This window comes from Heterocephalus glaber, unplaced genomic scaffold (genome assembly GCF_053883595.1).
Source record: "Heterocephalus glaber isolate CG9 unplaced genomic scaffold, H.glaber_assembly_v1.0 deba00001072, whole genome shotgun sequence".
Lineage (NCBI taxonomy): Eukaryota > Metazoa > Chordata > Mammalia > Rodentia > Bathyergidae > Heterocephalus > Heterocephalus glaber.
Genome location: NW_028258189.1, coordinates 4633108 through 4705196, shown reverse-complemented (window position 1 = coordinate 4705196; position 72089 = coordinate 4633108). Strand labels below are relative to the sequence as shown.

At 38.1% G+C, this 72089-nt stretch overlaps 2 protein-coding genes across 2 annotated transcripts; both read right to left on the bottom strand.

The window, feature by feature from the left end:
* Positions 1 to 23369: 23369 nt before the first annotated feature.
* Positions 23370 to 29839, bottom strand: LOC101714724 (lipocalin Cav p 3.0101-like). The gene is made up of 7 exons (XM_004867339.3): positions 29668 to 29839; positions 29028 to 29167; positions 28146 to 28219; positions 26449 to 26559; positions 24423 to 24524; positions 24205 to 24234; positions 23370 to 23582 (listed from the first exon to the last, which is right to left on the bottom strand). The coding sequence occupies exons 1-6, from the start codon at positions 29734 to 29736 to the stop codon at positions 24218 to 24220; spliced, it is 513 nt and encodes a 170-aa protein (XP_004867396.1). The 5' UTR covers positions 29737 to 29839; the 3' UTR covers positions 23370 to 23582; positions 24205 to 24217.
* An 8864-nt stretch (positions 29840 to 38703) lies between these two features.
* Positions 38704 to 41815, bottom strand: LOC147828453 (lipocalin Cav p 3.0101-like). The gene is made up of 3 exons (XM_087209893.1): positions 41676 to 41815; positions 39444 to 39553; positions 38704 to 38828 (listed from the first exon to the last, which is right to left on the bottom strand). The coding sequence occupies exons 1-3, from the start codon at positions 41813 to 41815 to the stop codon at positions 38704 to 38706; spliced, it is 375 nt and encodes a 124-aa protein (XP_087066019.1).
* Between the last annotated feature and the right edge of the window lie 30274 nt (positions 41816 to 72089).

The window sequence follows — 72089 nt, the reverse complement described above, 5'->3', positions numbered from 1 at the left end:
GTACATTTTAAATATACAATATAATGACATACATCATTGGGAATTTGCACCTTTGCATGATGTATCTTGGTTATTTTTCCCCCTTCCCCTGCCCTCCCTTCCCCCTTTCCCCCCCTTCCTATTTACAAAGACTTTGTTTCCTTTTTTTCCTTTTTCTCACATTTATTCCTTTCCCTTCTTTCCATTCCCCTTCCCCTCCCACTTCCCCTTCCCTTTTGGACCATTTCCTCCTGTTTCACATTATCAATTATGCCTTTTGATCCTTATTTACACTTTCAGTTTTTCACACCAGAGAAACTTTTTTATTTACACATGTGTGTCCTATTTACCATACTTTTAATGGTTGACTTTCATGAGCTGGTTAGGAAGTGTAGGAGTCCTTTATCTATCATCTATCTGCAGATCTTGCACCAAGAACTTTGGCATCATGAAGCACAATGCAGTCTGCTAATACCCATGAATTGTGAGGCCTGGACATGTTCAGCATGATGTGAAAGTCATATGTGAAATATGACCTTATCTCAGTAGCTCTTACCCCTGCTTCTAACCTGTTGGATGTAAGTTAGTTAAATATGGTATTGTTGGAGGAAGAATGGATATGGGTATGTTGCAAATAAGTCATAGCAAGTAAAATAGAAAAAAAATGAGGTGTATTCAGTTTTGAAATATCTCTTTTACCATTGTAGTTTTGGGTGAAAACTATATCCAAACGCTTTGTACAAAAGACGATGTCATAACATTTTACAAGCTCAATGTGGGTGAAGAGGGGAAGAAAACACTTGTGATTGTAACTTCTGGTAGGTACTGTGGCATTTGCTCTGTGCAGTAGAACATACACATGTTAATGTCACCCATGTTCTCAATGTGGAAAGAAATGTGTTTGTGAATCATTTAGGTAAGTGTCCTAGCATAGAAATGTGTTCACACACGAGATTTCAATTTTCACCTTGATGAAGTCAAGGATGCTGAGAAGTTCTCTATGAAAATGAAGATATAGACCCTTTCTGAGGCCCTATTAAAATGATTTCCTAAAAATTATGAGCATTATATTATAATATATAATATATAAGATATATATTATAAGATACAATGTATATATTATAAGATATATAGATATAGATGATATAGATATAGATACTCTGGACACTCTAAGTGGACTCTGTAATAATCCACAAAACAATGACCAAGCATCACACCACATTGGTGTAATTGCATTATGTCAACTAACGAAGCAAAATTTAAGATTGTATTTCAGCAGACTGACTAGTTCCCCGAGGTCATAACTGTGTGCATTTCCACTTTAAAATCCCTGCTTTGTCAGGGTTATTCTACCAGTGACAAAACATGAAACTGTTGTTCTATAAAGAAACAGCTCCTCCGATTCAGCTTCTCAAACAACGTCCTGTGCATTTGAATGTTTCGGATTCCTGATAATGTCACACAGACAGCAATAGAAGCATTGCTTCTGCCCTGGGTCAGGTCCCTATTTCAGGGAGATGAAGGCGCATCTTGGATGCAGAACGATGAAGGAGATTATCTATCTGTGTTTTTCTGTTTCTCAGTGCTAAAATGTCAGGGATTAAAGGACTCGGGGGAAGTTGAGGTCGTTCTCCCATCTCATTTGATGAAGGTTCTGAAATACCACGGAAGGGATGCAAAACGTAGAGGAAAATGAGAGGCTACACAGTGCAGACATTCCCACCTCGCAGGTAAGACCCTCAGCAAGCCCTGGTCTTGGAGATTGGGTTGGATTTGGGGACGCTGAGGTGCTTGTCTGCAGAAGTCCTAAGAACTGGAACATGATGTGATGTTCAATGCCGGGTCTTCATCTGGTGTCACTTACGGTGGGCATGGTAGTTCAGGTAGTTGCTAAGCATAGAAAGTTTTCTTTCTAGTAAATTTTTTAGAAATTCAGTAATATTCCAGTAGCCAATTATTGCATTTCATAAACTGTATATACTCTTACAGTGATGGTCTTTGCTAAATTACTGTTGGAAAGATACTCTGATTTACACTTTGATTAATTCAGGGATCTTTATAAGACATTCTCTTACTTAACATAATTGGTAGTACATGAGTCTAATTTTCACAGGCCATAAATTTATATAATACTTATAACCACAGTTCTTTTGTTCTTAGAAGTGTATTAACAAACTTGAAAAGAAAGTTATGGTCTTTGTGCTACTGTTACCGTACATTTAGATGTGATAGTATGTGTGATTTAGAAATATCTGCAAGCTAAAAAAAGTAGTATTACTAGAATTTTTAAAATAAAAATAAAATAAAAATGAAAAGCAATAACCTAGAGGAGACTTAGTACTCTTATTTATTTTATTTTTGGCTTGGTTCTTTTATATAGGGTCTCACTACACAGTTGAGGCTGGCCTTGAACTCACTACGTAGCCCAGGTTGGCCTCAAACTCACAGCAATCCTCCTGCCTCAGCCTCTGGAGTCCTGCATTATAGGCATAGGTTGCCACTTCTGGCCTTACAAATTTATTTTAATATATTACCTGTAACTTTTCTATGTACTAAATAGGCTTACGTAAATTTGAATTTTTCAGCTGCATTGGTATTATTTGTTGATTACAATCACCATTGAAAACTGGATGCGAAATCTATATTTGAGTAAATTTCTTCTTAATTGAAGTATACTGCAGTGTTGAAATCAAAGTTCCCTATTTCCCAAAACTGTGACCATTAGATAACAATATGTTCTAATAGTTGATAATGTAATATAAGTGGTTTTTCTCAATGTTAATCTTTCTCATCTTTATACATCGTACTGTTGAGCCATCTCATCTTTGTATAACATTACTGTTCCTTTGTGTTAATTTGGTTTTTATGTTTCTTTCATTTCCCTTTGTAGTAACATAGCAGTCTGTTCCTAATTCCTAAGAGATGATGGATGATTCATTATGTAAAGAGTTTTGTCATGCATTGCAATAGTGAAATACCTTGTGTTTCCCATTTACTTTGTTGTTTTATTTTTTGGTTATGTTTTGAGATACAGTAGTGTTTGGTTAAAAAAAAAAGAAAAGAAGAAGAAGGACATGGTAGAGCAGGATTTACCTGCTGGAGAGGAAGGAGGTGGAGATGTAGAATTTACCAGGTTACACCAGCACAGCGTGGGCCAGGGGATACTTTGCATCCTAAGACAGATTTATTCCACTTGTCTTCCATGAAATACAGGACAAAGACACAGCGTGACAGGGGAAAAAGAGCAGCAGTTGGCAAAGTTGGCTGAAGAAAAGGGCATTCCACAGGAAAATATAAAACATATCATCAAAACAGGTAGAGTCACCCCACTGTCTCCTAGGATATCAAAATAGAGTTAGAATGAAAACTTAATCAGTACAATGCTTAATTCAGAATAACTCTTCCAAAAATTGTACTTTAATCAAATAATTATTCCAAATCTTTAGATCTATTGAATAATTCCAATGAACTTGTTTGTCCTTTTATTTTTTCTCCTTCACTTTCTCTCCCAATCACTTGCCCAAATTAAAGATGGTGCTTAGGGGAGTAGAAACATGGTATTTATACCACCTGATATTTGAATCTGTTTGAACTTTTTTTCCTTAGGCCTTTTGACGTATTAAATAAGCAAATAGTCCCTTGTTTAACTTAAGACTTTGGTTACTGTATCTGTATAAATATTCAAAAACTAACAGATTTAGGGAAAAGAACAGAACTTTTTATTGTAGGGACAAAGAGAATGAACTTTCTGAAATATGATTATTTCTGGACTGAGAGATGTGTATAACTCTGGTGAATTTCAGTGCAAATTCGGAATCTCAGAGCACCAAAATCATTTGTATGTCTAGGAAAGACGCTAGAAGGCCCGTGGACATTAAATTACATATCATTGTCAATGGGATGTGGACGTCAACATATTCCATGGAAAATTTCAAGATCAGTGCTGGCACAGGCTAATGCAAAACTGATGCTTTGCTATGGAAATATTCAATGTAGCATACACACATGCCCATCCATAGGTGGAGTCCTATAAAGTGACTCGTGTGTGATATTCCCTCTGGTATATTTTCCATTAATAGATTTTCCTTTCCATTTCCACCCTCAGAAACATCTTGTTATTCATATCAGTTCAGCTACACTTTCATTTTTTCCCTTTTGCATTCTCACAGATTATAACAAGGCAGGAGGATTTGCAATACCATCCTCTCTGAGATATTTGAATCATGAAGATCTCATAACCTTCTCTTTTCAGTCATGTTTCCTCTTTCCTGGAAGTCATAAACCAGCCTCACGACCTTCCTTTCCCCTCTCTCTGCATCTACTTGATGGTTCTTCAGCCTAAATTAACAAATAAATTGATATCATGTGCAAACATAAACATATCTGGAGGGAATTCTTAAATTTGTAAAGCACAACCATTTCTTAAACTGTTTCTGGACTAGAACAGGTCATGATTCTTGTGACGCGTAACTGCCGAAATCCTGACTCTTTGGTCGGTAGAGGGGAAAATGTGAGATACACCATCGTAGGTTTGGAGTTGTATGATGTAATGCAAATGGTCTATCACAACTCCTGAGTGGTGAGGCTGGATGGCCAAATACTTTGTGAAAAAATCTTGGAAGGGACTTTTAGGATAAAATGAAAGTGTTCCACCTAATGGAAAGGAGGGAAGAGACTGGGTGGATAGAGTTATTTAAAAAGCCCTTGTTTTCCTAAGTGATGTCAGAAAACACTGGTATATTTGCAAGCCTCCGCCCTGCAAAATACAAGTCTATGGGAAAACAGCCACATAACAAGATTCCAAAGAGAATCCGCATTGCGATATTTTAATCTGTGTAACCCAAATCATCCAATTTGGCTATGATAAGAAAATATTGCAAAATATGGGAAATAAAAGAAATATGAGAAATCAAAACATACTACTAAAGTGATTAAAAAACTATGAAAGAGGCTAAAAAAAAGAAAAAACATTACATTAGAAAATAAATTACATATTAGCTGTAGGGAAACCTTCCTCATCAGTAGTTACTATGAGTGTAACTTGGTGAAATTCCCCAATTAAATACAGTGACTAAATGAACAAAATACAAGACCTTTGTATATACTGCTGACAAGAAACTCTTTTCTTCTCTAAGAAAACACAATGATAGAAAGTAAACAGATGGAATAATATATCCTATACAAAGGAAGCCAGAAAGCCCAGATGTCTGATATTAATATCATGAAAAACAGACTTCAAAGGAAAATAAGAAAAATGAGATAAAGAATGTCATTCTATAAAATTAAGGGGTTAATTCTCCAGAAATATATATATATATATATTCTTTAAAATATTTGTACAGTAATATAATATATGTTTATATATTATAAATATTTTACATAGATATAAAGTTGGAGATATTAGAGGGATTATATGTGCAAAGTCATGTATTAATCATATATATATATATATATACCCAACAATATTCGAGTACTCCAATATGCAGAGCAAGTATTAATGGACCTAAAGGGAGGTATAAACATCTATTCAATAAGACTTCCCACCTTCAGTAATGAGCAGTTCACCCAGAGAGAAAATCAACAAAATAACAGCTGAAGTAAACTGCAAATGAGATCCAATGCACCTAGTGGACATCTTCCTAATATTCCACCTAGAGCTGCCAAAAATACATTTTACTCATAATCACATGGAATATCCTTTTCAATAGAGCACATGGAGGACAGGAAAGAGATCGCAAACAATTCACAAAGCAAAAGCAACCTTACTGAGTGTCCTGTGTGACAAAACACAACAGAGTTGCAAGTGAATAATGAGAAGAACTTTGGAAAGGAGAGAAACCTGTGAAAATTATCCAACTTTCTCTTGAACAGCCAGTGGATTAAGGAAGAAAATGAAACTGAAATGTTAAATAATTCTTGGAACAGTGAATTATGCTGAAAACATATCAAATAGATTTACAGTACTAATAGAAAAGCTCATAGTGGTCAATACCCACAGGAAAACAGTAGAAGGAGCTCAATATACAAACAACTGCATCATAAGGAAATGGAAACCATAAATTAATTATCTTGAAGAGAATGAAACAAAAAAGAAATATAAGAGAAAAAATGAGATGCAGGGTAAACTTCTTTTTAAAAGGACATTGAAAAAAAGACCTAGCTCTTCAGAAATTAAAATAGACAAACCCTCAGTGAGAATATGAGAAAGCATAACCAAACATAAAATCAGAGATGGAAAACATTACAAATGGCACCACACGAATACAAAACACTATAATACATTATTCTGATCAACTCTGTGCCAATGAATTTGAACATCAAGGGCACATGGACAAGCTCCTGGGCACAACCAGCTCACACAACTGAATCATGCAGCAATACAAAACCTGAAGAGATCAGTATCAATTTCCTGTTCTCCCTGTCTGCTCACAGCCAGATCTCCATCATATGATGCCAGGTCTGCAACTCAGAAGGACAGATAAATACGCGTGCAACATGTGTAACATACAGCTGCATGGAACTCTTCAAAATTATTATATTCAGGGCGTGGGGGCGCATGCTTGTCATCCTAGCACTCGGGAGGCTGAGGCAGGAGGATCTCCACAAGTTCGAGGCCAGCCTGAGCTGCATAGAAAAAAAATACAAAAACAAAATAAAGCAAAATGTAAACTAAAAGACACAAAGAGAAACATCCTGAAACAAAATTATTGGATTCAGCTTTTATCAGTTTATAAGGAGTTATACTATTGGCCCCACTTTCCATATTCCTTCCTTTTTTCCTTCATTTCTTCCTTCCTTTCATCCTTCCTTTCATCCTTCCTTGTTTCTTCTTTTTCCTCTTCCTCTTCTTATTCTTTCTCTTCTTCTTCCTCTTCCTGTTCCTCTTTTCTTTCTTTTGCTTCTCCTGTTCCTCCTCCTCCTCTCTCTCTCTCTCTCTCTCTCTCTCTCTCTCTCTCTCTCATTTTCAATGACTATGAATGGCAGTAGACATACATTTCAGCAAAACTACTTCCTATACACTACGGACATGAGATAATTAAAGTTACTGAAAATCTATCCTTCTGTTGCTCGCTCTTGTGTTCAGTCTGGGTTGTGCTCAGCATTAATCTCCATCTGAGCTCAAGTTTTCAGTTGTAACAAGATACCATCATCTGTGAGATCTTGTGAGTGTGTGTGTGTGAGTGTGTGTGTGTGTGTAGACATTTCTTACGCTATCTGAATGTTGGATGTATTAGATTAATGACTATCTAGGTCTGTGTTTCCCTGTCTGTATGATTATTTTCCAACTCTATAATTCCTGCCATATTTGTCTCCAGGTATAGATACCTAATGCACAGTAATGTACCTCAGTTTTTTTATTGTTCTTAATAACATTTCAACACATCTCTCACTTCCACATTTCAGACGCGAATCTGTGTCATCATTAATTTTATATCATTCTACACAGTAGTGAATAGAACCCTGTTTTACAAAACACAGTCTGACTTATTTTCCTTTTTTTTCTTTTTCGTGGAAATACAGACATAATGATAATGTCTCTATTGTCTCTTTGTTTGGGGCAAACAAAGATGTTGTCTATTGTCTTTTCTGATGGTTTATGGAAATCAGCCTGGAGATTCTTCAAAAAATAAAATTATACATTCCATTTAATTCATTTATTCTCCTTCTAGGTATTGTAGGAAAAGTGTTATTGATCACATTTTAGGGTACTAAGTGCATAAAGCCCAACAACAGATGAATGGATAAAGAAAATGTGATATTTACATGCAACGGAGTACTACTTCTCCATGAAGAAAGATAAATTTGAGTCATTTATGGGAACTGCAATGCAGCTAGGACACATTTTTTGAAGTAAAACAAGTCAAACACACAAACTTAAACATCCCATGGTTTCTCTTATATGGAAAACCCAGAGTATAAATAAAGAGCAAAATAGGAGCTAGAAAATAGGGAGGAATGAGATTTTTCACAAAGGGGAAAGGGGTCAAGAAGGAAAGAAGGGAGAGGGAGGAGAGAAAAAGAGGAAGTAAAAAGGAGCACATTGTGTTATATACATGGACCAACTCCACAGAAAGAATGTAAACAGTATTCACTGCATATATGTACTATTAAAAAAGAATTGGAGGCTGGGAATTTAGCTCAGTGGTTCGCCGCCTGCCTCACAAGCAGAAGGGCCCAAGTTCGATCCCCGGTACCAAAAAAAAAAGGAAAAAAAAAACAATGGAAGCAAGAGTTTGATGAGGGAGAGAAGGAATAAAAATGTGACTGAGATATGCATGCACATGTAGCAACTCCACACAAGGAATGTAAACATTATGCATATCAACACAAACTCATGAAAACAAAGGGAATCCCAGGGTGCAGAAGAATGCTGCTAAAATCATGGCAACCAAGAAGGAGAGAGAGAGAGAGAGAGAGAGAACTGAGAAGGGCCATGCATCCTTCCCACTGCACCAGTGACCTACCTCTAACTAGGATCCACCTCGTACAAACACATTTACCTATTGAACACTGCAGTGCCTGAAGCCTTTGATGGGGAAGGCTCCCTGACAATCCCATCATCCACGACAACCCTGCCTCTGAACCCGGGAGACTGTCGGGGGCCATTCGGGATGGAAACCATGACAAGTAAATGAATACTCTCATGCAAAGAGTACGTATGTGTTGAAGATTCAGAGTATTGGAGGCATCGATCTACAGGGCGAGATGGTCTTTTCTTCAGGGTTTGACACTGCATGAAGTGGACAGGCACATGCAGTTCCAAAAAGTTAGTAAATGATTAGTTAGTACCATAACAATGCATAGATAATTGTACAACTATGCTGTACATGGAAGTGAAAAAGGTTTCAGGCACAAACAAGAACAGTTTATACCACTAAAAATGTATGTCATTCCGAAATCACAAATTCCAAGCAAGGGAAATTAGAATACAGAAAGGCTTAGAAATATTTAAGTTTAAATGTAAAAAATTTAAATATAAAGTTTAGTTCAGGCAGTGTAGGCTTTTAAGTGGATTCAATGTTTTTGAAGACGGTTGCCAGAAGTACAGCGAAAAATATAAATCTAAGATTTTTTGTTGGAAGATTTTATATAACGAATTCACTTGCATGAGTATCCTGTGAAAACCTGCATAGACGGAAATGTAGAAAAAAAGAACATGAGGTTAGTAATATTATCCCTAATTATCAGTCCTTGGAATTTAAATGGGTGAAAAGAATATTCAGAGAAATAGTTTGGGGAAGCATTAACAGTGGAATAAGTGGTTGGAATAATGGAATAATGAAAACAAGTGAAAATATTATTTAGTAAATAATAAAAAACAGGAGGCTAATAATCAACTATTGCTGTAGTTTTAATGCTTTCCTCTGTAGGAGATTGACACTAAGTGCAAAAATTAGAAAACAGCATATCACACCAAAAATGTAGCATTAATATCAGCAATAACAAAGTAGAATTTGTTCTATAAGAATAGTGAGGCATGAGTAATGGATAGTCTACCTTCAAGTTTAAATATAAAATGTGAATATAAAATATAGCTTTATATTCAGATCTCTATGTCTATTTCCCTGTTTTAATAGGGCTCTATCTTCTTTCAAATATCATTGCTAATAATGGTCACCAACATTAGTAGATTTTGGAGAGGACTTTGAAGAAGGAAGACCTCAGATCTAGAGGGACAGTAGAAGAAAATCATGAGGTTCCAAGGATGGGGAGATAGGAAACAAGTATGGGATTGAAATCCTGTTACTTTTAGCCTCCCTAATGCATTGTAGCTATTTAAGATGCTCAAGACAAATCCACCTGAGTGAAAGGGTGGATGAGGAAAAAAGACTCTTCTGTTCATGTCTAAGGTGGAATAAAACATGTTCAAAAACATGCAGTCATGGAAACACAAACAGGAAATATTATTTACACTCCAGACTCTGAGCTTATCACCTTGTTGGATGAACGCATGATCTGAACTATGGGATGTGTGCGAATTCGTGGCCTTAGGTCAATGCTGCATACCTGGATGTCAGGATTCTAAAACAAATTCTGCTTTCAGTTACTAATCAACTTCCATTAGTTACTAATGAAACTTCCTAGTTTTTATATCATCATAAAAATTCAGCATAAATTACTCATCATCTTAACTCCGAGTGTGGAATGTTCATGCTAATGATATCAGAGAACAATTCCTAGAAGGTGTATTTCATAGGATGCTTTACCATGAAGTACTGGTGAGTGCTATTTACATTTCTAAAAATCTTCCAAATTTCTTTTTTTAACTTTTATTTAATAGACACAATCACAATTGCTGTTCATTGAAAAATCTTTTTAAATAGTAAAAGATATTTCATAAATGAACCACTTGAGAAGGATGGTGTGATTAAATCACCACCAAAGGTAAAAACAAGAATAGATAATAACATGGATGCATGTATCAGTGTAACAGGGAAAACAGGGAGGTGGGTTTTGGGGAGTGGACCTGGGGTGGCTCTGTTTCCACCACCTGAAACTAGCTAGAGAATGTCTGATTATTTTTACTTCTCAATAGATATATCACCATATCCCACCCAATATTATAATGCAGTTGAATGCATGCACCAAAAAATATATCATATTAAGCTTACCGTTAACAAATACTTGAAACATCATTGTCAATCTTAGCAGAAAATAAAAAGATATTTTAATGAACTCATTTGAAACTACTAGACATATATTGTATAGTTGTGTTTTAGTTATACCTTCCTGATATTTACAAATAATAACTTCTCAAACCAAAGTTAGAATTTGACATTACAGCATTTATATATATAATAAAACATGTTAGCATATGGAGGATTCTGATTATAAATTGGTACTTGAAAACTGTTTTGAGTTATTTTAAATCATCATTGTAGAATCCTGAATAATTTCCTTTGCTGTTTCAAACAGGGGCTCATATCCTGTACAATTGGGTTTGAATATTTTTCCTGTTCTTTCCTTTACTCTTATTCTCATTGTTTAGTTTCATTTGTAATTAGTATAGACATGTGATGCATAATAATTTCATTAATCTAGGGGAATGGGTCCGTGTACTATAGCATCTTACTGAATCATTGTGACTTCCTCCTCCACTTCTCCTCCTCTGTATCTGCTCATAGCCACATCTCCAACATTTGGTATCAAGTGAGCAACTCAGAAAACACAAGTAAATATGTAGACACAGTATGTAACACATACATGCACAGACATATTCAAAAACACATGAAATTCAGCATTTCTCAGTGTCCAAAAATTGAACTATTTGCCTCAGTTTCTTACTTGCTTGCCTTCCTTCCTTCCTTCCTTCCTTCCTTCCTTCCTTCCTTCCTTACCTCTCCCTCTCTTGCTCTTGATTTCCTCTGTTGTAAATAATAGAAGAAACACATTTCAGGAAAAGAACAGTTCATATATTCTGTGGACATAAGAAAGTAATGAATGCTATTTAAAAACCTATCATTGGTTTCATTTTACAGTGACACTCTAAAACTCATCTTTATAGCAGCAAAACTCAGAGTAACCAAGTCTTGAAAGTAGCCCATATGTCCATCAACATATAATGGGTAAGAATACGTGGCATTTATAAATAGTGGAGTACTATTCTGCCATTAAGAAGGATTAACTTGAATCATTTGTAGCAAAGTGGATGCCCTTAATGACCATCCATTTAAGTGAAATACATCAGACACAGGAGCTGAAATACACGTGGTTTCTTTTATATGAAAAACCCAAACTATACCTGAAGAACGAAATAAAACATAGATACTGGGAGATAGGGAGATTGATAGTTTGTTAAAGATGAGGGACCAAGGGATGGAGGAAAGAGGTCAGGGGGGAGGCAAAGGGGCTTGAAAAAGGATTTAGATGTGTTATGGGCATTTACCAACTCCCCGTGAATGATGCAGTCATTCTGTAGTGCGACCGTGTATTAGTGAAAAATTAAAGTGTGAAAAATAATTTAAAAAAACAAAGTTTGTAAAAAGGTAACGTGCAGCAAGTGAGGCTCCACACGGGATTCAGGGTAAGGAGAAATTATCCAGTAATTGATCCACGTACTCTACTCACAGTAAGTTAACAAAGAGCTGGGACATGCTCATTCTTTTTTTTTTTTTTTAATGAAGTTTATTGTTACATTTTGGGTATATAATAAGCTGACATTCATCATCGGGACCTTGTACCTGTACATGATGTATCTTGGTTCTTACTTTTTCCCCATTCCCCTGCCCTCCCTTCCACCCCTCCACCCCTCCCTATTTATGAAGACTTTGTCTCCATTCTTTGAATGACACCAACATGAATGTCGGGTCTTGTTTAAAGTACTCTACATTTTTTAAGAAATCCTTCAACTCAGTGACAGATGGCAATGAACTATCCCAACAGCACCATGAAGGGTATCACAGTAAATTGTTTAACAGAATAACCCAGAAAGTCACACACACAGACGCTAAGATTCAAGCTTTGTAAAATCCTTGAGGATATCATCATTTCAATGGTTTCATTAAATACAAAAATGAATTCTTCTAAAGAAAGGAAGGATAGCCAGGGATTTAGCTCAGTGCTTTCACCACCTGCTGCGCAAGCGCAAGGGCCCGAGTTCGATCCCCGGTACCAAAAAATAAAAAGAAAAAGAAAGGAAGGATAAACTGGGGCAAAATATATTTTGGAAATGAATGTACTTTTTCTGGAAGGTGAATCGTGAAAAGTTCTCATTCATGGCCAAATCTCTGAAAGGTATCAGTTAACATCATAGAATATGGAAAATTTGCAGGATGTCGTTTCTGCCTTCAGGCATTGAAAACTCACCTTTCACTTCAATTACTGAACTGAAGTTTACATTTGAAATGATTCATAGGGTTTCATTTGAGCTTCTGCCCTTACTTTTTCTTATTAGCCATTACTGAACAGTCGTCAAATTTTTCTCTATCACCAGGAGAGTAGTATTACGTGTATGATAGAACATTGCACAATTGTTGATTGAAAACAGTTGCAAATGATTATCATGAATGGGTTACACACAGAGAATATGAGGAGAGAGATTCAAAGACATGGGCATCAGTATCGACAATTACATCCAATCTCCGATTGCTAATTATGATTACACTCAAATCCTGCCATGTTGGATATTACACACTTGGCAAAAAAGAAACAGCATTGGTAGACTTGGGAGTGATGTAACAATGTGTTCTTGTTGAAATTTGCTATCTAATTTTAATATAGACATCTCAGAAAATGTACTATAATGATTTGTTATGAGTTATTATATTGATTCCTGAAGCAATGCTTCGAAAGCATGGAAGAAACTATTTTTATTTTAAAAAATAATTGTAAGGTTACTCCTTTAGGGTTGGTTAAATAACAGTACTTGGTGAAACACACCCTGAACTTCAACTTCATGTCAGTTGTCACAGTGGGAGAGAAAAGAAATATTGCTGCCCTTAAAAGTTTGCAGGTGGATTGTTCTCCACACAGAATAATGCTCATTATACAACTGAACTTCAGCTTCACCTGGTACTAATCTCATTAGGAAAATAAATCTTGGTCAAATACAATCTGTCCCTGCCAAGTGGGATGCATGGAGAAGATGTAAACAGGAACTTCAGATGAAAAACAATCGGTTCATTAAACAGGAGCATTATGGCCAAGCAGCAAGACAGTGAAATGGTCATCAACACAAATTCTCTCCAGTAACTCAGGTATCCTGAGCTCAGGCTAGGGAAAGGGGAGACATCCAACAAGATGCAGATTCTGCTGCTCGCTCTTGTGTTTAGTCTGGGTTGTGCTGACCAGGATTCTCCATCTGAGATCAAACCCTCAGAGGTAGCAAGGGTAGGGTTGTCTGAGGGGAGTTCTCGGGCATGCAGGTGTGTGTGTGTGTGTGAGTGTGTATGTGATTGTGTGTGTATGTGTTTGTATGTACATTTCTCACTCCAGGTCATGATGACACATTAGATACAATAAGCCAACTTCATATATGTATCTCCATGCCCATTAAACTACGCCTTTATCTCTCAGCTCTTCAGAATTTCAACCTTATTAGTGTCCAACCATAAAAATCTAATGAATCCAAGTGTAGCTTGGAATTTCCTCTGTACTTCATGATATTCAAAACCTCTCTCACTTCCACATTTCACATGAGAATCTGTCACCATTGATTGTATATCATTCTACACTCTGGGGGAGAGAATACAGCTTTGTTCTTCAAGTTCTAACATTTTTTCCTTTGCCTTCTGTGGAAAGAGAGACACAATGATTGTACCAGTTTGCTTGGAGGGAAACGGAGAAACAGTTTCACTGTCTTTTATGACTAGATATTGTAGATGACAAAGGCTTGGCAAAATGTTGTCCTATCTGCAGACAATTCAGATAACATGAATGAGGATCAGCCTTTGAGAAATTATAAAGATCGCAATGAGCATCATGCATTTGAGGGAAAGGACTCTTACGAATTTTTTCTTTTTTCCATTTAGTTTACTGGCAGTAACTCCATTGAGGTAGAATTCCCTTCACATTTTTCACAAAGGGTGTTCCATACATGTACCAGCTTCCCAGGACTGTAAGCATATATGTACTTCAGACATATACTAGTAAAAACATATTAAAAACTTTCAGGAAGAGTCTATCATATTTGGCTCACATAATTACACTTTTCTTTGAATACACACTTTAAATATGAAAAGATATTTCTAGGTGCCCCATTTTAGAAGTTTGGTCAAATTAGCTTAAATCCCAAAAGTAAGAGGGAGAGCAGATATGAACATGGCTTTGTGGTCACTACAGTATAGGAAACAGGGTGGTGGAATTTGTGGTCATCGGGAGGGACCTGCAGACACTGTGTTTCCACATTGGGAACAAACTCGGTGGTGTGCGTTCTGAATTGGAGGGTATCTATCACCTAATTTCCACCAACATTATACTACAATTGTATGGATATACTCTAAAATATACAAAGATTTAAATTAACAAATACACCAAGTTTTCACTTTCTCTTGGAGCGGGACATTTAAAGTTATGCTGATGGAGTTACTAAAAATGCTGGACATATATGTTGTCGTTGTGGTTTTTTTATGGTACCCAGGATCGAACTCAGGACCTTGTGCTTGTGAGGCAGGCAGCAGAATCCCTGAGCTAAAGCCTCAGGCCTATAGTTGTGTTTTAAATACTCTCTCCTAGTATTTAGCTAAAAGACATTTCCAGATCAACATTAGAGTACAAATTTCAACACTTTTCAATAAAATAAAATATTTTATCATTTGGTAAATTCATATTACAGAATTAGCATTTGAAATGGTATTGGATTACATTAAATCACAGACATAGAGTTATAAATGACTGCTCATTGTTTGAAACTGAGGTTCAAATTAGGAACACTTTTGTTTGAAAATATTTATGGTTATTTTGCCTATTCTTTCTCATTTTTACTCTTTTTAAAATATGTTTTGGATTTGTAAAATTTCATTTATCATGCAAACTTGGTTCACATAAATGTTGTATATTAACTTTTTTTAACCTCCTTCTGCATTCCCTTTCTGCCCTAACCCTGATTCTCTTCATTTGTTGTCACATAAGTAACACACACACACACACACACACACACCCCAACCACAAACACACAATACATAAATGTGGACACTATATATAGTACACATACTCACACAAATATACAAAAAATATTTAGATTCATCATTTAGCAGCTTTTATTGAGATGTACAGTTTGTCTGACTTTTTCAATATGTGGGAAATTTAAGTTTAAGATGATTTAATGATAGGTATTTTTTGGGGGTAATGAATATCACAACAATGACACTGTGTTACCCAGTAAGAAACTCATTCACAAAGCTACACACCAGCTCTGAAGTATATATCAACTATTGTAATTGCCCATTTAATAATGAGTGTGCAGGAAAACTCAGTCATAGCATCTCTGAAAATTAATAGTCATACTTTTTTTGCTAGTTAGAGAGGGCTTCAATCCTTATATTCTGCACAGGCAGACACAGAAACAAAGAATTTTGCTATTGTAAAAACAGTAAAGTTGAGATGACATTTACAGAATTTGGAAGGATTGCCAAATCTTTCTACAGTAGAGATGAAAGGGAAATAAATTTCTCTGTAGCTAAAGCTGCACTTGCTAACAGGGAAAGGGAAAGAAGACGTCTTTCCAATTCTTTTAACATGCCTGGGCCTGCCTGGGTTCAGCTCCTTCAAACATTTCAGGGATTTTCTTTGTTTTTAAACAGTTTTGTTACTCCTACCTTCTTGCCATATGCCAATAAGGTGAAACTCAGTGCACTGTGTTAACCAATGAACGTGCTGTATGTGAAACTCGGTAACCAATAAGGTTGCTGGGCCCGTATGTAAATAAAGCATTGAAACTTGTAACATTCTCAGGAATGCAATGATGTTCAATGCCTAGTTCCTGTAAACTCGCCCCTTCCCTAAGTGTATAACAACCCAGTTCTGGTTCAGTTGGTCCATCACTGGCTACTGGGTACGTCTTCCTTTCTCCTGGACTACCTGCCTTGAGCAATGGACACTAGAGCTGTCTATACCGGATGGAACTTTGCCGCTATGGAGAGAATGGTAGAAATTCTTCCCTGTTCACAGTAACTCTTCTAACTGGTTACAGTAGACATTATTCTTCAAGGAAGGGCTGATGTAGTTTGTTACAAGAGGATCCGTCAACATTACAATGGAAAATTATGCTGTTATTCTTTTAAAATTGGTTGGTTTTTTTTTTCCTATCAGTGTCAAGGAAGAAATTGTCCAAATGGGTGATGAGGTAATAGCCATGCTGGATCTTCTCTGTTACAAGAAAGAATTGGAAGATGTGGTCTCACAAGTGAGTTCGTTTTTGCTTAAGAATTGCACGTGATTCTTTGCAGGAAAAACTGGTATGTCCTCTACGTTTCCTACTCAGGCGGGAAGATGCTGGGTAAATTATTCTGCATTAAGTGCCCTGTTGTAGAAAACAGCTCAAACATGAAATTTCAACTTTCATCATTGTAAGTCTGTGATGTAGAAGTGGTGGCTGTTGACAGTAAAGAGAATTCATTTCCTGTTGAATTTGGGAAAAGACTTCTCTTAAAAGCACACACACATATTCTTGAAAGCCACTAAATACAAAGAATGCTCTATGTGGAAACTTCTATGTATTACAGTCTTGCAGTTTATGTCACTTAATAAATCAATATTTAAATTTCAAACTCAGAGGGCTAATTTTATTTTCTACATGTATGATTATATCCATCTCAAACATAAGCCAGTTATTTTATCACAGATATTCTGTGAAAAAAGCTTCACATCATTGATCTACACATAAACACTAAATCAGATTCCCCACCAAAACACAGTTTTCTGTGCATGTCTCCGATTTGCACCTGTGACTACTTTCCTAAGGGCATGAAAAAAAGCCTAGAGCCTTTCCAGAATTAGAGCCAAGTTTCAGGTAAACTGGTGCACAACCTTTCCTTGTCAAAGATTCAGGGTTGGATATTGCTTTTCAGTTTCTGTCCTCTATCATGGGAGCTAATGGGTAAGTAGGTTTAATGGAAATCCCACCTCATTTTCCATAAGCCATTTGGGCAGGGGATCAAGAGCACTGAGGGATGGATTCTAGATGCTAGAGGCGAAAGTACTACTAGAATGTGGGTGGAAATTCTACCTCTGCCGTGCCATGCCCTGGATGTCCTCAGGAGATTGCGTGTGCATCCAGATTCATGGATTATATAGATGGAGGTAATGTGATGTTTGTATCTGCACTCCATCAAGCATGCCCTTAGTCCTTAGGAATAATCTTGTGTGGAAGCATTAACCCATTGCCAAAAGGGGGTGCAGATGGGAGTGTCTCTCATCACAGTGTGACCTATTAGGGCACATTTTAGAAATTAGGGAGCATCCAGAGGGACCTGTCATCTGCTTTGTCTTCCATGCAATGAGGCAGAAGCAGATAGATTACTAAAACTGCCCTGGAGAGAACTCAGGAACTATTTTGGATAAGGATGTTTGCAAGAACACACAAAACACATCAGCAAAACAGAATCAGTGCATTTCTTCCCATAATATTAAAAAAGCTGAGGAGGAGAAAAGAAGGGGGAGGGGAGGGCCTAGGGACCCCTGAAACATTACTGGAAATCTCTGCAGTAGGCTCCAGTCTCTTGCTCAGTGTGTGACACAGGCCTAAGGAGGAAAAAAAGAAAAATTGGAAAAAACTACAAGGACTAAGAGAGACAGAAAGTGGGGGACCAGGATCACCAATGCCGGTGCAACCAAGACAGGCCCTGGCCAGTCCAAGCCATTGATTTTTATTGGTAATCAATTGGAGCTACATGCAAGGGCAGTATTACATGCAAGGATGTGAAATCGTGCAGTTTCTATGGAAATTAATATAAGCAAACATCATAAAGGACAAGACAAACTTTCTTGAATTCGGAACAGAATCGACAAAATATATGGTTGTAATTAGAACATTGTCCTTCTAGTAAGGATATTTTAGTTGTGGAAGTGGAATTTGGGTGTGAGTTGCTCTGACCTCAGCAAGTAGCCTTTGGCAGACTCTTTACTCAGAATAATCCAATTGTTGGGTTAACTCTTCACAGCCTGCACTGTTTACAACTTGCTTTGGGTGTAATCAGAATAATCCCACAAAGAGGATTACAAAATAAACCACCTGTGTCATGTACACATCCCAACTCCCCAAAAGGATTGTAAAATGCATGGACTGCAAATGTGGAAAAATTAAAATAAAATAGATGAACAGAAAGAGGAAACAATAGCCTAAATGAAATTGGTGATATCCTTGATTCAGAATACATGTTTGCAGAATCTTCTTTTATTTAATATATTATTTCAAAATGTAGAAATATTGAGAAACTGAAGATATCACTTTTGGGGGTTCTTCCTTTTTTTACAGACCCCTGTTCCAAGTAAAACCATTGCTTTGCTGAGAAGAAACATCCTATTTGTACCTGCTGAAGTTTAATTGATTAAGCCTGTGTATTTTCTTGGGTGTTGAAGTGGAATATGCATTATTGTATAGTGCCCCTGAAGGGTAACAGATGCTGCCACTGAGAGCAATGAATGTGCTTAAAATAAACATGAAGAGCATTGAACAGCAGTAAAGCATGTGATTCTTCCAATTGAGGAAAAGTAAATGAACTTTGTCCAGCACTGGGCTGGAAGACATGAGTACAATCTGTGAACATTAAGCATAAGTAGTGGCTGAAATATATGGTGAATGGAATTCATTTTTTCTATGTTACAAGAACCTGTTCTGGATAATGATATCACTCAGCTGATCTGAAACATTGATTATACACCTGAAATTTAATTGGTAGTACCATTATCCTTAAATTGCTTGGTTTATTTCCTTGTTAACCCAAAATATCACTGGAAAAGTGACAAATGTGATGATTTGGATTAGTGTGTGTGTTTAAGAAACAGAAATTTAGGGATAAACAAAGGATGTATATATTTTAGGAGGGTGAGAAGGAATACTGTAAAGCCCTGAAGGATAAGACAAGATCAAACTGTATGATTATCTTCTGATAAAATAAAGTGGTGACATATTTCATAATCCTAAATATGTTTCCTGCAAATCATGTGGGGATCAGATATGGGTGTAATTTTTTATGTGTTTTAAGCATCCCAACGGACCTGCTCACTCCCAAATTCAGTTGTGATACTGGATCACTCATTATTGTTACTGCCCTGTGAAAAATTTCCAGGTAAAATCCATATACATGCATGAATATGTGAGATTCTGTGAAATGCTTTGGTGTAGATTTAATTTTTTCTTTTTCTTAAATTCTTTTATTGGTACATTTTAGGTATACAGTACTTTACATTTATCATTGGGTGTTTGTCCCTGTACATGATGTATCTTGGTTCTTATTTTTTCCCCATTACCTGTGCACCCTTCACCCCTCCACCCTTCCCTAGTTACATACACTTCATTTCCATTTTTTTCTTTTCTCATAGTTTTTCTTTTCCATTCTTCCCTTTCTCCATCTTTTCCCACCACCCCTACCCCTTTGGACCTTTTCCTGTTTCAAAGTGTCAACAGAGACATGGCTGGGGGTATCACAATACCCAACTTGAAGCGATACCACAAAGCTACTGTGATAAATTTAATTTTAATATAATTTGTTTTTATTTTCATTGTTGATAGTGAGCAGTGACTTTCTTTTCCACATAGCACCTGAATAATCAATATGAAGATTAAAAATTGAAACCTCCAGATGTAATTAATTTATCCAAATGTAATTTCCATGAATACTAATTTAATTAATAAGATATAAACTCTAGTTAAAGGTCTAATTTTTTGCAGTGAATGCCTAATTTTAGCCAAATAATATTCTTTACCTAGGTGACCTGCATTTTGCTAACCAAACTCTTTCAAAGGAGTGGCAAAAGATGATAAATTTGGACAAAAATTTCTTTATATCATATATTATGAAGATTGCCATGATAATGTGTTACACTGTCCTTGATCTTGTGTTTTCTCTATGAAACATTATAATTGCTACCTGTTAACATTCTACAGAAACTCAACGTCAAAGGCAACCATAATTGATAAAAAACCAACAGTTTCCTGATTCAATCTGGCAAAATTGTCACTGATTTGGCCTATGCTGCAGAGATTCGACCAGTGATTAAAGCTGCTGTTATTCACAATAAAAAATGATAAGATGCTCTTTCATATGTTCCCTAACCCTCTAATGGAGAGCAATGCCCATTCCCTTACAAACGTTCCTCCAATTCTGACAAGTGAAACATGTCAATAATTCCCCACACAGCCCAACAACATAAGCCATTATAGAGCCAGCCAATGAGCTCCTCAAATGCAATTTATAAAACAAAAAAGGGAGAATATGAAGCCTGGTTTTCATTTAATATAATAAAAATTTAATTTTTTAATTAATTTTTTGGTACATTTTAGATATACAATATAATGACATTCATCATTGGAGATTTGTACTTTTATGTAATGTATCTTGGCTCTTATATTTTTCCCCATTCCCCTGCCCTCCCTTCAACCCCTTCATTCCTCTGAATTTACAAAGACTTTGTTTCCATTTTTTCCTTTTCTCATATTAATTCCATTCCCTTCTTTCCTCTCCCTTACCCCTCCCACTTCCCCTTCCCCTTTACACCTTTTCTTCCTGTTTCACCTTGTCTATTTTACCTATTCAACCTTATTTACACTTTTAGTTTCTCACACCAGAAAAACTATTCAGTACTTACACGTGTGTCTCTTATTTATTTCACTTAAGAATATGGCCTCATTGTGCATCCATTTAGCTATAAATGTCTCTAGTTTCTCATTCTCTATGACTGAGTAGTACTCCATTTTATAAAAAAACATACTTTTCTTATCAAGTCTCCAGTTGATGGGCATTTGGGCTGTTTCCAAGTTTTAGCTATGACAAACTGTGCTGGTATGAACATAGGTACACATACTGTGGTATGATTCTTTTAATTCTTTATTTTAAAAGTTGTTATTCAGAAGCTTTCACCACATTACAGAAAATCAACTTGCCACTCGGCCAGACAGATGGGGCAAAGCATAAGGGTTCCCTTCACTTCTGAAGATCTGATTCTTAGAGATTGTCTGAGTCACTTTCAACTCCAAAATGACAAAGATGAAAAGGCTCCTTGTCTTTCTGAATTTGCTGCCATATATATGCCAAGTAAGGGACACGGCAACTCATGTTCTACCTCACCAGCCTTAGATACAGTTACATGGGAAAGTCCAAAATCATTTCTTTCCTCTCATGACAAACTCACATACTGACACAACTTAACTGATGCCCCCATGTCCCTTAAGAGATTGTGAGAGAGATTCCAACCACTCTGTCTATTCAAGTGGTTGTCACCTGTCACCCTTCAAATGCTATTTTCCGACCAAAATAAATTTCCATTATATGTAGTTCCAATATTTTCAGTAGTACTTACTGTATTCCTTTCCAGCCCCAATCATATACAGATACTTTTAATATCTATCAATTAAACATTATCCATATTATGATACTTAGACTATGAGCCAAAGCATAGCTCTCCACCAATCTCAAGACAAAATGGATAAAATACTAAGTCATTGAACAAATTATTCCAGTGCTTAAGTTTATCAGACAAAAATCTTTTTTGGACATTCACTATGCGACAGCTACATCTACAGCAACTGTGCTCATCTAATCTCAGTCCACCGAAACTGTTCAAACTACAATAGATATTTCTAAAATATTCCCTGTGAAATGAAAAGTCAGACAAACATTGGTAAAAATAAATTCTTAGAGTAACTTGATGCCTTTAAGGCAAGACTTGGATAGCTCAAAAGCATCCACAAGCTCTTTGGTTATGCATGCAGTTTAGTTGTGACATGGGATACTAGTCTATGCAGATTGCATCTATTCCACTTAACCATTTAGAGTGGTAAGAAGTCCAACTCCTTCTGTGTATGAAAGGAGGTGCCTTTCATACCAGTCTAGATGGGGGTAGTACTAATCTCCAGGACTACCTGCAAACCCAACTTCATGAGTTACCAAGGAACACTCACAATATCACCATCATCATATTACTCACTGTCTGAACCCCCAAAATTGCATTTCTGGCCTCAAAGTTGATATTTAGATTCTTATTATTATTGGAATTATTTTCTGTTGATTTTTCTTACAGTCTTCAAGGCCCTTTGTATGTTGTCCTGGCAGATGCTCCCTCAAGAGGATATGATGCCCTTCCTGCATCAAATCCAATACCTGTGTCCACTATATTTCTCCCTTCCTCCCCATCACTCAAAACCAGGGGCAATGTGGGGCACCTGGCCGGCCGTGAATGGTTAAACTGTGAGGCTAAAGCACACAGGCTCTATGAGAAATGAAGGGATAAGCAAAAGGAAGTTTAGATTACTGAAGCAAGTTGTTTCTGGCTGTTGTCCTTCTCTTTTCCCCGAGAAAACCTGCTTAGCATTGAGACAGCTTCTAGCCCACACTGTTTTTCTTCTGCTTTGTTTTCTTTCATTTACACTAATATTCTAAATAAAAGCTGGAGAGTTCTCAGCTCCAAGGCTTCTCCTGGGAGCCTCCCTAATGCTAGGGACTCTCAGTTGAGACAGCCTCTCTGGGGCTTTCAGTGATTGAAATACATGTCCTCTCTGGTAATCATTCATCCTATAAGCCACCACAGTCACACGCTGGGACGCTACTTCCTAAAACTCAATTCCATTGTGATATACTTCACAGTTTACTCTCTCTCCATGACACTTCCAGGGATTATGCAATTACTCTAAGAAAATTATTTTCTGTTCAATCAAAGGCCCATGTTTTAAAACAGGAAAACTCAAGAAGAAATCTTTGTGCATGACAAATTGAATACTTTTCTTCAAACATATGTATTTTTATGATGTCAGTTTATTTAACCAAGCAAGATACTGAAAAATTAACCAGAGTCTAGATGCAGGTGGAAAGGTCAGCCTGGATACAGGTCCATGGCTTCACAGAAGAGAAGAAAATGCAACTGCAAAGAAAAGGATCTTGCATCTACATATTGGTGATTTGGATGCCTTGGAGAATTTGACATTTCAAACACTTCTCCCATTTCGTCACCTGTGAAAAAATAAAAGAAAAAAAAAAGCATTGAAATGTAGCTGAACTGATAACAATGACTTTTTATTGAGTAGAAATGAAAGTAAAATTTATTGATGGGGAACTGAGTGGAGAGAATGTCATAGACAAGGCACTTCTTCGTACTGCAGCTGTGTATGGAATGTGTGGCTTCCATAGGGAACCCTGTCCTAGCAAAGCAATGATCGACGAGCTAACAGTGCCAGGAGTTATGTTGGCAGGTTTCCGGGTATATATCGATATTGACAAGCCATTGATAAATTATGTAAATTTATGTCACCTAAGACTTCTAGATTCACATCTAGAGTTATCAAAGATTTTGGCACTGCATGCTTCATTAATGAAACTGCAATTCACCACGGTTGATTGTATTTCCCAGTGCAGAAATGATAGTATTTGTTCACTGATGTTGTTCACTTTCACCTCGTAAGAAAAATTATTTTCCCTAGATCTGTAGACTTCTTTTCCACACTCACAAACACACATTAATAAAAGTTACAACTTCAAGGGGGACTATTTGCCTATTACACATGATAAATATTTTAAGAAAAATGTCCAAAGAGATTAACCTATCAGGTGTTATAAATATCACATTTCTACTCACCCAAGCAGTACCTTTAATTTGGGCAGGTGTCTATGTGAGAAAATGAAGAGAGAAAAGAAAAAAGACAAAATGCATTGAATTCATTAAGAATAGTTTAAAATTGATAATAACAGTTTAAATAGCATACAATATTTGGAGTAGCAATTCTATGGGACAGATTGTACTGGTCATGCTTTTTATTCCAGATATATTTTGCAACAGCAAAATTACGACTCTACCTGAATTGAGTATGTTTTTTATGTTTTCCCGGGGAATGCCATTTTCCTCAGTCAGCTGGGCAAACCTACGCTCTTGTTCTGGGGTGATAGAGTTTCTTTTCCCTGTATTTCAAGGAAGATAAAACAGAACAAATGTGAATGAGGGTTTCACCTGCTTTCTAAAGCATTCCCACACCCATGTGGGACTTGGGAATCCCACCCTCCCTACTCCCCAGCAGAGAAATCTGAAGTGAAATGGGCTGGAGGCAGGCAGTAAACTTTTCAGTTCTTAGGACTTCCAAGGTAATGGAGTTCATTTATTCTGGGCACATCCAGGTGCCCAAATCTTATGCATTCTTGAAAAATAAAACCATGCCCGTGACATAGAGATGGTTGTGTCTAAGAGTTGTGACTCTCCACACACTGAAGTCTCTCATTGTCCTCTTAGTTCTCCATCCCTTCCCTGATATTCTGGAACCTGAATCCAATGAGGTGGGAAAACCTTCTCACTTGCTCCCCCGTTTTTCAATCCCTCATAGCTTAGCACTGAGAAACTGAAAAACAAATATACAATGTCTCCTTCATATTTCTCCAACCAAGATTCACCCTCCTCTACTTCAAATATGGGTCTAAAACAAGGGAAGACCCAGTGCTTCTCCTGCTGCCTGTGTGACCTTTTCAGTGGTCAGAATTATTATAGTTCTGAGAAAATTGTTTGAGGAGCTCAATCTGATGGAGTTTCGTTTTTTGCTTCATTATTTTGTGAAAAGATAGAAAAAATTTATAAAAATAAGAGAATAACAAATTTTTACATACTTCGTATTGTTATCTTCAAAATAGTTATTCTACTTATGTCTGACCAAAGAAAACATTCTTACAAAGGAGAAATAGTCAAATATTACCACCCACTTTTCCTCTTAATGAAGTAAAAAACACTGTTAGTATAAAAGGAACGAAATAGCACATACATTGAAAAATTTCACCCATTTTCCTGGCGGGGGCGGGGAATGAGACTCAAGATAGAATATGTAAAGGTGCAAATTCCCAGAGATGAATGTCATTATATTGTATACATAAAATGTAGTGATAAAATTAATAATATTAAAAAAGTCAGGTTTACCAAAAAACATGTTTTGGAAAGAATGGAATAGAAAATTGTGGAAACCGTGTGAACCTCTCTCCCCTTCCTATGAATCTATCATCCAGAGTTATTTCTTTACAGAGAAATGTGTTAAAGTTTTGTCAAGGGAGAATCATTGTGATGAAGCAAAGATTTAAAGTACAGAAGAACACAGTCATATCCACTGGTAACTGAGTTTAAATTTCAGTCTTGCTTCTTTAGGTGACATAGACCAATTATATCAAGGTTCTTTGTTTGTAATAGTTCTCTGCACCTGCTCTGTGAGAAATAACCATATATATATAGTGTCCACCAAAGAATACATGCACACCTCAAGAAAATAAAAGTAGTATGATGTGTTTTCAACAGATGGAGTTACCCTCATGTGGGGGACCCTAGAGGATGTCGCAGAAAACCCAGTACATTCCCGGCCCTTAGAGAAGAAATTGAAAATGCACCTGCAGCAAACTCAGTGAGCAGGGGTCACCCAAGCAGCAGTTCGCTGTGCTAATCAATGCCTGGAAGCTCACAGCCACTGCTGTGAGGAGCTCTTGTCACTGTAGAGGCCAAATGTAACTTGTATGAACCTCATGGTCCCTTGATACATTTAGCAGTAAGATATTTATACAAGATTATTTTCCTGAAAAAAAATATATATGTAATTTTGTTGTTGTTGTTTGCTAAACTCTGTTAGGAAAGCCCTTTAATAGGACTCAAGATAAGTTTCTTATCTTTGCTTTCCTAGCCGCCTTCTCAGCCTCCTTGAATGCACTGAGGTGTAGATTGCAATCTGGAGTGTGAATGCGGTTCTATGCTAGGGTGCTCATCTAAATACTGCTTGGACTTGTTTCGCTCCAAAATTTAGAAGACAGATGACAGCAGCATGTACCTGTTCCACTCTATGGAGAAAAATTGAGTCATACTAACCAGCCATGAGAAGTACACGTGTCCTCCTGCCCCTCACATCCACATTGGTGCTAGAAAATACTATGTCTTCATCACCTTTATCAATAATTTCAAAAGAGTTTTGACCCGCATCTACAAGAGAAAGACAAACATTTCCAAATTCAGTATAGTTAATTTTTTCCAGTGTCACTTGACAGGAAGTATTTGTGGCATACACTATCAATGTTTCCTTCACCAATAATCTAGTTCACGAGCCTTCCTCCAACAGGGTAGACTCAAGTATGGCAGTGACTGAGGGAGAGACACATCTGACATCTTACTTGCTTAACGTGGTAGTGAATATTTCTAACCTACAAAATTCATAAGTAACTGCAGATCACATGGTTATTCATGATGGAAAAGTTCTCAGGGGAAGATCTGTTGGTACGTGGTAGGTGAAGAACTCTAACCCCTCCTCACCTGTTCATCAATTCAGTTATTAAAGCATCAGCAGTTTGTCACTGAGTCCTCAAGCTCACCCAATATGTTACTATAATTCCATAAATATAAGTTAAAATATATTTTCCTTAGAGATAACCCATAATTAAAACTTATCACTTTCTTTTGTAGTAGATAATAAAAAGGGGCGCTAAAACTTCTCAGAAAATGCTATACTGATGGGTGGGAATGTTGTAGTTTACTTCAGTCTTGCTGCATTGTATTCATATTTATACAAATAAGAAATCTTCATAAACTGAGATCAGAAAACTACAGTGTACATTCCTTCTCATACAAAGAAGTATTCAGCGTCTGTCTATTTAACACTATAGCATTGCTTGTTGACAATTATTTTAAAGATAGGCACAGAGAATAGCATTATTGCTCTGGTTAGTTTTACCTAATGTTCAAATTATGCACAAATCAATGTGCAGCTTTTACTATTACTTTAACTCTTAGCTTTTGGAACTAGTTTAATGAAACTGTACCACTTTAATTGTTTATAAGTTGGGCACCTTTTAATATGTAAATGACTATTCAATGACAGGAAATCATGGTCATATCTACCAAGTGAGAAAAAAAAGTGATGGAAAAAAATTAAATTTAAATAATCTTTAACTAGTTCTTTATGCCTGAAAACCATAGCACATAAAAGGAATGATATCAAAAACCTGGTGAAGGTTTGAATAATTTATTATTGTGAAACATGCATTGTCATGAATCCTCAAAATTCTTGCTCTCCTTTAAAGGCATTTATCCCATACTTCATTCCAATTTCTAAAGTAGCCCTAGAAGTTCTCTTTCCCCAGTGTCTCCACAAGGTGTTGTCCAAACTTTGATAAACGACACTGCCTAGAACTTGGAGATTTGTGTGTTTGAAGTGATGGGGATAATTTTGAGGGGGATTCACACCAATGAGTCCATTAGCAGAATAAAGGTTTGAAAACTTAACCCACACCACATGTTTTTATTGCCCCTTATGTGTATGCTGAGAATACCCCCAGCTGTCATTTATACTAGCACTCTGTGCTGGTTTTATGATGGCACAGGACTTGTCCTCACTGTATGACATGGAAGGGGCTTCAAAGTTTCAGTAGCTTTTCCAAGTTGCCTTAATAATTACCACCAGAGTTTTTGCTAGAATCTAGCCATGGGGGTATGCAGGACTGAGCTCTACGCATGAATTTGCACATGCACTAAACCTCATGTCACGCAGTCATCCTGCGAAAACAGGTACTCACAATCTGCGACGTAAGGTCCATTTGTGTTTCTTTTGATTCCCAGGGCTGAGACCTCACGGCACTCCCCGAACAACCTGAAATACAAACACCGCAGTGGGAATTCCTCACCTGCCCTTCCCCTATCCCTGAGGATCCATGGGGCTTACAATACAGTTGAGGTGCTGAAAACTAAAGGACATCAGAGTTATTTATAGTCTCCACGATACTGGATCTTCATGATTCCACTGCACCTTTGCTGAATTTTGTGAATTTTGTGAAGGTGTACAGAGAGCTGGGATGATCTTTTGAGGTCTGCCAGGCTGCCTCTGCAAGGCAAGTTTCCAGCCCGCAGCCCTGGGCCTACTTTGTTCCCTTAGCTCTCGCCCTCAACCTTGGCAGCCAGAAATGTCTGCAGATCTTCCATAGTGTTGGGGTTTGGAGACACACAAGCCTGCGTCCCAAGCGGGATTGTTGCTCTGTTGTTTCCACAACAACTCATTTCTCTCTCCTCAAATTCATTTCGCTGCCTTTTCTATCAGTGTTGCTGGTGACAGCGATGCTGAGGTCCTCGCTCTGAAACCCACCTTTCAAAGTCTGCTGATTCAGTGCACAATTAATCAACAATAAGTTTCTAATAGAAACAGCCCATAATAGTAAAAGAGACTCCGAGGCACAGGGACTTGGCCAATGCAAATAGATATAGGTAGACATAGATAAAGATCTAGAAATGGACTCACAACCATGTATTTATTCACAAATCATGTTCAGTTCTGAGGATGACAACTCCATCTCGGTATCTCCAACATAGTTCTCATTTGACTTGATTTTTATTTCTTTTCATCCTAGCCACTCAGCCACATGGGAAGAGTTTTGTTCTTTTAAATTAGGGTGAAATTTACTTACTTGATATAAAACCTGGCAGAGAGCTTCCGGCATCCCTGAAAACATTGAAAGTGACGGAGAAAGGCTTTCAAGTCACCCCCATCTTCGATTTTGTCCACATTGTCGGACGCCATGAAAAGTGTCCGCCATTCACCGTTGATCTGCAAACGAAACACCCCATTGGGAAGGCTAGTGGATTTTGATGTTGCTGTCATTGTTGTTGTTCTCTCACAAACACCATGAAATCATGGAACTTTCTTCAACTCAGCCATAAAATAGAAATCTGATTCTACTCATCGAAGCTCAGTTTTGAGCTGCCACCGAGGGCAATCATATAGGATGCCATACTAAGGACTCAGATTCCCACAGAATGCATGGAATATAGGTTTCCAGAGTAGCAAATCTACGTAATAAAATACCACGGACACTTAAAACCTTCACGTTAGGTACAGTAAGTGTTATATATCGAGTCTAATCCAATGAAAAAGTGTAAAAATCTGAAAGACCAAAATATTGTGTGAGGATATACATAGAACAAAATGCTTATCAGATCTAACTCAGCAATGAAAATAAGGACAGAAGCACACACACACACACACACACACACACACACACTCATACTCATACGAGTCCCTCGCTCATGACCAGCTTATCCACATACCTGTTCTGGTAGGATGGGGAGATGTGCACAAGCAAGACCCACTGCAAGAGCGAACAGGAAGATGTACATATTCTTGGAGTTTCCTTTCCTCTTCAGAAGCTCGGTGTAGGAGAGATGCTGCGGGCATCTGAGCTGATGCTTCTTTTATAGTAGTGTTTTATTAGCATGATATGTAATGAATGATCACTGACTCTATGACCTAAGCCTCAAAGTTTTCTTATTGGCATCCAGGACTTCTGAGTCATTCTGTTAACTCCCTAATAAGATTATTTTCATCAGGGGAAACTTGGCCTGCATCATTGAGGTTTCACAAGAAAGAGCAAAATATGCAAGAAGTATTTTGAAGGCACTTGTATTATTTTCTCTTACATCTCAGCTACTGACACAGAAGACAGAACTGAAAATATCTACCCAAGAGTTCTATGTCACTACTTTAGCCTCCAAGGTGTAATGCTCAAAGTTACTTTCTAAAACTAGTGTTGGTATCCTTTGGTTAGGTCGGATTAAACTAGACCATAAACACTTAGAATTGGCCATGTCTTTCGGAAGAGTTTCTCTTTGTATTGAGGAAAACATTTGAAGGTAGATCGGATGGCACAGTCTTGTAATTCCAGCACTCTGGGAGGCTGAGGGAGGAGGAATGCAGCTTCAAGGGAGGCTGAGGCAGGAGGAGCACAGATTCAAGACTAGCCTGGGCAATTTACTGACCTAATGAGACCCACACTCACAAAATAAAAATAATAAAAGGTGCTGGTGGGCTGGGGTTTTAGCTCAGTGGTTTCGCCGCCTGTCTCGCAAGCCCAAGGACCCGAGTTTGATTCCTGGTACCAAAGAAAAAAGGAGCTGGTATTGGCCTCATTGTTAAAATCCTGAGCTAATTTCCCAGCACTTGTAAAATAAATGAAATGTTCGATGAATTACAATAATAAAAAAAGAAAAAATATTCAAAAGCACCAATGTTTCTTCTCGTACCTGGTTATGAACCTCTCTCTCCAGGCATTGAGATACAATCTTTGTCATGCTTTTCACTTCATGTTTGCACAAGCACTGTCAGGCTAGATTAGAAAACCATGACAACCATTCTCACAGGAAGTCAGGCGATGTGCTCTTTGGCCTACACCAGCTAAACATGAAGATCAACTTAATGGTAAAAAATAAATAAATATGACAAACAGGGGAGAGAATACTAATCCTGTTAATCAAAGCAAAGGAACTTTATTTTCCCTCTACAGAGGAGATAAACTCTGTCATAAAACTCCATATCTGAACTGAATGATAAATTTTAAAGAACTTAATGGGGATATAAATGACACAGGGTGATTGTGGCCATTCTGCAAGTGAAAAGTTGATGCTTCTCCAATGATGTAGGAAGTGTGATCAAACAACTCAGTGAGTGTTTCAATCAAACGTATCTATATGTCTATATAGATATATAGATATATCTTCATACTTTTTGAAACATTTCAGGAAGGGATCTTTCCAAAGTGTATTTACAAGGTAAGATTAGAAAAATGTAGTGACTGCTGCTCCCAAGTGCCATCCAATGGAAAGGCTCCTAAAAGCACGACACCGTGTCCTCAACCACCTTATTCACTGCACTTGGCACTGTGGAAGTTCTGGCTCTTCTGAAAAGTCAAAATGACCGTGAATGGTCAAGGTTTTGAATTGTCTCAGACTTCAAGGCAGCCACAATAGTGTACATTTAGAAAAACGATCATCAGTACACAGTTGCATGAACATTAATTTTTTCAAGCAAAGCTATTCTGTAGCAAATAAGAATAAAGCATGCCAATGGTACTGTGTAAGGATATCACAGTACTCAGTGGATCAACCAGTCAGAAAATTACAGATACAGAAATCAGTAATCACAATTGGTAAATAAAATCAATAGAATTAGTGAGAATGCCAGCAGTTCCATAGTTTCATAAAACACAAAAGTGAATTTCTTCCAAGAAATAAATAGTTCTGGAAACATTAGCCAGGACAATTAGACAAGAGAAAGAAATAAAAAGGATAAAGATAGTGACAGGTCTCCCCCTGGCTCAGCAGCTATTATGTATCGTAGCTGCCCTCTTCCTATGGTGCCTTGCCCCCTCCCCTGTGTGACGTCACGCCAAGATGGCTGCTCCCACCAAAGAAAAAACCTTTCTTCCCAGCATGCCCCTGGTCCCACCTAGAGAGTAACCCAATACTGGCTCAACTACCACCTAGTGACGTCACCAGCTCCTCCATTCCCTAGCCACTACCTCACTCAACCCCACCTCAGCTCTTACAAAGCCCACCCCAGTCTCTATAAAAGACTCTCCCTGCTCCGGCCATATTGCCTTTGTCTCTCCTTTGTTCAGAGACAGCCGGGCAGATCTATTCCCCTAATAAAGGCTTGTTGTGGCCTGGTCTGGTCTTGCTCTTGGTCTTCGGCCTTTTACCAGGCAGATAGGAGAGGAAAAAGTTAATCTATTATTATTTCCAGCTAACATGACACTCTACATGGAAGACCTCAGGAACTCAAGCAATATTTAATAAACAAATAAATCGATATTTAATAAACAAGTTCAAAGCATAACAGGAAACAAAAACAGTATTTAAAAATCAACAGCCTTCATGTACACAAATATGAAACTCAATGAGAGAGAAATTAGGAAAATGATACCTTTCACAATAGCATAACAAGTGAAATAAGTGGGAATCAATCTAACAAAGGAAACAAATGACCTTTGCATTGAAAACTATGGAACTCTGAAAAAAGAGATCAAAGAGTAAATCAGAAAATGGAAAGATATCCCTTGTTCTTGGGTAGGCAGAACCAAAACAGTGAAAATGGTTGTTCTTCCAACATTATTATACAGATTTAATGCAATCCCAATCAAAATAGTAATAGCATACCTCACAGGAGTAGAGAAAACAATCCTAATTATTTGTAACCAGATGAGTCTTAAAATAGCAAAAACAAAGGAATGAACAACAAAGGGAAGAAAGAAGGCATCACAATCCCTCATCTGAAATTATACTACAAAGCTACTGAGATTAAAATAGCATGGTGATGCCAAAAAACAAACAAAAAAAGACCTGAAGACCAGTGGAACAGATTAGAAGATGCAGAAACAGCTCCAAATTCACTCAGCCACCTTCTCTTCCATAAAGGGACCAAACACTTTTTCTAGAAGAAACTCAGCCTCTTTATCAATGGTGCTGGCAAAACTGGCTCTCCACATGCCCAGGATTAAACTTAGATGCATAATCTCTCACCACACACTAAACTAAAATCAAAATGGATCAAAGGTCTAAATATTAAAACAGAAGCACTACATCTGCTGGAATATAGAATAGGTAAAATTCCTGAAGACATTGGTGAAGACATCAAACTCTATGAAAGAAACCCCAATCACACAGGAAATATTAAAAGAACCAACATTTGGAGTTTCATCATATTACAAAACTTTTGCAAGACAAAAGAAACCACCAACAGAGTAAAAACATATTTGATCTTTTTTTCTACAGGTTCCATAATTTCAGGCTGAAGTTTTGGACACATTTGAGCTTGTTTCATTATTGGACGAGAGATGGAGATCTAGTTTAAATCTTCTACATACAGTAATCCAGTTTTCACAGCACCATCTATTGAAGAAAAATGATTTCTCTTATGTTCATTTTTATCACATTTGTCAAGATTCAAAAGCTGTATCTGTTACAGATTGTTTTGGTGTATCCTATTCACTAATATGGGTCTAGTCATCAGGTTTTATGCTTGTACTAGTTGTATCTTTTTAAATTCGGTTTTGTCATATATTTTCAAACCAGGATAACTCCAGCACTGTTCTTCATGTTCAGAATAGCTTGGCCACTCTGGATCTTTTGTGTTTCATAAGAATTTCAGTTTTCTCTTTTTTCTGCTTCTTCACAGAATCTTGTTGTTTGGCCTTTTGATGGGGATTTCATTGACTGTGTAGACCACTATCACGAACCAGGCCTAGTGAACGACAATTTTGTGTCATTCTGTGAACACATAACTTCTTTTCAACTTCTTGTGTTCAATTTCCTCAAAGTCCCATAATTTTTATTGTAGACAACCTTCGCCTCTCTGCTCAAGTTCATTATTAGATATCTCATTTATATGTAAGCTACTGTGAATTGAATTATTCTCCTGATCTTTCTCCACTGCTTTTAACTGGTAAGCCAATCAGTAATTAATCATTTGTATAGTGATAGTCTTTCCCACTGCTTCACTGAGTTAGTCTATCAGATATTAGTAATTTTTTTGGTGGGTTATTTAGGCCTTTCTAAATATCGTGTGCTCTACCAGAAGACTTTGACTTCTTGCTTTTCCTTTTGTTACTTTTTCCTTTTCTTTCCTAAGGGCTTCTGTTAAAATTTCAAGTATTAGATTGAATAGGAAAGGAATGTTCTTCCTCATTTCTGAGTTTAGCAGAACTCCTTTTAGTTTTTCCCCATTCGGTGTGATCCTGGCTGAGGGTGTATCATAAGTACTTTTTCCTAGGTTGAGCTAAGATCCTTCCATACCTTGTTTCTTCAGGGATTTCATCAAAAAGCAATGATGCCCCCTTTTAAAGGGATTTTTGCTTTTAGCAAACTTATCATGTAGTTTGTCTTTTTGACTGTATTTATGCAGTGCATAAAGATTTCTGATTTGGATATGTTGTATCATTCTTGCAACCTGGATTGACCCTAACATCACCATGGCCATGACACATTTAATACATTGGTGACTTTTGTTTATACCAATTTTATGGAAGATTTTTGTATCTATATTCATCTAGGTTATATAGTCTCTTTATTGCTGAGTATCTTGAGTGATATAGACATCATAAAAATGAAAGAGATACTTCCAATTCTATTACTCTGAGTATTTTAAGGTGTTTTGGGGTGAGTTGATCTTTAAAGTTCTGGTAAAGTTGAGCAATGAACTTTGGTCTGGGATTTTTAACGTACAGAGATTTTAAATTCAACTTGAATTTCCCTCTTTATTATTCACCCATTTTAGTCTGTCTATGATGTTCTTTCACCACAGGCCTTAAAAACATTGCATTCAGCTTACCAGGAGCTGAACCTATTAAAAACATGAGCCCATGATGCACTCTTTCTCCTTTACATGTATTTTCTCAGGTACTCTGTTATGATTAGCTAACAGAAGCAAGATGGAGGTTTCTAGAAAAATTAAGGATGTCTTGTATCTCGTCCATGAAAAACATACTTTACACATACCCAAGGAAATGATAATCGGCATGTCAAAACACTGGCCCACTTCCACGCTCAATTTAGCATTATTCAAAATAGCCGAGAAAGACCAACCACCTACTCTCCATCTAGGTGTGTTGATAGAGAGGAAGGACGTTTCTTATAAGCAATCTGTAATCTGCTCATATTTTATTCATTCAGCCACTCTGTTTAAATTGTAGAATTTAACCCAGTTTCCTTCATAGCACTGACGGATGAATTAGTGTTTCCAATATCTCTTATATAACATGTTTTCTAGTTTAAAGTTGTTTCTTTTACCTTTCTTCATAGTCTTCTTTCATTATTCTAACCATATCCTTTTATTTTATGAAAAAGTTTAAAAAATGTCATACTAAAATATTGAGAGTAACAATAGAATACTATGTATCATTATCATCAAAGTAGTTACTCAGAGTACTAGACATAGATAACAAAGATTTTACAACAAATAAATTCAAAGAAAACAGACAAGAGCACTGAACTTTCAGGTAAGAAGCAAACAAATTAGCATATATATTAAAACATGTTTGAAACAATAGAAATTATGTGGAGTAATTGTTTTAACTCCTATTTCCTGTTTATCTACTTTTTTTGCACTACATTTGCATGTGTCTTGAGTTTCTGTATGAGAAATTACATGACATATAAACTTCTGTGTGATTTATTTTTCCTAAAAGTATATTCTAATATTGCATCCATTGACCCACAAATCCCTCAAGTTTCAGTTTGGGTATGGTAGAGTAGTACTCAATTGTGTATGAATACCTAATTTTCCTTACCCATGCATCTGATTATGGATACATATACTGTTTGCAAGATCTAGCTAGTATAAACTGTGTTACTATAAACATTGATATGCATCTATCCTTGCGATATGATGATTTTAAGTCTTGGGAGAAGATACCTTCAAAAAGAGGATACATGGGTGTGGGAAATGGTAGAATTCAGCTATCTAGTTGTAAGAATAGATCACAAGAAGTTTGTTAATTAAGAGAATTAAGCCTTTTCTGGGAAATTCCACAAGTCTGTTTGTTAAAAGAACGCCAGAAAACTTTGAGACCTTGTAAAAGTCTCACAGGAGAAAAACTGGTTTTCCTAGTTTTCTTATTTACCATTTTCTGGGATCAAAGGACTGCGACCCAATGACTCTATGGGTGGTAAGAGAGATACGATTCACTACACACATCTGTGATGTTTATGGTGGGTTGGTGGGCTTGATTTTTGGCTAAAGTCCTCCTGCTCTCTTGATACTATCTGATAAGAAGAGGGCTGTGGTGTGCTCTTTGATGTATGGGATTGGTGAATGGAAACAGGGGACTTGTGAATTTGCCTGTAGCTTTTATGAGTCACTTAAAGTCACTGGTTAAGTCCAGAGGTTAAAATCAGAAAGACAATAGCCAGAATAACTAAGTTGCTTTCCTACATGTATAAAAGCCTTGGTTCTTCCCTTTGTGATTGTCAAATAGTGCCAGAGGAATTAAACTGCTGATCTTCCCCCAGGCTGCCTCCTTTTCTTTCTTTAAAAGTCAGTACTTTCTGGGGTCTCCGGTTTCCCTCTAGAGAAACCAAGGACACATGGATAAAATGGAATTTCTGTTTTTAGGGTCCTGATGAATCTCCTCACTGATTTCCATAGTGATTTACTAGTTCACATTCCCACCATCAGTGTAGAAGACCTCCCTTTTCTCTACAACCTCAACATCATTTGTTATTATTAGATTTTTTTTGATGATAGCCATTCATTCTGGGATAAGATTATATCAATACAGTTTTAATTTGCACATCTCTAATGGCCAGTAATGTTAAATATTATTTCATATATTCATTGGCCATTGGCCATTTGTATTTCTCCTTCTGATAAGTGTCTGCTCATTTCAATACCTTTTGATTACTTATATTCTTTTTCTTGCCATATTTGGCCATATTTTATTATTGTAGACAAGTTGGATGTTTTAGTTGATATACTTTAACAGATCTAGAATCTGATTTACTGGAATTGTTCTTGTGTTATGTATATTGTCACGATTTACTTGTATGTTTGGTGGCAGTAGCTTGAAACTATTCCAACGTTTTCTAATATCACTGCAGAAAGCTTTGTCTCCTCACATCAGTTTGTCACTTTTGCACTGGGTTTCCAAAACCTCTCCCATGTCTTTTTTCCACAAATTCAGAAGTCCTGCCCTATCTCTCACTGCAACCTGAAACTCTGAGTCCTTCATGATGTATTTCACATTTTCCACTCTACTCAGGGCACTCTACAATCGTTCTTAAAAAATATCATCTCCCGTACTATCACAGACCCAGTTTCTTTTAATAGCTGGACACTATGTATTCAGTAATTTTCTTCAACGACATGCAGGTTTGCACATTGTATCAATTTATTTAATCAATTAGAATTCAGAAATCTCATGTAGGATGCAGATGCACAAGAAGGGAAAAGTCATGGGTCCTGGCTTCGTGGGAAAGAAGGAAATATAATTGAAAAGAGAAGACCACTGGATCATCATACTCATGATTCAGATAACTCTGAGAGAATGACAACGCAAACCCTCCTGCCTCATCTTCACCTGTGAGGAAGCAAAAGAAAGAAAATTATCAAACTGTAGCTGTGGTTCATCATGTTCATCAGGACAGAAATGAAAAGTGCAATCTCTGCATGGGTAATAAAGAAGAGAGAACATCAAACACAGGTCACTTCGTGGGTCTCTGTATTTGCATTGCATGTGTGGCTTCTACAGGGAGCCGTTTGTTAGGAGAGTCCTAGTTTTCCATGACCCTGTGCCAGCATTACTGCAAGAGCTTACAAGCTCTATATTGATCTCAACAAGTCAGTGACATTTACAGATAAGCTCCTGCTGTAAAGGTCCTCTATACTCTTATCTCGAATTACCAAAAACTTTGGGACTTTAGGATTCTTGATTCACCCTGCAATTCACCAGGCTTCATCTGGATTCATTGAGCTAAAATAACTGAAATTCACAAAATTCACTCACTTTGTCCCCACAATGGAAAAGTCCTGTTTTTCTTACTGGATTTTTGTTGTTTTTGCTATGTTTACACACGTGCAGTAAGTACAGTCATGGTATAAATAAAGATGGACTACTCACCTATTTCACATGCCAGATATTCTACAGAAAAAGTCCACAGAAATGAAACTATCAGGATTTATCAACATCATGTTTCTACTCACCCAAATATCGTTAATTTGGGCAGGTATCTGTGAAGGAAAATGAAGAGGGAAAACAAAAGAGAAAACCAAGTTTGCGGAGGTATTCAACGCAACTGAGGATTTATGTCAACGATTTAAATAAAGTCCCATTGCTGGAATTAACTCCACAGCAATGATTGCACGGATTACGTTCTCACCCCAGATTCATTTTGGGACCCTGGAAAGCAGTGGGGTGACTGTACTTGAGGGGCTGAGATACCTTGTGTTTTCTGCTGGAATATCCTTTTCTCCAGCCACTTCGACTAATTTCTGCTTTTTTTCCGGTGTCAGAAAATCTCTTCCTTCTGCATTTCCTGGAAGATAAAGCAGAGCCCATGCGCTTGAGGATGCCACCTGGTTTCTAAAGCACCCCTGACCCAGGCTGTGCTGGGGTGAACTGGGGAATCCCACCACCCACACCCTCCGCTTCTCCAGCGGAGAAATCTGAAGTGACACTGAGTGGAGTCCAGAGGCTGAATGTCGCATCACTTTCCAGTTTTTAAGACTACTGCAGACACAAAAGTTCATTCGTGCTGTGAACCTCAGGACCCCCAAAACTTGTGCAGTTTCCAAACACGTCCAGGGCATGGAGAAGGCTATATGGGACCCCCGTGAGTCTGTGCAAAACGTGGGCTGCCTATTGCACTGTGCCTAAATTCTCTCTCCAATCCCTGGCGTTCTGGATCCTGAATCAAATGAGATGGGAGAATGACCCCAAGTTCTGAAAGAGCAACAGTCACTGTCATTTTATCACCGAGAAGCAGAAAAGCAAATATACCAAATCTCCTTCACTCTTATCAATCATTTATCCGTCTGAAATATTGATCTAGTTCCAGGGCAGGACAAATGCTTGTACCCATCCCATGGAGAATTCTCAGTAATCATAATCATTCAAATTCAGAGAACATTTTGTCTGAGAAGCTGAACCTGATGTGCTGTTTCTTTATAGAAAAGTAATTTTCTCCTGGGTTGAATAATTACGACAATGTAAAGTTTTAAAGTAGAAAGGAACACAGTGATGGCTACAGCACACAATTGAGTCTGCTGAGTTAAATTTTAGATCTTGCCCCTTTAGGTGGCATAGCCCAATTATACCAGTGTATTTTAGACAGCACTTCGATAGGTCCCCAGAGGGAATGCATATTTTCAATTTCACTGACATCTTCCTGTGAGGTTTGACTTCATCAAAGTGTAAATTGAAATCTCCTGTGTGAACACATTCCTATCCTGAGAGCTTATCTAAATAATGCACAACATGCTTGCCTCTGCCTGGAGAACACACATGGCCCCTCTTTGTGGTTGTTCTGCCGTGCATGGGAAATGCTTCCATACTTACCTCTAGTGACAAGCATACATGTTTCCCTTTCTGCAGTGTCCACGTTGATGTTATAAAATGCTATGATGTCACCTTTGTCCTGACAACTTGGAAATAGTTTTTCCCCAAGTCTAAAATTGAGAAAAGAATTATGTCACAACTCAGTAGTCAATGCTTTCCTATTTTATTCAACATGTCTCATTTGTAACATACTAGTATTGATTCTTTCTTCAACTATAACCTATGTCACAAACATTCCTGTAACATATTACAATCAGTTGTGAGAGCTACCGAAGAACACATTTTGCATACTATCCTCTTGACACTGTGAACCTTTCCAGCCCTCAAGACTCATGACTATTAGTATACCACATGGTGTTCATGATGCCTGAATTCTTGGTGTAAGATCTATAGATAGGTGACAGGTGGAAACTCTTACTCTTCCCAATCAGCACATTGATGCCAATTCTTAAAATGTCAGGAATTGTATCACTCAGTTAGGTGGCACAACAAATATTTTATACAACTCCATGGATATACATTAACATACACCATATTACTGTTAACATACACTCTAAACTTACCACATTATGATGTAGTATATGATGAGTAATGATGACTAGTACAAAATATTGGACATGAAAGTGATAAAATTAGAGTTCCAGTTCATCCTGATGCAGTCATTGTATTTATATAAATAAAAAGTTTTTCATGCTAAATTTAGAAATGTGCAGTGTACATTTTGTTCCAGACAATGAAACTTTTCAGCGCTTTTCCACTTCATAATCTGGGCTTGGGTTTTGAAAATCACTTGAAATCACATGCATAGAAGATCCCATTATTTCTCTAGTTGGGTGTCATGGTAAGTTGAAGTTATGTGCAAGTCAAATTGCATACTTTCACTGTTGTTTTAACTTTAAACTTGAGATTTAATGTAATCAGGCTATACCTCTGAAGTGGCTTCTCTATTAAGCACCTTTTCAAATTGAAAGAAATTCTAAATGAAACAGTGGTCTTATCAGTCAAGTAGGAAAACAATTCGAATGAAATTTGATTATTTAGATCAAATTTAACTATTTCCTTAAGCTCCCAAATTAGATTCTCTGCATGGAGTGTTCAAAACTAGTGTGAAAGTTTTGTCTAAGTATTGTGAAGAATGCAGCACAGTAAAAGGCACATTGTCTCAACCCCCCCCCTCCAATCCTCCCCTTTCATGGAACATGCTTGTTATGCCATTCTTTCCACTTTCTGAAGCAGTTCTGCAAGTTCTTTCTCTGAAGTGACTTCAGCATTGTGGGCATGCTGCATGTGGCTTCCTGAACGATGTTTATAAATGTGTTTGAAGTGAGGGGGATGATTTTGAGGGTGGTTCCTGGTTTTAAAATTTAAACTCACACCATGATTCTTGAAAACAATTCACCTGCATTCTGTGACTCATCCTCAGCTGTCATTTATACTAATGTCCCATGTGTACATCTAAGATGGATAACATTGCAAATAGCTAGGAGCTTCAGTAGATTTTCCAAGGTTGCTTTAGTAATTAGTAGGAGAAACTCTTCTAGAACTGAGACATCTAGATATGTGGTTGGAGCTACATGTGTGAACTGGCAGCCCACCATGAGTGGAGTCCTACACTCACCCTACAAGACCAGGTATTCACAGTGTCCAAGGAAAATGCCATCTTCTTCTCTTTTTGTTCCCAGAACCACAGACTCTTTGCATACCCCATTGAACTTGAAATACAAATACAAAATATTCTTTACTCCTCATCCACCCCCTCTCTCCCCTTGAGGATCTCCAAGACTTATCATCCATGAGAGCTGCTGAAATTCATGGCCATGTTTCAGGTGTCCATTCTATTGGAGCTCCATGCTGCTACTAGGGAGGTGCTCAGTTCCTGATTGTGGCGAGATGATTCATTCAAGCCTTATTCACAGGGCAACTCTTCAAATTCTTTTCGGTCTTGTGACAGTTTTCAAGAGGCAGATTCAAATAGGTAGATATTGTAATGCTGGGAGAGACCTTTATAGGCATGGGACTTGACCAATGGACATAGAAATAAGCATAGACATATCTACATCTACACACAAGGTGCAGGTCTGAGGTTTCCAACTCCACGGTGATGTTGCAAATGCGAAGCTCACTTCTGTCCTCCTCCCTGTTCATTTTCGTGCGAGACACAGATCACACGTCAACAGTTGACAACAGTTGTTGGGGGATTTGGTTTTCTTCATGGGACTGAATTTGGCTTACTTGACAAAAAATCTGATGGAGATCTTGGCACATCCTTCAATACAGTGCACGTGATGCCAATAGGCTCTGAGGTCCCCGTTCTCTTCCATCTTTTCTGAATTATTAGCTGCTAGTGCAATGATGTGCCACTCGCCACTCATCTACCATGGCGATTTCCCATCAGGAAGGTTAGTGAATTTATTTCTTCACATCTCACTGACATCACCACAATCATTTCCACTACTTCAGCTCAGCTGAGAAACATACATGGGATCGTGTTGATCCATGCTTGCTTTAGGGTTCGGGTTAGGGTCAGAGACCAATCTGATGGAAAGGAGAATATAAAGATTTGGAAGAATTAAATAGTTATATAAGAATACAAACATACATGGAAAATAAGTTTATAAATTTGACTTAACTATGGAAAAAAAGAGAGAACACACACACACACACACACACACACACACACACACACAGGACACCTCACTCAAGGCAATTTGTCCGAGCTACCTGTGAAGGCTCAACTTGTTCAGCGCAAGCGAGCCTGAATGCAAGAGCAAGCAGCAGAATCTGCATCATGTGGGATTCGCCTTTCTTCTTCAGCAGATCAGGGCAGGGGAGACACTGAAGGGAGGCTGAACTGACGCCCCTTCCATGGCACTGCTACATTGGCATGACCTGGAGCGAACCCATGGCTCCTCCTCTGACCTTCATCCTTAACATCTCCTCTTTTCCTGCTTGGCAGTCATGTGCTGTGTAGTGTGTTCCGTTTTCTTACTAATGAGACTGGCAGCACCAGATGTATAAGTAGGACCTTTCTGATGCATTGGAGATTAGGAGACATAAAAGAAATATTTCAAAGTCATTGGCACAATTTTCCCTTACATCCCAATTACTCATACTGAAGATGAAGCTAAAATATATACCTACAGCTCATGTATCCTTCTCTCACTTCCAGTGAGTGCCTTTCCACTTACCTACTATAATTACAGACCGCAGCCTCTTCGTTGGCCACATTGGAATAGAACAGCTGTACCTTCAGTTGCCAGAGTCTAGACATTTCCAGAGGAGTCATTGTGTATATTTAGGAAACATTTCACGATGGGCCTGATGATACAGCTTCTACTACCAGCACTGTGGGGAACTGAGGCAGGAGAATCGCAGATTCCAGCCTAGCCTGGGCCCTTCAGTGAGACCCAGAATCAAAGTTTTGAAAAAGTAAAATAACGGCTGCCAAAGCAGTACTGGGTTCTCTTCCTAGTATTCTGTAATAAATATTATAATAATAAAACATAAATAAATATTAGGGGACCGATTATTCTGTTTTCCTTGACTGCAAATCTCTTTTCCGCTATGGAGATTCACTCTCTTTCAAGCTCTGCACTGAAGGTATCCAGAGACAGAGAAGCTACCTATCAGAATACAAAGACGGGCTCAGAAGAAGTCAACTTGCCCTTCAGGCTATGTCAGCTAAGTGTGGAAGCCATGTTAAGGGTAAAATTACAAGTATGACAAACAGATGGGAGAATAGCCGTTCCAATTACAAGACATCACCTTCATCTAACTGTGATTACAGTCAATTCTTCCAGTGCTGGATGTTACACATTTGCCTCAAAGCAATGGCATCGGTAGACCTGGGAGAGCTTCATAAATAAGGTAGTAAACAAGAAAGCGCTGTTGTTGAAATTTGATTTCAGATATAATATAGAACCCTCTGTGAATGGTATTGTTCATACAGATTTATTATAATGATGCCGGAAGTAATGTTTTGTAAAGAAGTAAATGGATAGCATTTTTATCTATTGAAAGTAACACCAAGTTTATTTCCTTAGAAGTTGATGACATTCATTTTTGTAGTTCACCTGTCATTCAGAAACCAGGGTTTGAAAGAAAATAAATATTGCTACCCTTGATACACAGACTATGAGTTTTGCTCTCACAGGGTAACCTCGGTTACCCAGGTCAAGTTTTGTACTGCTTACAGCTAATCTCCTTAAGAAAATAAAACACTGCCATGAGCAGCCCATCTCTGCCAAGCAGAGTGCATGGAGGAAGTGTAAATTCGCTCTTTAGATGAAAAACAGTTGGTTCATTCAGTAGGACGGGGCCGAGGGAGGACTGTAAAATAAGCCAGATTCTCTGCAACATCACACTTACTCCAAGCTCCTGAAGAGGAGGAAGACAACTCCAATGAGATGCAGGTTCTGTTTTGTGAAAATAGTGACCCGGTGATTATAAGAGTCTTATGTGGCGAGTCAAGGAGATACTCAAGAGACCCTCCTCGAGTTCGGGGCCAGCCTGGGCCACATAGTGCACTGAAGGCCAGCTTGAACTCCAGAGTAGGACCCTGTCCAAGGAAAGGAACAGCTGTACATGAACAGCAGTCAGAACTAGACATCATTTGTTTTAAGATGCTGTTACCACCAAGTAAGGAGCTCAGAAGAATTTCTCTTCCAACAAACATCCCTAAAATGTGCCACGTTATAAAATTTTCAGACCACCATTTCCTAATTCTGGAAATTAAGTGAGTATATAAAACAATCCTGCAAATTATTCTCTCAAGAAAAGTCACCCAAATCTGAGGAAACCAACTGGATCCTTTTGGTTTGAATTGGAGAAGTGGCCACTGGGCTTGTCCCAGCTATGAGAAGGGATTGAAATAGACAGTGAATATTTCAATTTGAAAAATGTTATTAATGTAATAAACTAATCACGATTACTATCCCTCAAAATCCTGCTCCCTGCCCTCCTATGTGACATTGGAAATGAAGAGAAAGTGTTTACTGGTAAGGAATAAGACAGAGGAAATGTCTCGCAGCTCAATTTACACAACTCCACCCGGCTACGAGAATCTGTGGATCCTACAGGGAGCATCGGTGGAGGAAATAATTCTTTTGCTTGACCGTCTGTCAGGAATTAAAGTTGAATTTCCTCAGGTTCCTAGTGACATCTACCACAGACTTACCGTGGGTAAGTCCGATGCACAAATCATCTTAGTGTGATTAGTGATTTTAGCACAGCAAGATCATTCATTCATTCTGGAACTCACTCAGGCATATCTGAATCTCACTGTTCAGAGTTTCACAAAATTCCTTCACCTTCTCCCCCGAAGTCCTAGTTTCCCCCCTGCTTTTCTGCTATCTTTTGATGTTTACACTGATACATTCATGCCAGTCAAAGCTTTGTGACCCTTCGATAGGCACTCTGTTCCTACTAAATACTTCTATGAAATATCTTAAGGGGAAAACTTCCAAACAATTTACAATATCAGGATGTAGAAGGAGCGTGTTTCTCAATCATGCAAGGAATAAATTTGCTTAGCATAGTGGCCTGTGAAACAGGGAAGGGAGGAAAGAAAAGAAACAAGGCCAATGGAATGTTCAAGACTGTAAGGATTCGTAGTAACTCTTTAAAGAAAACACAGTTTTGAGAATAGAAATGTGGAATCATAGGGTATGCTGTTAGAGCTAAACCAAGTCTAACTATGATGAACAGAGTGTGAGTAAGACAAATAAGCAACTGCATAATCAAATACAAGGGTCACAGATGAGAGAAGGGTTTGATCTGTGAAATTATTCATGCAACCTTCTAAACATATTTGTCTCTTCAAATACTCATCAAGTTTTTCTGCAGAAAACATTCAAAATACTTGATGCTTGTTTTCCAAAATATATGGTACCTAACAATCAAGAATCCAATGTTGCCTAACGTTACCATGGAACTTCTTTCTTTGACTGAAGCATGATTTGAAACTATTAAGTGACCTTCCCCCATTCCTCCCGGCATTCCAATTTACCATTATCCCCTTCATCTGGTGATCAATAACCTATCCTCAGCTTTACCAGTTGAACATGTGTAGACTGCGCATAAGGGAGATCAGGTCCTCATTGCCTGTACGTGTCTCATGGTGTTCAGGGGACGTAATGATCTCCACTCTCACCCATGTCGTCCGAAATACAGGATTTCTTTCCTTTTCTCCGTTGAATTATATTCCAATGTGTGCATGCAGCATCTGTCTTTCTCCTTTCATCTGATGATGGACACTCGGGCTTTTTCCCAGTCCTTGCCATTGAAATAGTTTTACAATGGACATGGGGTGGAGATACATCCTCAAAACACTGACTCATTTCTTTTGGGTACACAGTCAACCTTGAGACCACTGAATTACGAGGTAGTGATCTTTTCAATATTTTCAAAAACCCCCGTGCTGGTTACTTTTTGTTCTTTGGTGAATAAATTGTGCCCTTATTTTTTAAATTAATTTTATTGGTACACTTCAGATGTGCATATCGATCATATTCATTATAGGGAATTTGTACCTGTACATGATATATCTTTTTCTTTTTTATACCAGAGATTGAACTCGGGACCTTGTACTTGCAAAGCAGGCAGTGGAACAACTGAGCTAAATCCCCAGCCCTGTACATGATATATCTTGATTTTTCTGTTTTCTCCATCTGCTTCCCTCCCTTCAATTCTTCTGTCCATCCTTATTTATAGAAGCATTGTTTCCATTTTTCTTCTATTCTCTTTTTTGTTTTCTTTTCCTTTCTTTCCCCTTCTCCCCTCCATTTTCCCCCTTCCTGCTTGAGCATTTTCTTTCTATTTTCTAACATCTATTATACGTTTTGGCCCTTATTTACTCTTTTGGCTTTTCCCACCAGGGAAAATGTGCAATATTTAAGCATGTGTGTCCGATACATTTTGTTTAAGACTATGGTGTCAAGGTGCATCCATTTACCTATGAAAGTCTCAAGTTTATCTTTCTTTATGGCAGAGTAGTATTTCATTGCATATATATTTTAAAAAAACATATCTTTATCCATTCATCAGTTGATGGGCATTTGGGCTGTTTCCTTGACTTAGCTATTACAAACTGTGCTGCTATAAACATGGGTGTGCATATATCATGGTGGTATGATGCTTTTACTTCTTTTGGGAAGATATCAAGAAAGGGAATAGCTGGGTCAAGTGGAAGCTCCAGTTTTAGTTTTTTGAGGAATCTTCATAGTGATTTTCACAGTGGTTACATAAGTCTACACTCTCACAAACAATAAACAAGGGTTTCATTTTCAACAGAGTTCTGCCAGCATTGGTTGTTGGTCGATTTCTTGATAATAGTCATTCTTTCTGGAGAGAGATGAAATCTCAGTGCTGTTTTAATTTGCATCTCTCAAATGACCAGGGATGTTTAGAATTTTTTCATGTATTTCTTTGCCATTTCTACCTCTTTATCTGAGAAGTATCTATTTATCTCAGATGCCCAGGTTTGGAATGGGTCTTTAAATTCAGAGGGTTTGATTTATTTGAGTTCTTTATATATTCTAGGTAGTAGTCCTTTATCTGAGGAACCACTGGCAAAAACTTCTCACTCTCTGGGTGGACTTGTCACTCTGTTGTTGATTTCTTTTGCTGTACAAAGGCTTTTTAATAAGAGGAGAACCTAGTCACTGCTGACTTGTAATATTTCCTGTGCAATCAGAGATTTGTTCATAAAGTTTTTGCCCACACAAATGTCTCCAATGGTCCTATTCTATCTTTCAGTAAATTTAGTGCTTCAACTTTAAAATTTGGAGCTTTGATCCACTTTTATTTTAGTTTAGAGTATGTGGAGAATTCTGGGTCTCATTTTAACCTTCAGCATGTGGAGAGCCAGTTTTCCCAGTGCCACTTATTGAAGAGGCTGTCTTTCTTCCAGGGAGAGATGCTTGGGCTCTTTGTCAAAGATGAGGTGGCTGAGAGTATTTGGAGTTGTTTCTGCATCTTGTTATCTGTCCCATTGATCTTCAGGGTTTTGTTTTGGTTTTTGCTACTACTATGCTCTCATAGACTCAATTCAAGATCCATCCTTATTTTTATATTAGACATCATTAAGCATCCATCTGTTTTTGCTTTTTGCTATGCGGAGGACCTTCAAAGTGAATGGTAGCCTAGATTTGCTAGCATACTCCTGGTGTTTGGCTTGAAAATCATGGCAAGTGTTTGTTATAATTTGAACTCATCACAATGGAAGAGTACAAGGAGATGGGTTTAAAGGACATGGGTAAGAGACCTAGCAACCAGAAGCAAGAATAAATCTTCCAAAGTTGGCAAATAAAAGATTTATTAAATGTTTGGGCAAAAAAAAAAAAAGGTATTGATGGACCTAGTAAAGATTTCTAAACAGAGTAGGAGAGGAAAAAGTATATTTGGTTGAAATATGTTTTCTGATTGTAACACAAACTGCCCTGTGGTTCTTCTGAATGAATTGCAGTTATTGTAATGATTCTGAAAAGAAATTTGTAAAAATGAGAGAGACCTTTTTTACATCTGGAAAGTAGTTTTAAGGTGGCTCTCAATTGGGGAAAGCAAAGAAGGGAATGGAATCAATATGAGAAAAGGAAAGAATGGAAACAAAGACTTTGTAAATAGGGTGGAGAGGTTGAAGGGAGGGCTGGGGAATGGGGAAAAATAAGAACCAAAAGAGATTATGTAAAGGTGCAAATCCCCAATGATGAATGTCAGCATATTGTACCCCTAAAGTGTAGTGATAAACTTAATTAAAAAGATAAGATAGCAGTGTCTAACCCTGATCTTCAGAAGTCAGGATGGGAGAGCAAATAAATCTGGCTAACCTTGAACCTTTGAAGGTGGCCTGTTCTCTCTCATAGCTAAGTTCGCTTATACAGCAAAACTGAGCCTCACTTACTAATAATCTCATTAGTAAACAAAACACTGCCAAATCCAGCTCATCTCTTCCAAGCAGGATGCATCAGAGGATGTAAACGGGATCTTCAAATGAAAACGCTTGGTTCATTCAGTGCAAGGGAAAACATGCTGTAAAGGTGTTACCCATTCAAATTCTCTCTGACGACTCACTTCTAGTGAGTTGTTTCAGAAGAGAGAGGACAGACAACTCCAACAGGATGCAGGTTCTGCCGCTTGCTAATGTGTTCTGTGTGGTTTGTGGTGATCATGATTCTCCATCTGAGATCAACCCCTCACAGGCACCAAGGGTAGGGGTCCCCTGGGGGAAATTAGAGGGGTGTGTGTGTGTGTGCACATGTTTCTCACTCGAGTTTATGTGGATCCATTAGATTCGATGAGAATCTCAGCCACACATTTCCATCTGCTTTAAGCTAAATCCCTGTTATTCCACTCTCCACATTATTTCTTACCTTATTTGTCCCCACATATGAAAATGTAATTCTCTGCGATGATAGATTGGGATCTCCACCACACCTGGTGAAGTTTCAGAACAATTCTCACTTCCATGGATCCCATGTGAACCTGTGTTGTCTTTGAATTTTACATGACCCACCAAAGTGAGGAACACAACTGTGAATTGCTCAATGAGTTTTGATATCTTTTGATTTCTGTTCTGTGGAAATAGGCACACAAAGAATATAACAGTTTTGCTTAGGTGAAGTAGAACAGAGGCCCACTTCCTGTTTGGGCCACTCTCACCTTAGCAGCTGACAGTGCAGAGAAGATAAATGAAGATGGGCCTTTCAGAAACACAAAGGATCCAGATAAGATTTAGGATGTAGAGCAGCAGCACAGGAGAAAATACTAATCAGTTGACCTTTCCCCATACCTGCTGTTATCACAGGTGGAGGTAACATCATTTTTGAATTTTACGTGGCTTCAGACAACACCCTGTTGATTTATGCTGTGATTCAGGGCAGATCTGGAGAAAAAAACTCATGTGACATTAGCTCTTGGTAAGTATCACATGTGACTACATGTAGTGCAACATGCATTGATATTACCTATTTTTCATTTGGGCAGATAGTAAATGCAAACATTATTTGGTGATAATGGCATCCAAAAAGCTACCATCACCTTGATTGAAATCCAGTATCTATATTGTTGAATGTTGACAATAAAGAAGTTCATCCTCTACGGGGATCTATCACATGACATTCCTAAACAAATCCCCTAGGATTCCTGCAAAGATCCATCCTGCATTCTAGATGGCCCACGGGCAGACTGCAGGTGTAGTGCAAGTAGAGTCAGCATGTCTCTCCCTGGAAACAGAGATGTGAAATGTGCATTCAGCAGCTTCTCTCCAGGAGTCCTGGCTGTTTGTGTCAGCACAGCGCTCTCAGGCAGCTCAGCCAACATGACTCCTGCTCACATCCACAGGATCTCGACTAGGTGCATTTGAACCTTTCTTATATTACAGGTATAACTCAGGTGCTGGGAGGTGGAATGGTTTTTCATCAAATAAGAAGATTTTGGTAGTTTGGTTTCATTTCAGTTTGCACATGGCAGAGATGACAAGGGTGATATGCTGGGGTAAAATTTCACATCACTATTTCTCATTTCATTGTGGAATGAAAAATAAGAAATGGATTTTGGATTATAGACAGAGGCAAGGTGTTCAAAAATTCACATCTGCAAGGCCCAAATACCATGCCTCGGAGAGGTTTTGGAGATCTTCAAGTATCTGGGAGTGATGAAGCTCACCGAAAGAATGACCTTTAGTGGGTTCCATAAATAAAGAACTGGAAAGTGGTTGAGGTTCAGTGCCCATCAAGTGTCCTCAAGCCATTTGGGAATGAACTGCTTTGATCATATTGCTGGCTGGAAAAGAGGGAAGGCCAATAACGTAGGGTTTACCAAGTGACAGCACAGGGTGACCAGGGGACACCTCAGAATTATCCAGCATCTAAAAGTCACCTCTGCCTTATCGTCCATGAAATGCAAGGAAGGAGACAACCTGAGTGAGGAAGACCTGCAGAAGTGTGTGCAGCTGACTGCAGAAAAGGGAATCACAATGGAAAACTTTAGATGTGTCACCCCAGCAGGTACAGTCACTGTTATGCTTATAGTAGCATGAAAAATGTACATGGGAAGGAAAGAAATTTGTGGTTCCTTGGCCGCATTATCTATTCACCAAATTTTCTCTGAGCTCTCATGTATAATACATTGAAATACTGAGGAACTGAAATCCTCCCTTTCTTTTTCTCTTCTCTCTTCTCTAGACACATGCCCTAAACTGTGACGTTGCTTTGGTGAGTAGAAATGTAACTGCATGAATCTAGCTTGACTCAAACCATTTAACTTCAGTATTTGACGTAAGTGTTCATCACTGTATATTCCAGCATAAAGTGTGGGAAATTCTGTGACTTCGTCTAGCATATCTATATAAAACAGAAAAGCATAACATTGACCTATTTTAACAAGTGGGCTTCTGTCACTTGTAGACATGGTTAAGTGATATGGAGAGGTGTGGACTGTGAGATTCGCGTAAATTTGGTGAACTCTGGTGGGAATAGAGTTGCCTTGCATTGGCTAAATATTTTATAATTCTAAGGGAAAAAATGTCGGAATGATTTCCACATAAACCTCCCAAATATTCCCTCACCAATGAGCTCCTGTGAAATGATTTGTGCTTAGCAGTCCAGCCAATACTTCCTCCAGCAATAGATTTTGTATTTTCCTTTACTCTCTCACCAATATCTTATTAATATGCACTCAAATAATTTTAATGGGTTTTTGTTATCTTACAGATGGTAAGGGCATCAAGATTTTTCACACATCGTCTTTGTGGTATCAAAAATCATCATGAAGATTAAAATAAACTTTTCTTTCAAAATCCATGTATTTTTTTTGCACGATCAGAAACCCTCTCTCATACCTTTCTGACCCATCCCATTCATACCTGATTTGGTGATACTGGCTTCATGAAAGATTCAATAACTTGATTTCTCATTCATTTTCATATGTGTTTGCATAAAGGCTCTAACATGCAGTGCACAGTGGCATCTACTCACATTCTTCCTTCCTTGAAGAATCTAGACACCCAGTGTTTCAGGAGCTGCAGCCTTGTCCAGTAATCGCATAGTTCCTGGTTGAGTTGTGAATAGAGAAGAAAATATGGACCACATCCATATGGCCTTTACTTTGGTGATGCAACACAAATGCTTTATCAGATACCACAAGACGGGGGGATGTGATGGAAATCAGAAAGTCCACTGCATACCAAGAATCCATTTTCCAAAAGCACCTGTTTTCCTAACTGACATCAGAAACATTTCAATTGTTCAATAATTGAGGAAGGTACATACGCTGGTGATTTTAAAGATGATGGGAAAATAGGTTGAATGACAAAGTTCAGAGGAGGTCACCTTTGTGAAAATCCCAAGACAAAAAAACTATGATTTTTCCATGCATTGAATGCTCTATTATCTACTAATACTGAACACATTCTGTTTGTTTCATGTCATAGGCCTGCACCATCTTAACAAAGCAATGCCAATGGAATCGTTCATCGGATCAGGTTATGTGGACAGCACTCACATGTTGACTGATTGAAGAGGCAACCCCAGAAATTGTTCAATACAACCAATAAGCATACGGTGCTCAAAATTATAAAAATTTACCTCTTTTCAGGATTTGGGAAGTGGGGGAATGAGGAGCTCAGAAAATTCACTCCTACATCAGCAACTCTAAAAAGTGCAAAGCTATAAAATTGCTAAATCATATAACGAATTGAGATCGAATGCACACATAGAACAAATCTGAATAGCACTGACTAAATTTCTGTGAGAGGTACAGGTCTGTGATTTTTAATGTCGACATCCAGCCACACCACACTGCACATGGGACTCTTCTTGAGAAACAATTTCTTGCTTACGGATTCTTGGTGTGTTCATTTTTAGAATCTCTAAATGAAAATCCTACATCTTGGACAGTTTTCAGGAAAATAGTAACTTCTTGCGAAAGATGGTAACAGGGCACATCTTATACTCTTCACACTACTTCATTGTTGATCTATACCAGAGTAGTCCAAAAGACAAAGGAGAAGAAACATCAGAACACAGAGCAATTGGAAACTGAAGACACTGCTCTGTAGCTGTGGAGGTTTTGTATTCAAGGAGAGGTCACCAGATACACAGGGGGACAGAAGTAGGTACGAGGTACCTGCTCAACTGTTGCTTTTCTGGGAAATAGCGGCTCTGTGAGTGCATGTTGGAGCACTCTTATGGGGCTCCCTAGGAAGATGTCTGTAATTTTGGACTGCATTATACTTCAAGAAGTTTCATGTAAGAGCAAATCAGAAATGCATACAGAAAGCCATCAAAGGCAATAAATAAACAATGATTGAAAATTTTAACTCATTGGATAGGAACCGCAGCACACCAAAGGAAAAATATGCAAACAGAAAAACCATCTAGAATATGTAAAGAAATAAAAAAAACCCAGGTTCTTCCAAAATAAAAGACCCAATCAAAAAATAAACACCTGAAATGTATAGACACTTCCAAAAGGAGTACAGGTGGCCAAGGAATACATAAAAAAACAGAATAATTGATAATTTCAAATAGGAAGGAAAGGTCCAAAGGGGTAGGGGAAGTGGGAGGGGAAGGGGAAAGGAAAGAAGGGAAAGGAAAGAAGGGAAAGGAAAAATTATGATAAAAGGAAATATGGAAACAAAGTCTTTGTAAATAGAGAGGGGTGTAGGGGGTGAAGGGAGGGCAGGGGAATGGGGAAAAAATAACAACCAAGCACCCAATGATAAATGTGAATGTATTGTATACCTAAAATGTACTGATAAAAGAATTTAAGCAAAAACTTAATATTTAAATAATATTTAACCACACTGACCATAATAATAATACAGATTAAAGTTCTGTTGAGATACTGTCTTATCCCCAAAATAATGTCTATCTTCAGCACACTAATAAGGGTTTATTTGCTGTGGAACCCAGGATAAGGTTTTTAAATCACAGACACTTACCCTGGAAATTAAATAAATGTCCCAGATACTATATGTGGCAACTGCCAAGCATCACAAACATATTTGGGTTTTGATCCTAATGAACTAAGATTTAAATTTTGAATCTAGCAGATTAGTTGGGGTTTTTTCTTTCTTCAGAACTGTGATTGGATTCCTCTCAATCATAAGCCATTAATTTTATCACGAGGATTCTGTGAAAAAGTCATGACCTCATTAATCTTCAAATAAACAGGAAAACAGATGTCCCACCAAAACACAGTATTCTCTGCATGTCAACACTCCTCTCTGGACTGATTTCCCTAGGGCATGAAAGAGGGATTGCGATCTTTCTGTTATCAGAGCCACATTTGAGAACACTGGGTGGGAATTCTTTTATCTTCAAAGATTCAGGGTTGGATGCTGCTTCTCTGTCTTCGCTGTCCTTCGGGGAGGTAATGGCCCAATGGGCTTGATGCAAAGCTGCCTCATTTCCCATTTTCCATTTGGTTAGGGGGTCAAGAGCATTGAGGGATGGATTCTAGAGTACAGAGGTCAAAGCATTCCCTGTACTGCAGGTGGAACTTTCGTCTCTGTGGTCAGCATTGGCATTCCCTACACGTGTTCAGGAGAATAGAGTTATGCCATGGATTACTCCTTCACCTTAGGAAATTCTGATGAAATTCTTAGTTTTTATACCACCATCCGAGGTCAGGAAACATTACACATCACCTAAGATCCAACTGGGCAACATTAGTGTTTATAATATCCGAAAACAATTCCCAGAAGATGTGTCACGTGTCCTTCTATCATGATCCACTACCTAAATATACTTTAAATTTTTAAAAAAATATTCCAACATGTATCTTTAATTTTATTTGACATATATTCAAAAGTACTCTTGATTGGATATAGTGTTTGCAGAGCAAAAGATATTTTATGAATGCACAGTTTAAAAACTGAGATCTAAGTTACTTAACCTCAAAGGTAAGAATGAGAAGAGATATACCCGGGGTGCTCGCACTCTGTAGGATAGGAAACAGGAGGTGGGCTTTGCAGGTGAGGAGCAGCTGGGGAGGCTGTGTTTCCTCATCTGACATCAGCTCAACAATGTTCACTTTGCAGTTTTCAGTATGTGGATTATCCTATCCTCTCCAAAATGATACTGCAATTTCATGCAGGCACAGATAAATACATCACCTTCAAATGAACGTTAACTAATACTGAAAGCATCCATCTCAGTAGAAAGTAAAAATTATGTGAATAAAGCGATTGAATATACTGAAAACATATCTTGTAAGTTGTAGTTTAATTATACCCTCTTGATAGTTAAATAAAAGGACGTCCCAGGCAAACATTTGGATGCCACATTATAACATTTTACGTAAAATAACGTTTTATTTAAATGTGTGAGAGTAAGCAAATTAGGTGGGGAATAGCAACAGGGAATAGGAATGTGGAATAAAATAGCTCCTGAGGGAGTCTGGGTCCTGAATGGGCTGCCCAATGTAACGCATTTTATCCTGTGACAAATTTGCATTACGCAATTCGAATTTGAAAATTATTTTGAGTTTTTTGAAATCATAGAATTAAAATCTTATGTGATATTTCTCATGGTTTTCAAATGACATTCCACTCATATACAGTTTGGTTTGGTTGTTCATTCTCTTATTTTACCCATAATACTTTATTTTTTACTTTTTAAGAAAATCTTGTCTAGGTATGTGATGCATCATTGTTATACTCATCTAGGGGAACAGGTACCTATGAAAATAACTTGTTCATCCCTTTTCTTTCCTACTCCTCTTCCTGTCCTCCCATTTCTGATCATAGCCAGAACCCTGTATTTTGTATCACATAAACAACTCGCACACAAAAGCATGCAAGGAGACACTATGTATAACACACACACACTTACAGTTCAATTCTGCTTCAGAAATCAAGATGGGAGAGCGAATAAACCTGGTGACCCTTGAGTCCTTGAAGGTGGCCTGTTTTCTTTCACAGCATAAGGTTGGTTACTCAGACCAACTTAAGCTTCACTTACAGATTTCCTTTTCACTATCAATCGCAAGTACAACCGTAAAGTAATTAAAAGGTTCAAGCTCTTGGGGCCACAGGTTCAGGAAAATTTCCTGTTACTCTTTCATCTGAGATCAAATTTTGACATTAAAATGTTTGAAGGAAATCTCAGACAAGTCCCCAAATGAGCACTTACTATGACCCTCATGTTTGGGAAAATATTTGAAGCTGCTGAGAGTCCACGAATATTTTCAAAATGTGTATTTTCAAGGTGAGTAAATTTGCCTTTCACTCCATAAAACATGAACAGTTGAGTTGTTTCATAGAAACTGTGGCAGAAATATGGTCTGGTTATAAAATCCCAAAGAAGAGCACAGGGCCATTTAATAGCAACAAGCATTTGTTCATCAATTGTGTAAAATTTAAGCACAATATTAAAATCAGAAAGGATAATATTATATCATGTGTATAATTTAAATCATGGTAATAATTTCCCCAAACTAATCATGTTGTATATAAGCTGCTATCAACTGCCTACATGTTATGTTTTATGTAAAAGAACCCTATCATATTTGATCATTTATCTAAGTACATTTTCAATAGTTTAGTTGTTATGTAGTAACAGAGTATGATTTGTAACAAAGTGACATGAGTCCACAATTTCCTAGAGTCCCCTTTGCAACCTATGTTTTCTATGTCTTACCTCACTATGATATGATAAATTCAACTATGTGAGTAACTTAATTTTATTATGATTTAGCTAGGTATTATTTATTTAATTTTGTATTTAAAAAATTTATTATCCATGTTGGCAGGACATAATACATTCTTTTTTTTAATTAAGACTATTGGTACCTTGAGGAATACATTATAATGACATTTATCATTGGGATCTTGTACCTGTACATGATGTATCTTGGTTCTTATTTTTTTCCCATTCCCCTGCCCTCCCTTCACCCCCTCCATCCTTCCCTATTTACGAAGACTTTGTTCCCATTTTTTCCTTTTCTCATATTTTTTCCTTTTCCTTTTTCCTTTGTGTAGCACTGGTGCCTGTGCATAACGCATCCCAATTTCTTTCTTTCAAACTCTATCCCTTCTTGCACCTCCTTTTATGCATCTTCTCCTCCCCTACCTGTTTCTTTTTGAACATATATGTACTCCATAATATTTATCTTTCACGCGTGAAGTTGGCACATGAAAGTAACAGAACTTAGTTCAGGCTTTCATCCCGCCTCCCTCCCCTCACTTGCCCTCCTTCTATCACTTGATTCCCGTGCCAACTCCAAATTGTTAACCGCCCTCTTAGTTACTGTCTCTATTTTATTTTGCTCCTTAATTTTACTTTGGATTTTTCATATAATAGAAACAATGCGATGCTGATTTATTTCATTTAATATCATGGTCTTGTGATATCCATTTTCCTCCAAAGAATCCCATTTATCCTTCTTTTTGGCAGAGTAGCCTATTTTGTGTAAATACCACATTTTTTTAAATGAAATTTTAAGTTTTGAGAAACTGGGGATTGAATGCACGGCCCCACGCATGTGACATAAGGGCAGTGTCAATGGACTGCTTCCCCTAGCCACACACCATGTGCATGTTGGCCACCTTTGTGTTAATGTTGGCTGTATCCTGTCTTGCACGATCATGCACCCTGTTTCATACGTTTGCTCCCCATCCTATCCAACACCTGATTTGATGTTACTGGCTTGAGGAATGATTGAATGAATTGATTTCAAATGCATTATTTTCTGTATTTAAATAAATGTCCTAAAGTGCAATGCATGGTGATATCTACTCAAATTCTTCCTTCCTTGAAGAAAATCTAAGTGTATCATATAGCTGTAAGCACATACATCCTGGATGAATGACGAATCGAGAAGAAAATGTGGACTGCATTAACAAGTGTTTTATCAGATGCCACTTGAGCTGGGCCCTTAATGGAATTCAGAATGTCCAATAGCTGCACAGAATCCATTGATTAAAAAGTACCCAGGCTAGGGGTGTAGCTCAGTGGCACTATCCCTGACTCACAGGCACAAGGTCCTGAGTTCCATCCCCAGTATGGAAAAAAAAAAGTACCCATTTTCCTAACTAATCTCAGAAACATTTAAACTAGTCACTACTTGAGGAATATACATATGACGGTATGTTTCATACCTGGGATTTATATGATGACAGTAAAATAGGTTGAATGAAAAAAAATTTAGAAAATGGCACAACTGTGAAAATCTCACCCTATTGTGGCATGAAGCAATGTTCTTTATCCATGAATCAAAAGCTCAAGTTCTGTTTCATGCAGTAGGCTTGCATTTTCCCAATGAAACACTGCCAAAGGAATTGTTCAAGAGATCCGATCTGGTTGAGCTGACAGGACCCACGTGTTGAATGATTGAATAAGCAACATGGGGAATCCTCCTCTACAAACAATGGGCACCCAGAATTGGAAATTATAAACTTTTACATCTTTTCAGGATTATGGAAGCAGTGGGATGAGGAATTGAGAAAATCACCATTATACAAGCAACTCTAGCATGTTCACAGCTATAGGAATGATAAATCACTTAGTGAATCTAGATAATCTGACTGCAGAGAAGAAATCTGCATAGCAGTGACTGAAGTTCACCAACAGCTACAGCATTGGTGGTGTTTAATTTGAGCATGCAGGCACACCACACACAACATATTGAGGACTGTCCATCCCTGAAAGGAATGTTTCTAAATGTTCTCATGCACAAATACAGACTTAAATGCAACAGTGGAAAATTATTGGGTCTGTAAGAGAACAGAAGAAAAATTTTATTAAGAGAAAATGCATAAGTCATCAATGATTCTGGATCAGAGAAATAATACAGTCCAAAGCAATAGACTTGACTGTTGTGTTGAAAAGTAATTTTTTAATCAAATGTTACTTAAGTGATGAGGATGTGTAGCAAGTATATATTTTTAAAGGGATATGGTGGAACTTTTAGGACATACTGCAAATGCCCCACTTGATGGAAACAGTAGGAATTTGCTGGTTGTTAGAATATATTTTAAAATTCTGTTTCCCCAACTTATGTCAGACAACCTTTGACTTACCCCATCTTGAAAAGATTTAATGTGGGGCTAAACGCTGTGGCTGGGATTTAGAAGACAGTGAAACTGAGTGAATGCTGACATTTAGATGAAGTTCGGTTAGCCACACTCATTACCTCTCATTCTCCTGTGGATCTTTCCTAGAGAGTTTTCCCTGGGTATCCTAAGGGTGTCATTGTCCCTCAGCAATGTGAAAATGAGGAAGAATACTGAGGAGAGCTCAGTGCATAAGAATACAATGAAACGGAGATATCCCACTGAAAAATCATACACACGATTCCCAAAGTATGAAAATCACTTAGAGTGCAGTGACAGTGCCAGATCAGCACCACAATTACAAGCTATGCTAAAATGTGCAAAATTTTTAAAAAAATACATAACAAAGAGAACCATTTCTTAATTCCGGAACTTAACAGAGTGCAAAGAACAATCCTGAAAAATGCTCTTCTCTTTGTTGTACTTGGGGATGTGACCAGCACACTTGGCCTGCTCCAAGGTGGTACTCAAATACAGAGTGGAAATTGAAATTTAAATCCAATTTATTACAGGATTAAACACCCGGCCATTACCCTCACTGAGAATTCTCCCTCTCCCCTCCCATGGGATACACAGTCCAGCACAGTGTTCTTGCTCATTTCGGAAGAGGTTCTGGATGTACTTTCAGCTGCTCCTGCCTGCCATCCACCGGAAAGGAAGGCTTGCAAAACAGGACAGAGAGTCCTCTGCCAGTTTATTTGATGGAGCTCACACAGTCCTTCTGCCTCCTCCCCAAAGACCATGACACCACAAACAAACACACTCAAAAAATAACTTGTAGAATCGCTTCAAAAAGTGGCAAGAACAATGGGAGAGCATATTCAAAGTGAGCAGGAATATCTTTGAGGAGGATTAGTGTCTTGTACTGTAATAGATTTCTTTAAAAATAAAACATCTGCCACACTTCTATAATACTTCAGATGTGTTGGCAGCATCTATACAGTTGATTGCTTTCTCTGAGTCTTGGTCTTTGTCAAATGTAAAATCTCCAAGTTCCAAAATGCAGATTGGAGGCTACACAGAAAGCCATTCAGTTGGGCAAATCTATGGAAAAAGAAGTAGCATCGAGAAAACTTGGAGTACATGAAGTTTTAGAAAGATGTTCTACATCCTCATGGATTCAGTATGTGTAAGTTATAATGGGAAGTAGTCATGGCTATGTGCTTCTTGTTTCATCTACAATGATGCTTTCCATCCATACTAAGCACTGATGAGATTTGGAGTAGCTGAAATTCCTTCATGCTGAGGATAGAAAAGAAAATTTGTACAGGTGCCTTGATTCCTAGAAGGTACTCATGAGTAGCCACCAAGGAGACTTGAAGAATCTGTCCTTTACAGCAACTTATACATAAATATTCAGTTTTACTTCTAATACTACAGTTTTAGACTTAACTACCTGTCAATATGCAAGTGGATAGTAGACCTTTGTCTGAGGAACCGCTGGTAAAAATTTCGTCCCACACTGTGCGTTGTCTCTCCACTCTGTTGGTGGTTTCTCTAACTGGATAAAAATGTATCTGTCCACCTTAAGAACCCCAGAGAGAACTTGGGGAGATCTATGCAAGCCACAGATAAAAATGATTAGGATGAATGAATCAATCCAGGAGAAGTAAAGTACATATGCATTAGAATTCAAGTCTTGTGCAATTATACAGAGCATGAACATTTCCCTTGTATCTAAATTTAAGACTGGATTTGTGAAGTTTGGAAAAGAAATTACATAGGAAAAAGAATGTTTTGAAAGTGGGTAGATGGGCTAATGATAGTGGAAATCGAAAATGTGCCATACTTCTATGCATCTATGAGATACTTTTATTCATTTAATTTTCATAGGTGATGTCTTGTTATATCTCATTCATAGTCCGTTAAGATTTTAAAATATCATTATGTGGTGGTGTTATATAATGAAATTTAATGACAAAGTTTCAGTTAAATTTCAATCTCTATATCAATACTTTGAGTCACAACTCCGCCATCTCTTTTATTCTTCTTTGGATTTTCCATGAACGTTATTCTCACATTGAGTTTGGCATACATCAGATGGCAAATACTTTAGTTCAGTGCCATTTGAAAGGCAATTGGGAAGGGCTCTTTTAATCCAGACTGCACACAGGTAGAAAACTGAAGAAAACATTTTCAGAGAAGATCTCAATACCAAGTAATATAAAGAGGATGGAATTTCATGAAATCAATTGAGATTATAAATAATTATTACAAATCCGATTGGACATGTATGACCCAGTACACCTGTGGAATTAATGGAGACTCCTAAATGGAATGAGAAGTAGGAATTTCTCTTGGTATAAATGTTTGAGTGCATTTAAACATAGACAGCAAAGAGGGACATATTATTAGTGATCATTCACAGTACAGAAAACAAATTTTTACACCGTGAAAGGAGATCGCACCACCTTGATTCATACAAATCAGTTTACACTTGCTACCTTGATGTCAATACAATAACACAGGAATTGCAGGTGGATGTCTTGCATTTTGACCTTTATTTCTGATCTCAGGACACAACATAACATCAATGAGGCTTCTAGTATTGCTCAGCCTTCCCATCTCTGGGACAAAGTAAATTACACCCACACCTTAAAGGAGGAGACATTTAATTTGGCTCATGGTTTCAAGGAATTCAGTCCATGGCCTACTAGCTCCAAGGCAGGAACATCATGGTGGAAGGGCAGGGGAAAGCATGCTCACTTCATGGTGGTCAGAAAGCAGACCAGGGGAACAGTGCCTAGAGGAAGGGGACCACACGTAGTCCCCCCAGATCATGCTGCCACGACCACCTAGACACATCCAGAACTATCCTTTGTGAATCTCTTAGGCAGCTCCCAAGAAAATCCAGTTGACAATGAAGCTCAGCCAGCACAATGCCCTTGCAATATTGCTTATGAATTTGTCATTTTCAAAGTCCTGGATGGTCACATATCCAGCCAAATATAAGCTTCCCTTAGCATCGTCTTATCAGCAAGGAAAACAATGTCAACACCTGACCATCTGTACCGACAAAGATGTTTGGAGAACACAAAAGCAAAATCATAAGATGAACACTCATTGGATTATTACGAGCTCCTCTACCAGACACAGTGTATAAGAAATGCAACAGGTTTGGAGGGAGCTCAGTGAAGCAGAGTTCATGATAATATGAAATGTTTAGAACAGCATATTATAAACAAGAAACACTGGAAGTTATACTTAAAACATTAAGTACATTCATATTTCCCATATTGTTCTGCTATCACAGGTGGAGAAAAGAGAGTTTGCCAATTTTTTCTGGTGTCAGACAACATCCTGCTGATTTATGGCATCCATATCAATTCACATGTGGAGACCACTGAGACTTTTCCTCTTGGTCAGTATTGCATTGGATTCGATGCAGAACAAAATTCTTTAATATGACCTATTTTCTATTTAGGCAAAAAGCAGATGCCAGCATTAGTTTGTGTTAATTACACGTGAGAGAGCATTGATCATTTTGATGGAAAATAAGATTGGGAAATGCAGCCAGGTATCCACAAAGAAGGTCATCCACTCTGAGGTCCTAGCAAATGACATTCCCCAACAAAGCATCTACGTTTATTGCAGATTCATCACGCATCCCACCCAGTCCTTGGGGAAATTAGCAAATGCAACAGAGGAGTAGGGTTAGAGTCTGTCTCCTCAGAAGCAAAGACGTTAACTTTGAATTCCACATAGTAATTTCTTAATTTTTTTGCTTAAATTCTTTTATTGGTACATTTTAGGTACACAGTATGTTTACATTTATCATTGGGTGGTTGCACCTGTACATGATGTATCTTGGTTCTTATTTTTTCCCTATTACCTGTGCGCCCTTCACCCCCTCCACGCTTCCCTATTTACATAGACTTCATTTCCATTTTTTTCTTTTCTCACAAGTTTTCCTTTCCCTTCTTTCCTTTCCATTTCTCCTCCCACCACCCCTACACCTGTGGACCTAGGTATAGTCCAAAGTCACACTGGCTGCTGAGCTGCATGAGAATAATATGTTGAGATGAATAGCCTTGACTCCTGCAAAGAAATTACTATGTGACCTGCTCTCCTGCAGCTCAGCAGCCAATGTGACTTCGGACTACACCTCAGGGACATGAGTTGGTATATTTGAAGCTTCCTGTTATGAGAGACCCAACTCAGGTACTTGAATTGAAACCTCAGTTTGACAAACAGGGACATGTTTTGTTTTTTTTGTTTATTTCAGTTTGTCCTCAGCAAAGAGGACAGGGCCAACATGCTCCAACACAATGCCACATCATTGTGACTCCTCGTTTTATTGTGTAAAGAACACTAGGGAATGGATTCCCGACCACCAGGAAGTGAGAGGCTTTGCTCCCCCATGCCCTCCCACCATGATGCTCCTGCCTTAGGGCCAGCAGAACAAGAACTGAATTCCTTGAAACATGAGGCAAAACAAAAACCAAAGTGTGGAAAGACTCAGATGTCCGGTATCCAATGGCCATGCCCTGGATATGTTTTGAAGATCTTGTAATATATGGGGATGCCTAAGCTAAAGGAATGACCTTTAGTGTACCTAGTAGAAGAAGAACTGCCAGGCAGTCTCACTGGTAGTTCTACCAATTTGACCTCATAGATGAAGAAGTGGTTGAGGTTTAGTGTTTGGACCCCATTGAGGGCCCCCGCATCCTTTGAGAATGACCTGGTGGAACCACCTTGCTAGCTGGAGAAGAGAGTGGTTGGAGACGCTGGGATGCACCAGGTGACAGCACAGGATGACCAGGAGACACCTCAGGGACTATCAGCATCTGAAAGTCATCTCTGGCTCCTCTTGCATGAAATGCAGGGAAAGGAGACAGCGAGAGTGAGGAAGAACTGGAGAAGTTCGTGCAGCTGACTGAGGAAGAGGGGATTCCAAAGGAGAACATCAGATGTGTCAGCAAAATGCATACAGTCAGTCAGTGCTTCCTACAATAAAAACTTTTACAAGAAAAGAAAGAAATTTTAGGTGCCTAGGTCAAAATATCTATTCACAAAGTTTTCTCCTAATTAAGCTTTTTAAATAATACTTTGAAATATTGAGGAACTGAAATTACCCATTTTTTCCTGTTTTTTTTCTTTCACAGATCCATGTCTTCAATGAGAACACTGCATTTGTGAGTAGAAATACAATGCTTATATTTCTTGAAACTTATGTCAGTAATAATATTTATGTTTGCGTGTTTGAATGAGTATTAAGTATCATACAGTCCAACTTTTAGGACAGGGAAAGTTGTGTCTTGGATTTGGGTATCTGTTTAAAACAAAAGAAGTAACACTGAACAATAAAGGAATGTTTCTTCAAGTTGGAGACACAGCTAAGGGATTTTGTGAGGTACACACTGGGAGATACATCCAACTGAGTTCACCCAACTTCCTGCATGAATGAGTAACTTGATTTCACATGCATGTAGATCTGTATCTGAAGAAAGTACCTACTGTGGGATAAATAGGGATATCTACTCAAATATGATCTTCTTTGACAATATCTGGGTCCTCCATAGAACAGGAGAGGCATCCTGTGAACGAAAGTTGCATAATTCTTGGATGAGTTGAGGATAGAAAGGAAAAGGTGGACAACTTTGCCTTGGGTGTGACTTTTAGGATACAATGCAAAAGTTTTATCATGTTCCACTTAAAGGCTGGTTTGGGTGGTCAGTATATAGAAGTTAAAAAGCCATAGGGCTGGGGATTTAGCTCAGTGGCTCCGCTGCCTGCCTTGCAAGCTCAAGGACCTGAGTTTGATCCCCCGTACCAAAAAAACAAAAAAGCCATGGGAGGGTACTTTGGAATCCAGTGCTAACAGGAGTCTCAATAGAAACCAGCAGGTCCAGGATCCATTGGGTAAAGTTCTTGTTTTCCTGGCATCAGAATCTTTTGAACTATCAATCAATTGAATAGAAGAAAAATGCTCATGTGTTTTCAAGATGGGAATTAGAAGACGGTAAAAGAGTTTGAGTGGCAATATTTAGAGGAAGTCACCACTGTGAAAGACATGGCATCTTGTGATATAAAACTATGGCATGATTTCCGTGGACAGAATATCATGGTCTACCAGCATTAAATAACTGTGTTTCATGTAGCAGACCTGTGCTTTAGTGAAACCCTCCCAGAGAAACTGTTCAAGTGAATGGCTTGAGTTAACAGCACATGTCATGGTGGATGACCGAATAAGAAAAAAATAAAGTGCTCTCTTACAACAAGCAACCACAAAATGGTCAAAATTTTGAAACTGCTGCCTCACTTTATGATTTTGGAAGGAAGGAGGAACTCAGAAAATTCTGCTGTACACACAAAAAAGTCATAAATTGATCAAAGGTATAAAAGTATTAAATTATTTCATGATTCTGGATATCAAATGCATGCATGGAGCAAACATGAATGGTACAGACTAGAATTTTGTGAGCTGAGCAGGGCGTGTTGTGTTTAAGTTGGGGATGCAGCCATACCCCACTGGAGAGTAGCACAGTGTTACCAAGGACGAGTAACTTTCCTGCCAGTGGAGCCTCAGGGACCAGAGTAGGATCTCTCCAGAAATATCCTAAGCATGGGCCTGCTTCAGACTCTAGCAGCGAGTGACTCCTTGCAAGTAATGGAGATGGGGAAAACCTCATATTCCTAAAGCTACCACAGCGTAGGACTCTGCAATATGTTATTCCAAAATGTAAATGACAAATATCAGATCAGGCAAGACTCGGAAGCTTTGAAAACTGGAGCCATTTTCGCGTAGATTTGTAAACTTGTCTGACAGGAAAGACAGCAGCAATACCCAGGCGGACAGGAGTGGGTACTGGGATTCCTGTCTGATCCTTGCTATCCTGTGAAGTTCCTGCTCTGAGAATGCACACATTTTGGAGCCCAATCTTGGGTCTCGATCGGAGGAAGTCTGGGATTTTTCTACTTCTGTGGTTTAAGAAGATCCATGTAAGTGAACAGCAGAAATGCAAATCAAAACACTGAAGAGACAAAGAGTAAAACTTCAGAGAGTTTCTGCTCATTAGATAAGGACCTGTAGAATCCACTGAAGGGAAACCCACCTTGGCAGAATCCAGCAAACTGAGAAGTCCTGACCTTAGATTTAACAGCCACTCTCACATGAAGACTACTGGTAAAGCCAGTTGCATAGGTCAACAGAAACCAGTGTAGAAGGCTATATTACCTACTCCAGGACCCCTCAAAATACAGAAAAAAATGATATATTAATAATATGGATCCAATGAATCAAAAAACGATCCAAATATTGAGATCATGTGACCAAGTGATTTACATAAAGGAGGTAAAGTTGCCTAACAGTGGAAAATGAATCCCTTTTCCTAAGCATATCTTAAAGAAGAAGATGAAGAGCTCTGGTGTGGGGTCAGCTATCTTCCTGCCTTTCTTGTCACCCAGTGGGAGCGTTCTTGGCTAAGTCTGCAGGGTTTGATTGTGTTTGTGTGATGCTCTTCAAAGTGTTATTTCATTAAGTGGGATGAGTTAGGATGAGTCCTCATCCAATTTATTTTTTGTTTTTGTGAGAAGGGAAAATTTGGACTTATAAGACATACAAAGGATGAGTGAGCTGGAGAAACAATCTCTCGGGGACACAAGGAGATGACAGCCACCTACAAACCAAGGCAAGCCCTCAGAAGGAACTGGCTTGTCCCATCCTGTTTACTTTAAACTTCCAGCCCAAAGGGTAGGACAATGCCTTCAGAACACAGGAATTGTGCTAGATTCCAAATGTAGAGAACAAGGAGAGACATAATTTCAACTGCTTATTACTGGCTGCACTGCACTTCCCTCCCAAAACTCTCTCATGGAAGTCTTAACCTCCAGAAACTCAGAGTCTCTGTATTTGAACCTGGGGAATTTAAAGAGATGACTAGGATAAAGCAAGGTCACTAGGGCAGCGCTGATCCCACCAGGTTAACATCTTCACAAGAAGAGGAGATGACACACACAAAGCGAGGAACATGTCCAGACACTGCGAGAGAGTGGTCTCTCCAAGCCAAGGAGAGAAGGCAGAGGAGGAAGCAGTTCTGACACTATAAGGGTCAGACTTCCATCATCCTGCAGGACTGCGGCTGAGCTCATGTGTTGATTTCTGACACCAGCTCCATCATACTTTATGAAGACCCTTGTGGCGAGTTAATAACCAGCTGAAAAAAAAAAAGGACTTGCATCCAAAATATGAAAATTACCACAGAAGCTCAAAAATAAATAAATAAATGGTAAACAAATGAGCATGGCCCAAGAAATCTTACCAATAGAGGACAGACAAATAGAAAGATAGTGTACCTTTTTTATTCATTCAGGAATCTGAAGCTACAGTTGGAGGAAGTTACCAGTATATACTTTATGGAACATCTGTAGTGAAAATGACCAGGCACATCAAGTGTTGGCAAGAATTTGAGCAGGTGAATTTCTCACATGTGGCTCATGTGAATAAAAAAATAGGCAGCAGCTTTGATCCGAGTAGTCACATTATAATTATGTAATCAAGTGTTGGCTTAATATTGTAGATCTTTAACAAGACATATGAATAGACATAGACATATGAATGTTCACTTTTGCATAAAGTAGTTCACCTTCAGAAAATAATCCGTCAATATTAAATTGTATAAAAAAGTAACATACACGCACAAAGCTCCTCAGTAATAAATGGTAATAAACTCTGCCACCCATACCATAGAATAATATTACAATTAACAGGCTAAATGAAAAAAAGAAAAGAAATTACACACACAGTGAGATGCAACTTTTGTAAAGTCTTATGTAACACCAACATTTCAATAGTTGTACAAAAGTCAAAGCTTGGTTTTTCCAAAAACAAGGGAGATAAGCTGAGGAAAAGCTTATATTTTAAGCAAATGGACATTTTTCATGATGTTGAAAGGGAAGAGTTTCTCATCTTTGTATATCTGTGAAAATGATCAGTTGTTCCCAATAAATATAGGAAATTTTGTTTTCTGTCATTTCATCCCTACTAAAATACTGAAAATTCAACTCTCAGTACAATTACAGAACTGTAATGTTCAAATGAACCATGGAGGTTCAGTTCAATTTGTTTTTGTTTTTTGTTTTTTTGTACCAGGGATCTAACTTGGGTCCTTGTGCTTGTGAGGCAGGCAGTGGAACCACTGAGCTAAATCCCTGGCCATCAGTTCAATTTGCACTATTATTTCTATACTAGACATAAATACCCTACCATCTACGTAATTACCATTTCCAGGATTTTCGGAGTGACTTTTGGAATGAGTCTAGCATACTGCAGGACTCTTATTTTAAAAACTATGAATTTAATCGCACTACTCTGAGTTGCTTGCAGAAAGGTAATTCCAGAGGATGGATTGAAAGAATATGGGTATCTGTATCAGTAACTACAACAGGAAGAAATCTCAAACATTTGTTTGTCATTGCAATTAATTCTTCCACTTCTGTATTGTCCATATTTGGCAAAAATAAATGATACTGGTAAACTTGGGAGAAATTTCTAAACTGAGCAGAAGTACAAAAGGTGTTCTTGGGGAAATGTGTTGTCAGATTTTAAGATGGATTCCAACATGGACGGCATTGATAAGAGATGCATGATGAACATACCTGATTTTAACTTTTAAAAATGGAAGGTATCATCTTAACTTTTACAAAGTCATTTTCAGCATATTCCCTTCATTTAATGTATCAGTGTAGGACTTGGGAATACACGTCTTCTACTTCAAGTCCACTTCCGAAGTCAGGGTGTGGGAGAAAATAAATACTGGAGTACTCGAAGCACAGATTGGATTGCTCCCTGTCACAAAATACGGTTATTTATCTAGTTCAACTTCTGCTTCACTTATTACTAATTTCATTAGGAAAATTGAAAACAAAACATTCAATGTAGCCCATCTCTGCCAAGCGGGATGCATTGAGAAGCTGTACACAAGATTTTAAGAGGATACAAATTTGGTTCAGTAAATGGGAAAGTAAAGCAGCAGTGTGATCAATTTAAATGATCTGAAAAATCTCACTTACTCTGAGCTCCTGAGGAAGAGGACAGACAGCTCCACCAAGATTCAAGTTCTGCTGCTTCCTCGCTCTCGTGTTCAGCCTTGGTTTGTGTTGACCAGGATTATCCATCGGAGTTCAGCCCTTCAGAGGTTCTGGGGTAGGTTGATCCAAGGGGAGGTCTTGGGAGTGTGTGTGCATGCGTGTGTGTGTGTGCGTGTGTGCGTGTGTGTGTGTGCACACATGTCTTACTCTAGATTATCTTGATTCATTAGATTCAATGAAAACCTAAATGCATGTATCTTCATGTCCACTAAACTGTATCTCTATACTTCACTTCTAAGATTTCTGCCTATTCGTCTCCTACATGGCATCTGTAATGAGTCATCACGTAGCTTGGAATTTCTGCTTTACTTGATGATGTTTCAGGACACCTCTCATTTCCATGTTTTACATGCAAACCTGTGTCATCACTGAATTTTATCTGAGTCTATACTGTGGGGAACAGAACCGTGTTCAAATCCTCAAGATCCAACTTCTCTTATTTTCCTTCTGTGGACACAGAGACATAGTGATTATAACATGTTGATCCTTGGAAAACAGAGACGAGGTCTACGGCCCTTTCTGATTAGAAATTTGCTTTGTAGAGGACCGGGGTGTGGCACACGAATGCCTTGGCATGTGACATCGTAGAGGAGTTCAATGAGGATAGGCCTTCCTGAGGCGCTGTAAAAAAGATTGCTCCATGTAATAGATGTGGTGAAGTCCACGCCACTTTTGTAAGAGTAAGTGAAACTTGCTGGAACTAAAAACAACAAAACCATTTACACAGACCTGTGAGCAGGTCTCCCGTGGGCAATAAAACATTTTGATTTTCTGGGAGAAAGTCAGGCTTTGCTCTTTATCCAGAGACCTATGTTTTCATGGGGGAGGCCAAGATCATCAGAACACACTTTGAAATCCACTGAAGTGGTTTCTTTTGGGTGGGTGTTTGTTGAGATGTTCCATTGGAAGTATGTCTTTAATTTTAGGGACACTAAATCAGTAAGGGAAGAATTTTGTTGAAAGACTCAGTGATTGTCATTTCAAAAAGACCTGAATTGGAGTCTCTGTAGTTATTATGTATACTGGAGAGAAATCATACATAGATATGCTGTAGGCCCACTTCAATGAGAAAGGTTCTAAAGGTAATTATTCACCTAAAACTTGAATGAGCAACGTTGTCTTAGTCACTTTGTCATTGCTGGCACACAATACCCAACACTCACCATGTAAGGGAAGAGCCATTCATTTGGGCTCATATTTCAGTGAATGGGACTCCTCTCAGGACATTTACCTTGAACTAGTGCATGGATTAATCCTTGAGGAGCATAGCCTCTCTGTGACCAAAACACCCTCCGGAAGCTCAGTGTTCAACACTAAAGACTTTCGGTATACATTCTGCATCTAAACTGCGGCAGGTTTTGATTGACAAGTGTGGAATTCCATGCAGGCAATGTGTATTTGTGGAAAATCTAGGGTATTAAAGGCACTGTTCTAAAGTATGACTCTATCTTGACAGCTTCACATGAGAGGCAGGGGAAGGCATGCATATGAACAAAAAGTCACTCGATGGTTAGTATCGCAATTAGTCCAGGATAACATGAGGACCATACCTTCTGTCACAGAAGTGAGAAATCTATCCCATGCAAACAATGACGTTTATATCCCTAGACACAGTATGTAACATTTTAAAACCACCAATCCAGTGAAATGAGAATGATAGCGAGGAAACTTTCAGGTGCAGTGAAGGTCATTTTGATGAGAGGGAATGTGGAATTTTCACTGGAGTCCCACTCGGTAGTGATGAGGGTGATTTCTACATAGCTCCATGCACAGCATATCTGTGTGCTGGGGGATTTAACGTGTTCAAAAATTAATTGTATGATGAGTCTTTAAGAAATCAGCATGGGTGTTGGTAGGTATATATAAAAAAAAGAAGGGTATCATTCATGTTGTGTTGAAGTATTGGTCCTCAGAAGTTAATGTAGTGGTGGGTGTATTTCAAGGAAATAATTTGGAAGAATACTAACAATGAAAGAAGTGGTTATGGAAATGAATGGAATTGTCATTTATGAAAAAATTGTGTATTGGCATTTTAATAACCAACTGCAAGCTGAAGTATTAACTTGTTCATCATGTAAGATGCTGATACTAAACACAAAGTGCGGAATATTGTATATCATACCAAAATATCATATTGAAATAAGAGATAACAACTTTGAATGTGAGGTCTATGGCAAATGATGCATGCATAATGAATTGGTAATCTGCATATTTCAATATAAAGTGTGAATATACATATATATGTTTATTGCAGGTCTCTATGGCTGTCTTTCTATTACAACTGGGATCTGTATTCATGAGAACATCCGTCTGAAATAATTACCATCTGCCTGCATCAGTAGAAGTTGAAGAGAATCTTAGCGTGAGAAGATCTCTCATAAATAGGGGCAGAAGTGTGCAGGAAAAACATGGAATGATTTTTTAAAGCACTGTAAAAAATAACAGAAGATGTGTGTGTGTGTGTGTGTGTGTGTGTTTTAAAGCAATACACTTGCAAACCTCCTTCTGGTGGGATTGTGCCCCACCAACAACTACTTGTATATTCCTCTCTCTTCCAACTGGAGGATAAGAGAAAAGAGCATTTCGTGGGCAAATGAACAGCCTGAAAACAGCTATCATAGGAAGACAGGACCCACACCAAAGAAAGAAATAGCCTGCCTGTGGACAACTGCCCCTGTCATATACTTAACACTGCCATATACTTAACATGATGGGTCTTTGTTGGGTCAGTGAGAGCTTGGAGATCAAGATCAGCCAACGAACTCTGGCTTTTGGTGACTGTTGTATTTGATTATGTGTAATGAAAGCTATATGTCTTACTAAGGAGGAAACTGGCTGGGTACATTATTTTGTGTTAACTACCTTGGTCTTTACATGAGCTCACTCATAAGCCCTTAATTTTATCACTATTATTTGTGAAAAAAGAAAAAAATTTAAATTCATTGCTCAACAAATAAACATTCATCAAAACCCCACAAAAACACTGTGTTTTCTCAATGTCATCTATTTTCACTTCTAATGTCCCCAGAGCATGAAAGAAAGAGTACAGCCTGTTCAATATTAGAACCACATTTCCAAAAAATAGGGAAGAAGTCTTTTCTTTTCAATGACTCAGGTTTGGATATGTTTTTTCTGTTTTTGTTGGGTGAATGTACTCGGTGAAATTTTCACATCCTCATCCAGAATTCATTTGATTGAGAGTTGCAAAGCACGAGGGGATAAATTCTAGAACATAGAAGTAAAAGCATAATCCACAGCACGGAGGGAATTTCCAAATTCCCACATCTGTGACCAGGCACTGCCACATCCTCAGTGTGTAGAGAAGGAAGATTTGGGCACATGTACGGAGACGGCTGGTCCCAGCTTCAGTGGCCTCTTATGTTCTCAGCAGTCATAAAAGCAGGAAAGCAGTGTGATTGTCCACATCTGGATTCCACCAGCTGACCCCCTGACCCTTAAGAATGACCTGTAGCAGAGCATTAACCCGCTGCAAAGAAGGAAAG

Coding starts and splice junctions, on each gene's coding strand:
- LOC101714724 (XM_004867339.3), bottom strand. CDS start 29,736: ATGTACATCTTCCTGTTCGCTCTTGCAGTGGGTCTTGCTTGTGCACAT. Junction 29,168..29,667: donor TCCCCATCCTACCAGAACAG/GTATGTGGATAA, acceptor TTTCGTTTGCAG/ATCAACGGTGAATGGCGGAC. Junction 28,220..29,027: donor TCTGCCAGGTTTTATATCAA/GTAAGTAAATTT, acceptor TTTGTATTTCAG/GTTGTTCGGGGAGTGCCGTG.
- LOC147828453 (XM_087209893.1), bottom strand. CDS start 41,815: ATGAGTGGCGAGTGGCACATCATTGCACTAGCAGCTAATAATTCAGAA. Junction 39,554..41,675: donor TCCATCAGATTTTTTGTCAA/GTAAGCCAAATT, acceptor TCTCAATTTTAG/ACTTGGGGAAAAACTATTTC. Junction 38,829..39,443: donor ATGTATGCTTGTCACTAGAG/GTAAGTATGGAA, acceptor TTGCTCTTTCAG/AACTTGGGGTCATTCTCCCA.